The 72,089-nt window shown below is 34.9% G+C and overlaps 2 protein-coding genes across 5 annotated transcripts; both read right to left on the bottom strand.

Annotated features, from left to right (window-relative positions):
* Positions 1-24,746: 24,746 nt before the first annotated feature.
* On the bottom strand, positions 24,747-50,006 carry LOC108478646 (uncharacterized). 4 transcript variants are annotated; one of them, XR_008284324.1, is made up of 4 exons: positions 49,621-50,006; positions 49,392-49,520; positions 34,799-34,882; positions 33,748-34,036 (listed from the first exon to the last, which is right to left on the bottom strand). XR_008284324.1 is itself a non-coding variant. In XM_053029952.1 (3 exons), the coding sequence occupies exons 1-3, from the start codon at positions 49,761-49,763 to the stop codon at positions 24,919-24,921; spliced, it is 363 nt and encodes a 120-aa protein (XP_052885912.1). In that variant the 5' UTR covers positions 49,764-50,006; the 3' UTR covers positions 24,747-24,918. The 4 variants fall into 4 exon arrangements, 3 of the variants coding, with proteins under 3 accessions (XP_052885912.1, XP_052885911.1, XP_017636604.1); XM_053029952.1 differs by lacking the exons at positions 33,748-34,036; positions 34,799-34,882 and adding an exon at positions 24,747-25,009; XM_053029951.1 differs by lacking the exon at positions 34,799-34,882.
* Positions 50,007-51,394: 1,388 nt separating this feature from the next.
* On the bottom strand, positions 51,395-57,844 carry LOC108478086 (protein STRUBBELIG-RECEPTOR FAMILY 5-like). Its single transcript, XM_017780515.2, has 16 exons — positions 57,372-57,844; positions 56,804-56,936; positions 56,630-56,701; positions 56,448-56,513; positions 55,913-55,984; positions 55,760-55,831; positions 55,205-55,276; positions 55,049-55,114; positions 54,845-54,910; positions 54,429-54,760; positions 53,746-54,014; positions 53,369-53,640; positions 52,851-52,971; positions 52,356-52,492; positions 52,108-52,264; positions 51,395-51,787 (listed from the first exon to the last, which is right to left on the bottom strand). The coding sequence occupies exons 1-16, from the start codon at positions 57,454-57,456 to the stop codon at positions 51,659-51,661; spliced, it is 2,121 nt and encodes a 706-aa protein (XP_017636004.1). The 5' UTR covers positions 57,457-57,844; the 3' UTR covers positions 51,395-51,658.
* Positions 57,845-72,089: the final 14,245 nt, after the last annotated feature.

Genomic DNA, 72,089 nt, shown 5'->3' with positions numbered 1-72,089 from the left:
ATGAAAAGAATTATCCGATCCATGACCTTGAGCTGGCAGCAATTGTATTCGCGTTGAAAATTTGGCGCCATTATCTGTTTGGTGAGAAATGTCACGTTTATTCTGATCACAAAAGTTTGAAATATCTGATGACTCAGAAAGATTTGAATTTACGATAGAGAAAATGGCTAGAATTTCTAAAAGACTATAAGCTTGTTATCGATTATCATCTAAGAAAAGCAAATGTTGTTGTTGGTGCTTTGAGTCAGAAATCATTGTTTGCATTACGTGTTATGAATGCTCAGTTTTGTATGTCTGATGATGGTTTGATTTTAGCCGAATTGAAAGCAAGACCATTGTTTTTACAACAGATTATTGATGCTCAAAAGGTTGATAATAAGATAATAGCAAAATGAGCTCAGTGTGATTTCAATTCTAATTCTGAATTTCGAGTTGATAATGACGATTGTTTGAGATGCCGAGATCGGATTTGTGTTCCGAAAAATCTAGAGTTGATTCAAATGATTTTGAACGAAGCTCACAACAGTCATTTATTTGTACATCCGGACAGTTCAAAAATGTATAATGATTTGAAACAGCTTTATTGGTGGCATGGTATGAAACGAGATATTTCAGCCTTTGTTTTGAAATGTTTGATTTGTCAACAAGTTAAAGCTGAACATCAGGTTCCATTTGCATTACTTCAACCGATTATGATTCATGAGTGGAAATGGGACAGAATCACGATGGATTTTGTATCAAGTTTACCTTTGTCACCGAGTAAGAAAGATGTAATCTGGGTTGTTGTTGATAGGTTAAGTCGGCTCATTTCATTTCGGTTCCCACAGATTATTCACTTGATAAGCTTGCTGAGTTGTACATTTCCCAGGTCGTGAAATTGCACGGAGCACCTATGTCTATTGTTTCGGGTAGATATCTGAGGTCCACATCATGCTTTTGGAAGAAACTGCAAAATGCGTTAGGTACGAAACTACACTTTAGCACTGCTTTTCACCCACAGACGGACGGTCAATCCTAGCAGATTATTCAGATACTCGAGGATATGTTGAGATGTTGTATTCTTGAGTTTGAAGGTATGTGGGAATGATATTTTCCACTGAATGAATTTGCATATAATAATAACTTTCAATTGAGTATCAAAATGGCTCCTTACGAAGCTTTATACAGTCGGAAGTGTCGAACGCTATTGTACTGGACAGAGCTTAGTGAGAATAAGATTCACGGGGTTGATTTCGTTAGAGAAATAGAAGAAAAAGTGAAAGTAATACGTGATAGTTTGAAAGCAGTTACGGATCATCAGAAATCGTATGTAGATTTAAAAAGAAAAGATATTGAGTTTGAAATTGGTGATAAAGTGTTTCTGAAAGTATCTCTGTGGAAGAAAGTACTCCGATTCAGCAGAAAATGCAAATTGAGTCCGAGATTCATTGGGCCATAGGAAATTATTAAGCGAATTGGACCAGTAGCTTATCAGCTAGCATTGCCGTTTGAGTTAGAAAAGATACTTAATGTATTTCATGTATCGATGCTACAAAGAGACAAATAAGTTCCTTCGCATGTCATTTCCCTAACTGAGGTTGAAATTCATTCTGATATATCTTATGTTGAAGAACCGATATAGGTTTTAGCTAGTGAGATCAAAGAGTTGAGAAATAAGAAAATTGTATTAGTGAAAGTATTGTGGCATCAACACGGGGTTAAAGAAGCTACATGGGAACCTGAAGATGCTATGAGAAAACAATATCGAAACCTATTTACTGGTAAGATTTTCGAGGACGAAAATCCCTAAGGGAGGAGAGTTGTAACAGCCCGGTTTAGACCCTAGTCAGAACAGTGGTTTCGAGACCACAAATTTGAGGTTAAAAATATTTTAATATTATTTTTAGTGTTTATAATATGTGAATTGATATGTGTGAAAGTTTCGTGTGGAAATTTTATCGTTTGTTTGTTTGATTTGCAAAAAAGAACTAATCACGTAAAATACAAAAGTGACGTGCTATTAAAAGTGCCTATTTGATATGGGTTATTAAATATGAGGTCCTTATGTGGATATTTGACCATTGAAAGTGTGAGTGGACATTTATAGCCTTAATGTTAATGTTTTGATAATGTTTTCATTAAGGGCAAAATTGGTATTTAGTTAATAATTATTAATTAAAGTAAAAAAAAAGCATGAAATTAGGCCATTTTCATTCATCCTTGCCGAAAATCAAAGAAAAAGAAAAGAAAAAGAGATAGTTAGGGTTCGACTAGTTCAAGCATCAATTAAGGTATTAGTTTTGTTATGTTTTTTATAATTTCGACGTTTTTGTGATTGTTGCTTAGTGTTCTATGAAGCCCATGCCTAAATTTCTAATTTGGATGATGATTTTGAGTTATGCCATTATTGATTTTGTGAGTTTTATAATGTTAGTTGATGAAATATGGAAGCTTGATGATATTTATATGTTTTGCATTGGGATTTTTGATGAATTTGAGTAATTTGGGCTAAATTGTGAAAATGAGAAATTAGGGGACTAAAATGTGAATTAAATGAAATATATGGGCTTATATGAGCTAAGTGAATATTCGGCCTCTAATGTGTATAAAGAAATTATGTGTATTTCGTGATTTTATAAATTAGGGACTAAAGTGATAAAATGTGAAAATGTGAGAGCTAATTTGTAAAATGCCCTAAATATGTGTATATAGATTGAATTGAATGATTTTTTGAATAAAAGAGTTAATTTTGAATACATATAGCTCAAGAAAGGAGGAATTTAGGTTTAGATTGAGGGAAATCGAAGGTTATCGACTAAACGATCCGAATTGTCAATTCCGAGTACGAGGTAAGTTCATATGTGATAAATGATGTTACACTTATGTTTTAATGCTTTGATAATGCATATATTGTATATGTATTTGACTATGTTTGAAAACGATGATAAATCAACTATGTTCGGCACTAAATGTGCGATTCAAAATAGCTTCAACTATAAATAGCACTAAGTATGTTAATTGAAATAGCTTTGGCTATACGAGGCACTAAGTGTGCAATACCGTGATAGTTTCAGTTATATGGATGGCACTAAGTGTTCGAGATCGTTATAGCTTCGGCTAATCATTAATGCACTAAATGCGCAAGCTCTTAAAGTATGGAAAGACTTCCGAACGAATTAATGTATTCGAACAAGAGGTGAGAATGAAAATGAATAAATACGGGAAAGTTTAGGTATGTACGATACCTATGAGGTAGATGATACTATGTGTATGAAGCTTGATTTATTTGTATGAACATATCAATTGTGATGGAATAGAATTAATGGATGATTTGAGAACTACTAAGTGTTTATTAGTTGATGCTTTGTATTATATATACTATTGATTATATTTGGTATGAACTTACTAAGCTATGAAGCTTACTATGTGAAATGTTCTCTGTTTTACAGTGTTATAAAACTAGCTCGGATTCGGGGATCGTCAGCGACTCATTCACACTATCAGACATCTATTTTGGTACCATTTTGAGAGTTGTACATATGGTATATGGCATGTATAGGGTAGAGTTATTTTGATAGGTTTTGTGATATGAATATCAAGCCATGAGAATTGGCTTGTAAATATTGGTATGTATGGCCTTTTAAGTTGGCCTAAATGATGTGTTTGATAGGTAAGTTATTTGATGTATATAATGCTTATATGATGGTTTGAGTATGGAATGTTGAATTGGTAAGTTTTGTGGTATGAAGTATGTGATAAAATGATGAGTTTATATATTTGGAACTTATGTAAGTTGTGATGATTTTGGTACAATGGTTTGATACGTTTTAGTTGTGGAATTGAGTAATGAAATGGTTGACTATGAAATGGCATGAAAGGTGTGTGATTTGCTATGTTTTGGGCTGCCTATAAGTTTATGGAAATGATTACAAATTGGTTGTTATGAGTTCATGATTGTATGGTGGCAAATTTCGCTTTGCACATAGCCTATTTTTGTTCACACGGGCAAAGACACGGGCGTCTATCTCAGTTGTGTACAACACACAATTATGTTACACAGTCATGTGTCCCCTGGGGTACCCTACAATGTTAAGTTAGTATACCCTACAGTTTTGACACGGGCTAGACACACGGGCGTGTCTATCGGTCGTGTGTGACACACGGGCTAGCATATGGGCGTGTGGTCAGCCGTGCGATCCAAGTCAGTAACCTCCCTAATTTTCACACGGCCTAGCACACGAGTGTGTCTTGTGGCCATGTGGAAAACTTAGTATGTATGCCCTATTTTGCCACAGCATAGACACACGAGCGTGTGACCCTTATAACTTAGAAAAATGTTTAAGTTTTTCAAAAATTTGTATGTACTTAGTTTAGTCCTGACTCCTTTCTAAATTATGTTTAAAGTCTGAATGACCTAAGAAAGACTTTATGTTGATATTTGATTATGATATGATGAAGTATGACTTTTAGATTGTGAAATGTATTCGAAATGTTCCGATTGTTTGGCAATGCCTCTTAACCCTAGTCCGGCGATGGATACGGGTTAGGGATGTTACACTACTTGTCGGTACTTTTGGAGCTTTGTATATATGGTATATGGCATGTATAGGCTAGTGCCATTTTGATATGTTTTGAGTCTTGGTTATAGCCATGAGATTTGGCTTGTAAATGTTAGTGTGTATGACCATTAAGTTGGCTTGAATTATGTGCTTGTTAAGTGATATATGTGAATTATAAGATATCTTGTGTTTTGGTATGTTTGCCATAATTTTTGATATGGTTATATAGTTGTTCTTTTTGTTGGTTGTAAATTGGAGTATTAAGGTTTGAATGATGGTAATTTGTGATTTTCTTTTGAGATGATGAAATGGTATAATTTGAGGTATGAAATAGGTGATAAGTTGAAAGGTAAATGCATTTAGAAGTTATGCAAGTTTTTGATGATTTTGGCATATTGAAATGGTATGTTTTGGTTGTGGAACTGAGTAGTTGAAATGGTTTTGAATAGATGGCATGATATGTGTATGAATTGCCAGGTTTTTGGTTGCTTATATATGTGATGAAATGATACCATTTTGGTGGATTTGTGTGTAGGAGAAAAGGGTGGCAAATTGGTTTTTCAAATGACTTATTTTTGTCCACACAGGCAGAGACACGGGCGTGTGTCTGAACCGTGTGCGACACACTGTCATGTTAAATAGCTGTGTGTCCCTTAGGGCAGCCCTATGAATTAAGTCAGTATACCCTACAGGTTTGGCACGGCTTAGACACACGGGTCTGTCTACTAGCCGTGTGTATCACACGGGCTCACACTGTAACAACCCGATTTTGGGCCTAGTCGAAATGTGGTTTCAGAACCACTATTTTGAGGCTGGATAAATTATTTTCAATATTATTTTATGTGTTATAGCATGTTTATATAAGTGCATGAAAATTCTGGTGAATTAATTTTAGCGATTGTGAGCTTAATTACGAAAAAGGACTAAATCGTGTAAGGGGAAAAAGTTTTGTTTTGTTAGCCAAATGTGTTAAATAGCTAGAGAATCCTAATTGAGGGTCTTTAAAGTGCAAATAGACCCTTAAATATAGGTTGGTCGGCCATAGAGACAAAGATAAGACAATTTTCAAAGTTAGGTAGAATTGAGTGGCTTATTTGACTAAAAATAAAATAAAATAAAGAGGGAACGCTATCATCTTCTTCCCATTCTTTATCCACCAAAAATACCAGCAAAGAGGGGGTTTTTAAAGCTTTAAAATTTCATCTAGGTTATTGTAACACCCCTTACCCGTACCCAAGACTGGGACCAGGTGCGAGGCGTTACCAGATACATACTCGAACATTTTTAGAAAAAATATCGGTTAAAAATTACGTTCCAAAATAAAACCAATCAGACAACATCTTAGTGTCCCTATTATAGGCCTACGAGACCCAAAACATATATTGGGAATGGTTTAAGACTAAACAAAGAACCTAAGAAAATTTTAGGAAAATTTTCTAGGTTAAGCCTCACACGCCGAAGACAATGCACACTCCCGTGTGCTTTGGGACACGCCCGTGTCCCTAACCCGTCTAGAATTAATTGAATTTACTTTCTATTTCAAACCAATAGGGGTTTTCACAAGGCCAAGCACACGCCCGTGTCCTTCACACGGCCAAGACATGCCCGTGTGGTCGCCCATGTCCAAAAACCCGGACATTCTATTTATGACGTCAGTATGTATTTAGGGGCACAAGGCCAAGACACACGCTCGTGTGCTATGCCATGTCCTCTACACGATTGAGACACACGGTCGTGTCTCTTCCTGTGTTCTTACTACCATGCATTCTGACTAAAGAAATTTTAGGTACAGGGGACACACAGCCGTACCACACGACCATGGGGCTGACCGTGTGTCACACACGGCCTAGACACAAGCCCGTGTGTCTACACGTGTGGACCCTTTTTAGGTTATAATTTCAATCCAATGGTCACCCTCATCATTTCATCTCATATAAGAACCCCAATTGCATTTAACATGACCCAAATATACTCAATTATCCCTTTTTATAATAAGGATTTTCATCCCATTGAAACATGTTTAGGCTTGTCTCATTATTACAATTCATTGCCAATTATGGCCTAACAATTTCCAAATGTTTTGGCCACATTACGAATGCCTATATATGATATACCGCATTTAATCATCACAAGAACATTTCTAACATAAACAAGCATTGTTGGTAGGTCATAACCTACAACGAAATGAGCCATGTCTAATGGCCATATACCAAAAAGAATAAGTTTAACATTTAAGCCTTTACATTGGCCAACCAATGACATAAAACACCAAGTAACCACAAACCTATACATGCCATTGTAACAAAATAAAAGTATCTATATACCAAAATGGGACAAATAGATAGTCTTGACAATACTCCAACCGTTTTCAAATCTCTACAAGTCCTCGAGCTCTGTAAGACAGGGAAAAAAGAGGGGGTAAGCATTTACATGCTTAGTAAGCCCGAATAACTGGAAAGTAAACTTACCGATTAATTAGCAAACAACCATGTTAGACAACCAATCCAATAAATAAAGGATAGCCTCCTATTACATGCACTCAAAGATCAAGTTAGTCCCACAATAATTCATCATGTAATTTGTTTTAGATGAGCTCATCATCCAACATTTTCATTTCTATACCTCATGTTAATCCCGTTGAGTACCTCAGAAATCTCGATGGATTATCCATTTACCGTCAAGTCTAAGAGTGATCTTCTCAAGTACGCTCTCCCTCGAACCTCACATCTTATGGTGGGATTACCAATCTAGGTTAAATCCCTCGTAATATAAACTCATAGAATGTTGTCTAGATTACCAGTCCAAGCTAAATTCAGACCCTAATCAGATTACTCGTCTGGGCTAGATCCTTCCTATATTTGAGATCAACGGATTATCTGCCTAGGCTAAATCCTTTTCTGCAACACATGCAGGATCTCAAGTCACGTAAACCATGGTTTATCCATCGAATTTCCCTTTTTACTTCAACTAGGACATTTATCATATTGTTATTATTATTATTAACACATTTCATTGATTTTTATGCCATAATTATAAACAACTATCACACATTCATAAAAAATGCATTTAGGCATATTATAGGTTTACCTTAAGTTATTCGAACTTACCTGGTATTTGTGTCAGTTTTCACGTTTCAGTTATTCTGAAACCTTTCGTTTTCCTCGATCAACCTCTGAAATTTGTTCCTTGGGGTCTATAATAATAAAAATTAATTATCAATATCTCAAATTATTTCTTTCGAGCCTAAATCTCACCCCCGGACAAAATGACCGTTTTTCCCCTAACCTTTCACATTATTTACGATTTAATTCCTAAGCTCGTAAAATGATATACATGTAATTCCTTGGTTACCCAAGCCTAGCCGAATGCATTATAAACTTATACTAGCCCACATTTTCCTCTACTTCACATTTCTACCACATATTTTTTACATTTTGCAAAAAGGTCCTTTTGGGGGCTTTTCATGAAAATCACTTAGGAAAAAATGTTTAACACACATCTAACTTTCATATTCCCCCATAAAACATCAAATAACAAACATGTCACACATGGGTCACTTTGCATACATGAACCCTAGCTTAAAATATAGGTAGAAATGGAGAGAACATGCTACAAAGATCTCAAAAATACAAAGAACATTCAAAACGGGGCTAGGAGTTACTTACTATTGAGCTTGAAAATGTTGAAAACCCTAGCTATGGAGCGCTTGAGAATTTTGGTTGGTACGAGGGAGAAGATGGCTGATTTTTTCCTTCATTTTTCCCATTTTATTATTTTATTACCAAATGACCAAAATGCCCCTCCTTACTAAACTTCTAAACTTTTCCGTACATGCCTATTTTTGTCCAAAAACTTAGAAATTGGGAAAATTGCTCTTTAAGACCTTCTAATTAATAATCTAAATCAATTTCTTGCAAATTTCTTCTAGAATCCAAGTTTTGCAATTTATTCAATTTGGTCCTTATTTTCCAATTGGATGCCTTACTCATAGAATTTCTTCATGAAACTTTAACACATGCATATTTTCATATTCTAGGCCTCATAATAATCATAAAACAAATATTTCAACGTCGGATTTGTGGTCCCGGAACCACTATTCTGACTAGGCCCTATTTCGAGATGTTACATTTCTCCCCCTTAGGGACTTTCGTCTTCGAAAGTCTTAGTAGTAAACAGGTTCGGATATTGGCTTCTCATGGTTTCTTCTAGCTCCCATGTAGCCTCTTCCACACCATGTTGATGCCATAAAACTTTTACTAAAGCCACATCTTTATTTCTCAGTTGTTTAACCTCACGAGCCAAAATCTTGATCGGTTCTTCACCATAAGTCATGTCCGGTCTAATTTTAATCTCCATCGGTGAAATCACATGAGAGGGGTCTGATCGATATCGCCTTAACATAGATACATGGAACACATCGTGAATCTTTTCCAGTCCTGGTGGCAATGCCAAATGATAGGCTAATGGTCCAACTCTTTCTGTGATCTCGTATAGTCCGATAAATCACAGACTCAATTTGCCTTTTCGGCCAAATCTCAATACTTTTATCCATGGAAATACTTTCAAAAATACCCTATCTCTAACTTGAAATTCGATCTCCTTTCTTTTCAGATCGGCATATGACTTTTTCCTATCCGATGCCGCTTTTAGGCAGTCACGTATCTCTTTAACCTTTTCTTCAGTTTCCTTGATCAGATCAACTCCGTGAATCTGACTCTCCTTAGGTTATGTCCAATATAATGGAGTTCGGCACTTTCTGGCATACAAGGCCTCATAAGGCACCATCTTCAAACTAGTTTGAAAATTGTTGTTGTAGGCAAAATCTACCAATGGCAGGTATTTTTCCCTGCTGCCCTGAAATTCAAGGATGCAACATCGCAACATATCCTCAAGAATCTAAATCATCTGCTCAGACTGACCATCAGTCTGCGGGTGAAAAACTGTACTAAAGCTCAACCTAGTACCCAAGGCTTCTTATAGCCTCTTTCAGAACTCGAAGTGAATCTCGAGTCTCTGTCTGAAATAATCGATAGTGGTACCCTATGTAATCTCACAATCTCAGATATATACAAGTCGGCCAACATATCAAGTGCATAATCTGTCCTTACCGGGATAAAATGAGCCGACTTTGTCAACTTATCCACCACAACCCATATAGCATCTTTCTTTTTTAGGGTCAATGGTAATCCTGTCACAAAGTCCATAGTAATTCTGTCCCACTTCCATTTTAAGACCATCACAGGCTGTAACAAACCTGAAGGTACTTGATGTTCAGCTTTGACTTGCTAACATATCAAGCATTTCAATACAAATTTGAAGATGTCTCTTTTCATGTCGTTTCACCAGTACATTTTCTTTAAATCATTGTACATTTTGGTACTTCCGGGATGAATAGAAAAACGGCTATCATGTGCCTCTTGCAAAATTCTCTAAATAATTTCATCATTCCTCGGTACACAAACTTTGTCTCTGAACATCACACATCCATCAAAATCGATCTGAAAATCTGATTCGATGCCCGACTCACATTGAATTCTTTTAGCTTATAGGTCACTATCATTAGTCTGAGCATCATAAATTTCGAGAAGAAATGTTGGCCTAGCCTTTAGCTCTGCCAAGACTGATCCATCATCAAACAATGCCAATCGAGCGTTCATGGTCCTCAATGCAAGCAAAGATTTTCTGCTTAGCGTATCGCCGACCACATTGGCATTTCCTTGGTGGTAATCGATTACCAACTCGTAATCTTTAATTAATTCTAACCATCTCCGTTGTCTCAGATTCATTTCTTTTTGAGTCTTCAAATACTTCAAACTCTTGTGGTCTATGAATATACGACAAGTCTCACCATATAAATAATGCCCCCAAATTTTCAAGGCAAAAACAATGGTGGCAAGCTCTAAGTTGTGCGTTGGATAATTCTTCTCATGTGGCTTCAACTGCCGTGAAGTGTAATCTATCACTTTGCCATTTTGCATAAGCACACAATCCATTCCATTTAAGGACGCATCGCTGTAGACCACAAACTCTTTTCCCGACTCGGGTAATACTAGAACTGGAGCTTCAGTCAGCAATGTCTTCAACCTCTCGAAACTCTGCTGACACTTTTTTGACCATTCAAACTTAACGTCTTTCTGTAGCAACCTCGTCATTGGAGTTGTTATCATGAAGAATCTTTTCACAAATCTTCGGTAGTAACCAGCTAAGCCCAAAAAGCTTCTAACCTCAGTTACATTTTTAGGTGGTTTCCATTCAATGATAGCAGAGATCTTACTTGGATCAAATCGAATGCCATCACCCAAAACCATATGACAAAAAAACCCTACCTCTTGAAGCCAAAACTCACTCTTGCTAAACTTAGCATACAATTATTTTTCCCGTAAGGTCTACAACACAGTCTTCAGATGCTTCGCATGCTCTGTCTCGTCCTTGGAATAAATCAAAATGTCGTCAATGAACATAACTTACAAACTTGTCCAAGTATGGCCGAAATATCCTATTCAATAGGTCTATAAATATGGCTGGTGCATTCATCAACCCAAAGGGCATGACAAGAAATTCATAATGGCCATTCCTCTTTCTAAAAGTTGCCTTAGGCACGTCCGATTTCTTAACTTACAATTGATAATAGTCGGATCTCAGGTCTATCTTAAAGAATACAGTGGCTCCCCTCAACTGGTCAAACAAATCATCGATCCTTGGCAAAGGATACTTATTCTTGATAGTTACCTTGTTCAATTGCCGATAATCTATACATAGCCTCATTGACCCATCTTTCTTCTTTACAAATAGTACGAGAGCACCCCAAGGTGAAAAGCTCAACCTTTCAAAATCTTTATCCGTCAGTTCTTGCAACTGTACTTTTAACTCTTTCAGCTCTGTTGTGCCATCCTATACAGAGCAATAAAAATAGGAGCTATTTCTGGCACCAATTTAATACCAAACTCTGTCTCTCTATCGGGAGGTAATCTGGGTAATTCCTCTGGGAACACGTCTAGATATTCACATACTATTGGTAAGGACTCAATCTTCAACACCGTTTCTTTAGTGTTCAGTACAAAAGCAAGGTAGGCTTCGTACCATTTTCTCATATATCTTTGAGCCATCATTTATGTAATTACAACAGGCGGTGTACCCAATTCTCTTGAATCAACCCATAGAACCTCACCATCTAGGCACTTCAATTCAATTTACTTGGTACCACAGTTTACAATTACATCATGCAAGGTTAACCAATCCATGCTTTTGGTCAATATACTTGCATCGCTCTTCATTCGACACTTTCCAAAGTGGAATTTATTACATCTTTTACACTTCAGCTTTTGGTCATCTATACTCCTCACGCTAGTCACCATCAGGGAGGAAAACTTCTGGATACATCATTTGGAGCTTCTCGTTCTACCCGAATACCCTACCGATGAAGTGGAGTGTTCATGTGGGCTCCTTGATTTCTTAGTGGGAAATGTGAGTGTCTTACCACTGGACCTCTTGCTCAAAACTCGAGCTTCTCTCTTTGCTTGCTTCCTTTCATTATTGAGCTCCTCAGCCTTCTTGGCCTGATCAACTAATGCAGCAAACACTCAAATCTCAAGGATCCCAATTAATAGCTTGATTTCCTCATTCAGACCTTCCTCGAAGTGTTTACACATTTCTGACTCTGTTTGAACCCATTCAGTTTCATACTGACTTAGTCTTACGAATTCCCTTTCGTATTTCGATACAGTCTTATTTCCTTGTTTGAGTTCCAGGAACTCCTTTCGCTTCGAGTCTAAGAACCTTTGATTGATGTATTTATTCTAAAACTCCGTTTGAAAAAATTCCCAAGTGATGTTTTCCTTTGGCACCACTGAAGATACAGTCTTCCACCGGTGGTATGCAGTATCCTTTAGAAGAGATACAGCACACTTTAAACACTCCTCAAGCATACATAATAACTCGTCCAATACTTGTGTAGTGTTCTCGAGCCAGAACTTGGCTCGTTCAGCATCATCATTAATCTTAGCTCTAAATTCTTCAGCCCCATACTTCCTAAGCTTATCCATCAAGGCTTTACCAATTCTCACAAGTGCCATACCTCATGGCACTCCTCATCAGGTCAGTTAGGGGGCGGGCGAGGTTGTGGTATGTTGGGGTGATTTCTCAAATAATCCCTAAACCACTCATCCATCATGTCGAAGAAGGCAGCTCTGGCCTCTTCCCGGCCTTCAGACATAGGCCTTCTACTACTACTAGAAACAGCTCATTGTACGGAAGCTGGAGTATGGCTCTCAGCTCCCTCAGACTCATCTTGTGCTTGATTGGAAGACATTCACTATATTCAAAGACAATTAAACAGTTAGGAGATGTCACACTATCAACATTCGTATAATTGCATGTTTAGTTAAACTCGATACACCCTACTGTAGTCCCAGAACAGACTAAATCGTAGCTCTGATACCACTAAATGTAACACCCCTTACCCATACCTGATATCGGGACTAGGTACGAGGCGTTACCAAACACATACCCTGACATTTTCGAAAAGATATGGGTTAAAAAAATTTCGTTCCAAATTAAAACCAATCAGATAACATCTTAGTCTCCATATTATAGGCCTATGAAACCCAAAACGTACATTGAGAATGGTTCGAGACTAAACTGAAAACCTAAGAAAATTTTAGGAAAATTTTCTAGGTTAAGCCTCACACGCCCGTGTGGAGACAATGCACACGCCCGTGTGCTTTGGGACACGCTCGTGTCCCTAACCCGTGTGGAATTAATTGAATTTATTTCTATTTCAAACCTACAGGGGTTTTCACACAGCCAAGCACACGTCCATATCCTTGGTCTGTGTCTTTTACACTGCCTAAACACGCCTGTGTGGTCATTCGTGTCCAAAAACCTAGACATTATATTTATGATGTTAGCATGTATTTAGGGGCACACGGCCAAGACACACGCCCGTGTGCTAGCCCGTGCCCTCCACACAGTTGAGACACACGGATGTGTCTCTTCCCGTGTTCTTACTACCATCCATTCTGACTAAAGAAAGTTTAGGTGCTGGGGACACACAGTCATACCACACGCCCATGGGGCTGACCGTGTGTCACACACGGCTTAGACATAAGCCCGTGTGTCTACAAGTGTGGACCCTTTTTAGGCTATAATTTCAAGCCAATTGTCACCCTCATCATTTCATCTCATATAAGAACCCCAATTGCATTTAACATGACCCAAATATACTCAATTATCCCCTTTTATAATAAGGATTTCTGTCCCATTGAAACACATTTAGGCTTGGCTCATTATTACAATTCATTGCCAATTATGGCTTAACCATTTCTGAATGTTTTGGCCACATTACGAATGCCTATTTATGATATACCACATTTAATCATCACAAGAACATTTCTAACATAAACATGCATGGTTGGTAGGTCATAACCTACAACAAAATGAGCCATGTCTTATGGCCATATACCAAAAAGAATAAGTTTAACATTTAAGCCTTTACATTGGCCAACCAATGACATAAAACACCAAGTAACCACAAACCTATACATGCCATTGTAACAAAATAGAAGTATCTATATACCAAAATGGGACAAATAGATAGTCTTGACAATACTCCAACCATTTTCAAATCTCTACAAGTCCTCGAGCTCTGTAAGACAGGGAAAAGAGAGGGGTCAGCATTTACATGCTTAGTAAGCCCGAATAACTGGAAAGTAAACTTACCGATTAATTAGCATACAACCATGTTAGACAACTAATCCAATAAATAAAGGATAGCCTCCTATTACATGTACTCAAAGATCAAGTTAGTCCCACAATAATTCATCATGTAATTTGTTTTAGATGAGCTTATCATCCAACATTTTCATTTCTATACCTCATGTTAATCCCGTTGATTACCTCAGAAATCTCGATGGATTATCCATTTACCGTCAAGTCATAAGAGTGATCTTCTCAAGTACGCACTCCCGCGAACCCCACATCTTACGGTGGAGGCTAAACCCCCCGTAATATAAACCCATGGAGTGTTTTCGGGATTACCAGTCCAAGCTAAATCTCTTATAGTGACAAACACCCTTAATGAGCCCGGATCTGAATTACCAGTCCAAGCTAAATTCAGACCCTAATCAGATTACCCGTCCAAGCTATATCTTTAATGAACACATATTCTTCGGGAGGCTCGATCACTCAAGGAACACCTGTCCGGGCTAGATCCTTCCTATATTTGAGATCAAAAGATTACTCACCCGAGCTAAATCCTTTTCTGCAACACATGCAGGATCTCATGTCACGTAAACCATGGTTTATCCATCAAATTTCTCTTTTTACTTCAACTGGGAAATTTATCATCTTGTCATAATTATTAACACATTTCATGGATTTTTATGCCATCATTATATACAAGTATCACACATTCATAAAACATGCATTTAGGCATATTATGGGTTTACCATAAGTTATTCGAACTTACCTGGTATTTGTGTCGTTTTCGCATTTTGGTTATTCCAAAATCTTCCGTTTTCCTCGATCGACCTTTGGAATTTGTTCCTTGGGATCTATAACAATAAAAATGAATTATCAATATCTCATATTATTCTTTTCGAGCCTAAATTTTACCCCCAGACAAAATGATCGTTTTGCCCCTAACCTTTCACATTATTTACGATTTAATTCCAAAGCTCGTAAAATGATATACATGAAATTCCTTGGTTACCCAAGCCGAGCCGAATGCATTATAAACTTATACTAGCCCACATTTTCCTCTACTTCACATTTCTACCACATATTTTGTACCTTTTGCAAAAAGGTCCTTTTAGGGGCTTTTCATGAAAATCACTTAAGAAAAGATGTTTAACACACATCTAACTTTCATATTCCCCCATAAAATATCAAAGAACAAACATGTCACACATGGGTCACTTTGCATACATGAACCCTAGTAATATAGGTAGAAATGGAGAGAACATGTTACAAGGATTTCAAAAATACAAAGAACATTAAAAACGGGGCTAGGTGTCACTTACTATTGAGCTTGAAAATGTTGAAAACCCTAGCTATGGAGCACTTGAGAATTTAGGTGGTACGAGGGAGAAGATGGCTGATTTTTGCCATCATTTTTCCCTTTTTATTGATTTTATTACCGAAAGACCAAAATGCCTCTTCTTATTAAACTTCTAAAATTTTCCATGCATTGCTATTTTTGTCCAAAAACTTAGAAATTGGGAAAATTTCTCTTTAAGACCTTCTAATTAATAATCTAAAGCAATTTCATGTAAATTGCTTCTAGAATTAAAGTTTTGCAATTTATTCATTTTGGTCCTTATTTTCCAATTAGATGACTTACTCATAGAATTTCTTCATGAAACTTTAACACATGTATGTTTTCATACTCTAGGCCTCATGATAATCATAAAACAAATATTTAAACGTTAGATTTGTGGTCCCGAAACCACTGTTCTGACTAGGCCCTATTTTGGGATGTTATAGTTATCCTCTTGCAAGTAAGTAATTTTCATAGCCATTCTTGGTAATTTTTGTACTCTTGGGACCCTTGTAGCATAATCTAGCTAATGAGGGGACTACTTTGCAAAATGGTTGAAAGTCTAGGGTTTTTCCATGAGAGTATGCATGTTGTTTCCTGAATATTTATGGAAGAAAATGAATTTTGGTTGTTAAATAAACAACTTTTGTGAAGTGGTGTTCATGAAAAACACATAAAAAGGGCTATTTAGTAAAGTTGTAAAATAAGTTATAAATGTGTGAAATAATTGAAATTTTAAGTTGCTATAGTTATAAAAAGAATTCAACTAGGCTTGGTAAAGGAAGAAATTCGATAAAAATTAATTTACGAGCCTAAGGGCAAAATCATAATTTTTGTAAAGTCTAAGGGCAAAACTATCATTTTTCCAAATTGTGAATTATAAAATGTTTTAATTAATGTAATGATTAAATGAGTGAATTTCATCATGTTAGATCAAGAAAAATCGAGATTCGAGCTTAAATCGAGAAAGTACGTGGTTAAGAACAAAAAGAGAATGATTAGCCAAAATTGCACTCGAGGTAAGTTCGCATGATAATAATAGTGCAATGTTATGTTTGAATTATAATTCTTTACTATTATTGCATATATTGTATGATTTAATATATATATTTGAAAAGTTGATGAAATGGTGTATATGATGTGGAAATATGACATGGAAGAATATTACATGAAATGCAAGAAAATGTTGATCCATGACAAGTGATATATGCAATATGTGATATGTGTTATGTAAATTCTTAAAAGCTTATTTGCTATTTGAGTTATGCCTTATTATGCTATGAAAGGGCAATTGATACTATGGATAGTGAGATCGACACTTCGAGTAAGTTCGATAGAGATAGAGTATCAAAAAATCTCGTCTAAACCTTAGGAATAGTCTAGGGTACATGTGACATGTTACTAGGAATTAAGAAATCTGAACTTGTTGAGTTAGTCCAAGTTCGTGATATATATGAGGCATCTGAGCTCGTTGAATTGGTCCGAGTTCATAATGGATGCAATACATGTGATCGGGTTCTAGAAAATGGTGTTGTGTGTCCTGCCGGTGGCTAGGTAATCCTTGAGTTGGTCAGATACCTGACAACTTATGTGAGCAACTTGTGTAGCTACACATTGGCCGATAGCTTTTATGAGCAGACCTGTGAGTAGCTCCATTGTGAGCGTTACATGTTATGAGGTAGCTTTGGCTACGTATGTATATGTGGCACTTATGTGCAAGTTTTTCACATATCCAATAGTATTCTGAGGGTTCAACGGGTAATGCAATAGATGTGATGGAAGTCCCAAGGAGGGCATGTTAAAGAGGTATGGTTATATGATATATTACGATGAGTACAGGTATATACACCAAACTTATGGTTATTGAGACTTTGAAATGTAAGACATCGGTGAGTTAAGATGTATGAATTATGATTATAAATTTTGTTGCAATATCATGTTAACTTATATTGTGCATTTGAACATGGAATTCATGAAATGGTGAGTCCATGATTAGTCGAAAATGAACTTTTGATAGTTATCATTATATTGCACCAAAACAGTGTTGGATAGCAACAGTTGTATGACTTTGAAAATCCACCAAAAATTGTGGAAATTGAGTTAGAGGATTAATAAAACATGAAATTAAATCTTGATGAGTCTAGTTTCACATAGAAGAAACGGTGTAAGCAAAAGAGTTTCATATTATGAAATATTTAAATTATTGTGAGATAGAGCTAGAACGATTTCGAAATCCCCTTTTATGAATTGATAAAATCATTGAAAATTAAAAAAAAAAGTTATGAGTTATAATTTATATTATTAGAATTATATTTTCAATAGAAATACCAAGAAAAATCATCCGAGTCTCGTATTATGAGATAATTAATTTTTAGTGAAGAGGGGTCGGAACTGTCAGACAGCGAAAAAGGGATAACTTTAAGGAATAAACTATACTAATTGGATAAACCAAAAATTTTGAAATTTTATGGTAAGAATATATGTGAGTCTAGTTTTTGGGAAAATTAACGAAGCTTAATTTGGAGTTCCGTAACTCCAAATATAACTAATTTAGTGACTGTGACTCGAGAAAATAGCTTAACTTGAACATAGGTAAAAAGCCCAATGATGATAGTATTACTTTGAAAGCATGTTGCAAGAATTGGTGGAAGCATGTTGATAAGTTGCTTATTATTTTCATATGGACTTACTAAGCGTGAAGCTTACTCATTCCTTTCCATTTCTTTTAGTTTTGTCAGGTTAGCTCGGGGTTGGAGATCGTCAGAGGCAGCGTCACACTATCAAGTCACTACCATTGGGATAATGAAGCATATATTAGAAATTTCAACTAAGTGGCATGTATAGGGATCTAGTTTACTGACATGTATTATTATGCTTTGGCCGAATATATTGGCTTATATTGAGTTATATGTATATGGCCATGAGATGCGGCTCATATTGATTATGGCTTGTAAATCTAGCTATTCATGTCATGTCTAATGTTTATGATGTGATTATGTTTGTTTACCATGCATGGTTTGTAATATGACATGTGTGTTGGATGTATGCTCTATGACTAATTGAGGTGGTCATAGCCATATAGTAATTGCATGTTATAAAAACAACGTGATAATGGTTGGACATGAGTGCTTGATGGATAAGTTGGTAACCATAGTGTAATGGTAAAAGTGATCATCAAAATAACAGGTCTTATGAATGTGAATTAAGGAAGCTAGAGTTGGTATTGCATGAGTAGATGCATTACTTGTAAGAGGCCATGTTTATGTTATGAATATGTCTTAATAAAGAGTGTTTAATCACTAAAATGATGCCATGAATTGTGGTTTTAACCTCGCCGTGTAGTTTGATTTGCATGCTGACGTCATAAACAGAGAGTTACACGGCCTGAGGACACGGGTGTGTCAAAGGCACACGAGCGTGTCCCTATGTCCACACGGGCGTGTAACACTGTTTCATGGAAAGAAATTTTCTAGGTTTTCTCAAAACTTCCTAAGGTTCCTGGTTTAGTCCCTAACTACTTTCAATGCTTGTTTAGGGCTTCGGAGGCCTATGTATGGGACATTATGCATGTGTGTGAAAAGTTTTGAATTAAAAGAAATTTTGTAGCCCGATTTTTGCATGTTGTGAACGATTAAGTCTGGTAATGCCTCGTACCCTGTTCCAATGTCAAACATGGGTAAAGGGTGTTACACACACACGGGCATGTGACTGGCCGTTTGATACAAGTCAGTAACCTCCCTAGTTTTCCTACGGCCATGGTGCACTGGCGTGTCTTCGGTCGTGTGGTACAAGTCAGTATGTATGCCCTGTTTTCACATGGCCTATGACACAGGCGTGTTTGGCCTCCTATTCACACGAGTTTGTGACCCTTAAATGTTGGAAAATTTTCTAAGTTCCCCTAAGTTCGTAAATGTTATCGGTTTAGTCTTGAACCACTTCTAAACATGTTTTAAGGTCTCGTAGAGCCTTATAAGGGACATTGTGCATAACTTGTATGGATTTTTTATTATGAATGTATAAATGTATATGAATAAAGTGTATTATCCAGTAATGCCTCATAACCCTATCCTGGCGACGGATAAGGGTTAGGGTGTTACATGTATGGTTACTAGGTCTTGGAAATGGTAGACTTCATTTTCAAAATATTGATATTATATACAGTACCATTTTAGATTTAATTAATGGGGATGCGTTTACCTAGAAGCATGATGATATCAAGGATTTGTTTGGTGATGATCAACTGTAAAAAAATTCTTTTGATCCCACTAGTGAACCATGTATAAAGGGATGAAGTGATTTAGAGGGTGATAAAATGGGGGAATATATAGCTAGAAGTGGCTACAAGTGGGTTATTACAGAGGAATATTGTCACATCCCATATTATTATTATTATTATTAGTGAAAGTTTGAAAATAAGGAATGAAGTGGTCTAGTGGTTTAATACTCCTTAGCTATCTTAGTGGTCTAAGGTTTAGGTCCTATTGTTCACACCTTTTTAATTAATTTTTTTTTACAATTTTTCCCATGTGCTTAAGGAGTTTTCGTCCACGTTATAGTCACCATATTTAGAAGTATTCCTTTCTTCCATTAAGAGTCAAACTTACCTTAAGTAGAGGGAGCATGACCCCCTTTTCACACCATGTTTCCCTCCCTTGCCAAAACTTCTTACCCTTACCATTAGTAGAGGTTCACTAAACCTAGTCCATGTTGACCAAACTGTATTCTCATTCACCACCTCTCCTTGACGCCCTGTCCTCCCTCTTTCTCCAATTTCATTCTTTTTCCTCTTCTTTTCTCATCTATTTTCTCTCCATTTGCAAAAACCACCACCCTTTCTGTAACATACCGAATTAGGGGGTAGTCAGAACAGTGGTTTCGAAACCAAAAATTTGACACAGTAAAATTCATTTTATTTATATTTTTATGGTCTACAATTTCACATGATGATTTCGTAAAAATTCCGTTTGAAAATTTTGACATTTGGGAACTCAATTTGGTCAAAAAGACTAAATTGTAAAAAGTGCAAAACTTGAGTTCTAGAAGCTAGAGGTGTCTAATTGCTATGAAATTTTACCTTGGAAGTCCTTAAATGGTAATTAGATCATTGGTTAAATTGTTGGCCAAAATGGACATGAAATAGGTGAAATAGAATATTTTTAAGTTAGGGGCATTTTGGTCATTTAGTAATTAAAATGAATTAAAAACAAAATTAAAATCCAATTTTTGTCCATCCTCTACCCCATGGCTGAAACTTGCATGGAGAAGACATAGCTAGGGTTTTCCAAGCTTCTAAGCTCGATTGTAAGTCCGTTCTAGCCCCGTTTTTAATGATTTTTACATTTTTGAAATCCTCGTAACAAGATCTATATATTTCTACCATTTATTTGAGCTAAGGTTGATGTTTAAAAATTTACCCATGTATTTCATGCATGTATTTTGATGTCGAATGGTAGAAACTAAATGTCGGGTGTTAAATAAATGACTTTTGCTAAGTGATTTTCGATGAAAATGCTTACAAGGACATAACTATAAAAGTTATAAAATTTGTCGTAAAAGTGTGTTTTAGTGGAAATTGGGGACTGCTATAGTTATGAAAATGATTCGGTTAGGCTTAAAGTAAAAAGAAATTGAATGAAAATAATTTTACGAGCATTGGGGCAAAAGTATAAATATGTGATAGTTCAGGGGTCAAAATGAAAATTTGTAAAAGTATGATTTTTGGACCCATATAAATAATGTGACTAATTAGTAAGCTAAATGTGATATTATAGATCAAGGAAAATGAGATTTGGGCATAGATTGGGAATGAATGAAACTATGGAGTAAATCAGAATAAATAGCCATGCTCACATTCGAGTGAAGTTCGTATGTCAATAATAATGCAATGATATCATTGTTTATGCTTAAACTTAAATTGATGTGTTAACATTATGTGGTGAATATTTATATAGTTGATATGATGATTGTATTTTGCGACAAATGCCTAAATGTTATTATGAGCAATGCCATGTTTATTTCATGAATATGAGAATGGTGAATTTGTAAGCATGAATGATATCATGGTCGTTATCCACGGTGTTACAAGCAAGTACGATGGAGATGCTATGTGTAATGAGAAAAACCCCGTTTAAACCTTAGGAATAGTTTAGGATACAAGTGACATGTCACTAGGAATTAAGAAGTCCGAACTCGTTGAGTGGTCCGGGTTCGTGACATATATGACATCCGAGCTCGTTGAGCAGTCCGAGTTCGTGATATATATATATATAAGAAATCCAAACTTGTTGAGTGGTCCAATTTCGTGATATATGTGGCATCCGAGCTCGTTGAGAGGTCTGAGCTCATTATGGATGAGAGCATCCGAACTAATTGAGTGGTCCGAGTTCATGATGGATGCGATGCATGTGAATAAGTTTCGGGCAATGGTCTTGTGTGTCCTACCAGTGGCTAGGTAATCCTTAAGCAATCGGATACCTGTCAGCTTTTGTGAGTAGCTATGTAGTTACACCTTGACCGATAGCTTATATGAGCAAGTCCGTGAATAGCTCCTCCGTGAGCGTTACTGATATGATGTAGCTTCGGCTACAAATGTTTATGTGGCACTTATGTGCAAGTTTCTATGTATCCCATAGTATTCCGAGTGTTCAATGGGTATTATAATGAATGATGTGATGAAAATTTCAGGATAGGCATGGAAATGAAGGTAAAGTTATTTGATATGCTACGGATATGTACAGGTATGTACGCTAAACTCATGAGCAATGCCTTGATGAAGGATGACTTATGGTGAGAAAGTTTATGTATATGTATTTATATGAACATATGATGAGTGTGCAAAATGGCTTGAATGATGAATAATCTTTATGGCTATGTTATCATGTCTTTGTGTAATTGAACATGGAATCCATGGAATGGTAAGTTCATGATTAGTTGAAAATGAACTTATGATAGTTATCATCATATTGCACTAAAACAGTTTTGGACAGCAACAGTAGTCCGACTTTAAAAATCCACCAAAAGTTTTGAAAATTGAATTAGTAACTGATTGAGATATGAGATTAAATATTATTGAGTCTAGTTTCACATAGAGGAAACGGTGTATGCAAAAGAATTTTGTATTATGAGATATTTGAATTTTTGTGAGACAGAGTCAGAGTTATTTCGGGCTCCCCTATCTTAACTTTGGAAAATCACTAAAAATTGTACAATAATGATTATGAGTTATAATTTTTATGACTAAATTATAAATGAGTCTATTTTCAAAAGAAATATACAGGAACATGATATGAACCCCGTATTAATAGATAAATAAATTTTAGTGAGGAAAGATCAAAGCTGTCAAACAGCAGACAGGGATAACTTTAAAGAATAAACTGTACTTATTGGCTAACCAAAAATTCTAAAAATTTTATGGTAAGAATATATACGATTCTAGTTTCAGGGAAAATTAACGGATCTTAATTTGGAATTCTGTATCTCAAGATATTAATAATTTAGTGACTATGACTCGAGTAGACAGCTTGACTAGGATTTGAGCAAATAGTAGAATTGTGAGCAATTTCAATTGTGTTACCATGAGAACATGTTAATAAAATTGCTTATTATTTTCATATGGACTTGCTAGGCTATAAAGCTTACTCCCTCCTTTCCATTTCTTTAGTGTTGACAGGTTAGCTTGGGGTTTGAGATCATCGGAGCCAGCATCACACTATCAAGCTATCACTTTCGGGGAATTGGTGAATCTTAAACGTCTTCAAGTGAGTGGCATGTATAGAGACTTACTTATTTATATGTGTTCTTATGATTTGGCAAAGATGGTGGCTTATATTAGTACATTGTATATAGCCATGAGATGTGGCTTATGATGGTCATGGCTTGTAAGCCTATTTATCCAAGTTATGTATTGATGCCTTGTGATGTGGACATGTGATTATATTTTTTTTATATGAATGGTTAGTATACGGTATGTATGCTTGATGAATGTTTTATGACCAAATAAAGTGGTTATAATCAGAGAATAAAAGTGCGATATGGCAATAAGTCAATAATGCTTGAACATGAAATTGATGTGGAATGACTTAGGCAAGCATGTATAAGTATATAAGTGATGATCAAAATGACATGTTCAATTGATTATGAATTGGTCTGTTTAGACTTGGTATAAAATGATTAAGCAAAACACATGTATGATGACATATGAATAGTACAATTAAGCCTTAATGGAGGATGTTTAATCATTTACTTGATGCTACATTATATGTGTCTATAATGTATTTAAGTATCTGAGGTATTAATGGTAACAAAAAGGCTTGGAAAAGAGCCTAAGTACTAGACACACAGGCAGAGACACGGCCATGTGTCTCAACCATGTGGAGGACATGGCCTAGCACAGGGGCGTATGGCCTAGCCATGTGGTTCAATTTGTTTTGCTGACATCATAAACAGAGAGTTACATGATTTGAGGACACGGGTGTCTTGGAGACACACGGGCTTTTTGTAACACCCCCTTACCCGAGACTGTCGCTGGAGTCGAGCACGAGGTGTTAACAGACTTAATTTATCACTTAAACAATTTCAAACAATTTATTTTACCTTCCGTAATAAACTGTCCATCTGTGTCACAGTCGCTAAAAAATTCATATTTCAATTTACAAAACTTAAAATTCAAATCGATAAATTTTCCCTGAAAATAGACTCACATATATATTTACTAATTGTTTTCCAGAATTTTTGGTTGGGCCAATTAGTACAGTTTACTAGTTAAAGTTTCCCCTGTTTCAGTGTTTGACTGCTCTAACCTCTATTCACTACGAATCACTTTTCTCTCTATACAGAATTCAGATGACTATGACATTTGTTTCTCTTAAAAGTAGACTCAATATGGAATCTATACATATAAAGTATGACTCCTAATTATTTTTTTACAATTTTTAGTTAATTTCTAAAATCAGAACAGGGGATTCAGAAATTGCTCTAACCCTATTCCACCAAAACCCAAATATCTCATGAAATACAACTTATTTACCTATTTTGTTTCTTTCATATGAAAATAGACTTAATAAGATTCAACTTCATATTTTACTCACCATTCAATTATGTCTCTACTATTTTTAGTGATTCTTCAAACTCACATCTTTGCTGCTGTATGATACTGTTTTATAGCAAATTTCACCTTTTTATGAATTTTCATGGATTAGATAGCACATTAAGCATACATAACACCAAATATGATTCTTTTGATTAGTCATTCAAATGGCTAATCATTACCAAGCATTTCCTTACCACTCAATAGCCATATCATAAGATTATATACACAAAATAATTATAATGCTATACATGCCATACTCAAAATATACAAGCCACTATGCCAAAATGGTCCACGGATAGTGTGAGCGAGCCTTCGACCATTCCCGATTTCTGAACTAGCTCGTCAAAACTACAAAGAATGGAAAGGAGGGAGTAAGCATAAATTCTTAGTAAGTTCACATGCAAATAGCAAGTAACATAATCATGCAATCCAACATAAAACATCATTTGCATAAATATCACCAAGACATTCATGTTACACTTGCATTTACTATCTTACCACGATTTCATCATACCAAGTTCTCAACCCGAGGATTTAAACACATACCTGTCAAATTTTCTCATTCACCACACTTATCAACATGTCACCTTCGTTTTAGGTATTCTCCTCATTCACTTAAGATTCACCCATTGAACACATCATAATATAATTCGAATACACGAACTGCATGCACACAAGTGCCATACCCGCAGCTAGACAAATTCAATAGCCTGTGGAAATTATGTAGCCAAGATACCATGTAACCCGCCCATAAGAGAACTCGAACTCAACTCAACAAGCTCGGGCGTTCGCATCCATAAGTGAACTCGGACTCAACTCAACGAGTTCGGAACTCAAATATCCTAGTGACATGTCACTTGTATTCTAATCTATTCCCAAGGTTCAAACGGGATTTTCCTCGATCACACATCTTTGTTGTCTTCCACAGAATGTCAGAACCGATACTCGGTAGCATTTCATATTTATTAAGTAGCTCACATAATTTGCATATTACTCAATAAGAACCACAAAGCATAATATTTCATGATAATAATCATCGTATCATATAAATAACATTAAATTACTTAAAATGACAATTATGTTACCACATTTACACATGAACTTGCCTCGGTACAAAATGTTAGAAATCGAGCCTATTCCTCGTAAACTTTATTTTTCCCTCGATTACGACTCGAATCTCGTTTCTCTTGATCTAAAATACCAAATTAATTTATTCAATATACACATTCATCAAAATAGCCCCTAATACGAGCTTGGATAAAAATTCCCATTTTACCCCTAACTTTTCAATTATTTACAATTGAGTCCTTAAGTTTGTACAATGAGTTACATTCATTACCCATGACATCTAGGCATAGCCCAATTTCCTAGTGTCCATAACAGCCCATATTTCACACGAAAAATCAAATTTTTACCATCAATTTTACCCTTTTTTACAATTAAGTCCCTTTTTAGGTGTTTTCACATAAAACTACTAAGTAAAAATTGTTAAACACACATCAAACCATCATATTCCTTCATTATTCATCAAAATACAATTATGTCACACATGGGTAAATTTTCATACATGCATCCTAGCCCAAAATATTGCTAGAAAATGATAGAACATGCTTTCTAGATTTGAAAATCAAAAAGAGCATTAAAAACGGGCATGAAAATCACTTACAATCAAGGCTTAAAAATGTTGAAAACCCTAGCTATGGTGGCAAGAAAAATTCGACAGCCCTTATGGAGAAGATGAGTCCATTTTTGTGTTATTTTTTCCCTTTTTAATGACTATATTTACCAAATGACAAAAATGCCCTTAATGCCTTTCTTTGTAATTTTTCATGTACAAGCCCATTTTTGTCCAGGTTAAATTGCTATTTAAGACCTCCTAATTAGTATTGCAAAGAAATTTCATACTAAAAGCTTCTAGAATGCAACTTTTGGAACTTATTCAATTTAGTCCCTAATTTCAATTTAAGCATTTTATGCATAGAATTTCTTCACGAAATTTTCACACAATCATGCAATCATATCATAGACCTAAAAATAATTATAAAATAATTATTTCTATCTTAGATTTGTGGTCCTGAAACTACTATTCTGATTAGGCCCTAATTCGGGATATCACACGTGTCCCTGTGTCCACACGGGTGTGTGACCCTGTTTCATGAAAATTTTTCTAAGTTTTCCCAAAACTTTCCACGGTTCTTTGTTTTGTCCCAAACTGCATTTAATGCATGTTTAGAGCTTCGGTAGCTCGCATAAGGGACATTATGCATTTGATTGAATGTTTTTAATTTAAATGAAATTTTATGGCCCGATTTTACGAAATTGTGTACTTTTAAGTCCTATAGCGCGTCAAACCCTATCCCGACGTTGGATACGGGTAAGAGGTGTTACATTTAGTGGTATTAGAGATATGGTTTAGTCGATTCTCGGACTAACCTAGCATACATGAGAGCCTAGCTATACATGCCACCAATCTGTGATAGTGTGATGTCTCCCGATGCGAATGAGAACCATCTTGTTTAGACAGAGGTACTCTCCAAATGAGCTACACTGACTATGTTCAATGTGGTGCCGAGGTATTTGAGTAAATTACAGTTATGATGAGCCTAAACTCGAAAAAGTGTGAATAAAAGTTCATGATATGTATGTGATAACATGTGAGATGAAAATCCATATTGCGAAGAGTATCCATGTTTATTTGATGTTCATATGATGTTATATGCTTGACTTATTTGATTAAGTGAATATGATAAGTAGAAATTCATAAATGAATAGGTTGTGATAAGTTTATCTATGTTTAATTGATAGTTCTATGATGTATAGGACCGATTTGCTTGAGTAAATGCATGTATTTGGGTAACTCACAAAAAATCCAGTTGGAATGAATGTCCATGTATACTTTTCTGAATAATTATGATTGGCAAGCTCGTACAGCTTGAGTAAACATGTTAAATTGCTTGGATTGATTTATATGATTATAATGATATGTACATAAGGATATGCAAGATCAAAGTTTAGATGGTGATAATATGACTACAATGATGAAAGTTGCATTATATGTATATGTGTATGAGAGAAGAATTAGGGACCTTACGACCCCGGCCCTTACCAGAGTGGTGTTTTGTGAAGGACTTTATGAAATCTATGATGATTAAGTTCAAAAGTATGAGACTAAAGAGTTCAGCGGTAGAATGTTTATGGATATGATCAAAGATTGAGAATAAGTTAGCAAGTAAAGATAGAGATAGAAAGGTAGCAGATTGATCTAAAGATTATTTGATGTTCGCAATATCACAATTAGTGAAAAAGTTAATTCCAATGAATCAACTTATTCAGGCACGATGTGAGAGAATGTGTTAATCGAAATTTCTTCAAAACTGATCTTCTTTAGTGAAAAACATAATACGATATTTGTGTTGGCGGAAACAATTGAAGGAATAATATTTGAAATGTAAGATATCAAAATGTGACAGATTACAGCTGAGCAAATTACGACAGTCTCTTCTGGGGTAATCTATATGTTCATTTGTTCTCAGAAGTATTCGTGTGATTATCTATTTTAGGATAAACTTGTTATTGTATGGGAATGCTTTCTAATCATGGTGTTAGATAAAGGTATTATCAGTCTGACTGGTCTATGGTCTATATTCCTCTATTTCTCTCTGGTATTCTGTTACATTCCGTCTGTTGGGATTTTATGAGAAACTGCACATGATGCTATGATTTTATTTCTTCTAATTGATATTCTATTCGATATATATATGGGAAGGTACATTATTCTTTTAGCATTTAATTCCATGGGTTTGAATGATGTATTCTTTTGGACTTTTTTTTCTGAGAAATTATCGAGATCTTTCATATTTTCTTAAGAGTTCTGCTTTCGATCTATTGGTACGGTATCGTATATTGGATTTTTTTTTTTATCTTGGATTTCTTCATCTTGGATTTTTTTGTCTTGGATTTCTTTATTTTGGTCTTCTTGTCATCTTTATTACGAAAATTATTAATCATGACTCGTATCTAAAGTGTATACTTTAGCCTATGATGACTATGTCAATTATGATTATGCCTCTGGGTTGATAGTAGTAACATGATGATTCTAGTATTTGGATTTCTTTAAATTTTGTGTAAGGTTTTGACATCGACAAAAGCATAAGTGGCGAAACTGCAAGTTTCAATTTGTTTGGTGGATTTCTTCACCTGAGTAAGTTGATTAAATTTAATTCCCTTAATTGGGATATTCTTGTTATTTTGAGCTAAAGAAATGATAAAGGTCTTTGATAGGCATGATAAGTGAATCTTAAATGATTGCATGTTGAGCGGTTTTGTCGACTGGAAGAGAGGATTTCTGGAAATGTCATCTATTGATGATTAAGACCGACGTGGTTGTTCAATCGGTATTGGTTATTGTTTGAAAGATTAAATGAGATATTTATGTCTGGGAATAAAATTTCATGTCTTTACAGGTAAAATTCGGTTAGTCTGAATGAAAAGTGTACACAAATTAGAAGACCTTGATATGATTTAAAGCTACTTTGAATGATAAAATTTATCGCCTTGTGAAAGTTGCATGATCTATTACATGTTAGCAAGGTTTTGAATAGTCGAGGACATTGTTAACTGAAGTATTAGATTTGGTTTAGCCTGCATCGGGCAAGAAATTCTTGATTTTCAGTGATGTGTCATTAAGCGAAATATGATGTGTTTTAAGACTATAAGGTAATGAGATAGCTTAAAGTATCCAATGTTATAGAAAGATCTGAATCTGAGAGAGCATAGATGATTTGAACCATTGAAAGATAATGAGTTAGTTACTGTTTGATCTTTGAGAACAGCAAAAATACAGTTATTAGTATTGGGGTTGAAAATCCTCAATTTCCTTGAGAATGATGGTTATACGGTCGATCTTGTCTATTGATGGATCAGTCTTAGCTGAGTTTAAGACTGAAAACTAAAGTTTTATTTTAAGTCTGTGCAGCTAAGAAATGTTATGTGATTTGTTGTCATATGTTTAGCGAATTTGCAAATTGTTTCGGTATGTATTGAATTCTCGCTAATCAGATTACTGGAATTATGTATCTCTGAGATTGTCAAATTTCTTAAAATGCTAGTCTTTGTTAATCAGACTGAGATCCGGGATTTATATCGTGAATTATTGAGAAAACTAAATGAGGTTCTGAATTTTAATGAAGGCTAGAGGTTGAATTAGCAAATCGTTCGACTGTATGAAATTGTAGAGAGTATAAGGCCATGATAATTGGGCTAGCTATGCCATTTAAATCTGGAAGGATTCAAGTATGTTATGTATGTATGTGCTATGAAAGTATGGATCAGACCTTTGAGTACATGAATTCCCCAATAGAGATCAAGATTCAGTCGATGTGTCGTATAACGAAGAATTACTTATGACTTTAGTATTAGAAATTAAAGAGCTAAGTATTAAGCATATCCTGAGTAAAAGTTCTTTAGAAATGATTATAAAATAGCAGAGTTTATGTGAAAGCTGAACCACTCTTCTAGTAAGATTTGCAGGGATGAAAATCCCTAAAGGGGGAGAGTTATAACATCCCGAATTAAGGCCTAATCGGAATAGTGGTTTTGGGACCATAAATCTGACATAGTAAAATTTGTTTCTATTACATTTTTACGGTCTAAAATTTCACAGGATGATTTTGTGAAAATTTTGTTAAAAAATTTTGACGTTTGGGCACTCAATTTGGTCAAAAGGACTAAATTGTAAAAAGTGTAAAAATTGAATTCTAGAAGCTAGAGGTGTCTAATTGCTATGAAATTTTAAATTGGAAGTCCTTAAATGGTAATTAGACCACTGGTTAATTTTTGGACAAAAACGGATATGAAATAGGTGAAATAGAATATTTTTAAGTTAGGGGCATTTTGGTCATTTAGTAATTAAAATGAATTAAAAACAAAATCAAAAGCCAATTTTTGTTCATCTTCTACCCCATGGCCGAAACTTGCATGAAGAAGACATAGCTAGGGTTTTCCAAGCTTCCAAGCTCGATTGTAAATCTGTTCTAGCCCCGTTTTTAATGATTTTTACATTTTTAAAATCCTCGTAACAAGATCCATCTATTTCTACCATTTATTTGAGCTAGGGTTGATGTTTAAAAATTTACCCATGTATATCATGCATGTATTTTGATGTCTAATGGTAGAAACTGAATGTTGGGTGTTAAATAAACGACTTTTGCTAAGTGATTTTTGGTGAAAATGCTTAAAAAGGACTAAATCGTAAAAGTTATAAAATTTGCATAAAAGTGTGTTTTAGGGGAAATTGGGGACTTCTATAGTTATGAAAATGATTTGGCTAGGCTTAAAGTACAAATAAATTGAATTAAAATCATTTTATGAGCATTGGGGCAGAAGTGTAAATATGTAAAAGTTTAGGTGTCAAAATGAAAATTTGTAAAAGTATGATTTTTGGACCCATATGAATAATGTGACTAATTAGTAAGCAAAATGTGATATTATAGATCAAGGAAAATGAGATTCAGGCATATATTGGGAATGAATGAGATTATGGACTAAATCGGAACAAATAGCCGTGCTCGCATTCGAGGTAAGTTCGTATGTCAATAATAACGCAACGATATCATTGTTTATGCTTGAACTTAAATTGATGTGTTAACATTATGTTGTGAATATTTATATAGTTGATATGATAATTGTATTTTGTGACAATTGCCTAAATGTTATTATGAGCAATGCCATTTTTATTTCATGAATATGAGAATGGTGAATTTGTAAGCATGAATGATATTATGGTCATTAACTGTGACGTTATGAGCAAGTACGATGGAGATGCTATGTGCAATGAGAAAAACCCCATTTGAATCTTAGGAATAGTTTAGGATACAAGTGACATGTCACTAGGAATAAGAAGTCCGAACTCGTTGAGTGGTCCAGGTTCGTGACATATATGACATCCAGGCTCGTTGAGCGGTCTGAGTTCGTGATATATATATGAGAAATTCGAACTTGTTGAGTGGTCCAAGTTCGTGATATATGTGGCATCCGAGCTCGTTGAAGGGTCCGAGTTCATTATGGATGTAAGCATCTGAGCTCGTTGAGTGGTCCACGTTCATGATGGATGCAATACATGTGATTAAGTTTCGGAGAATGGTCTTGTGTGTCCTACCGGTGGCTAGGTAATCCTTGAGTGGTCGGATACCTGTCAGCTTTTTTGAGCAGCCCGTGTAGTTACACCTTGACCGATAGCTTATATTAGCAAGCCTGTGAATAGCTCTTCCGTATGCGTTACATGATATGAGGTAGCTCCGGCTACGAATGTTTACGTGGCACTTATGTGCAAGTTTCTGTGTATCCCATAGTATTCTGAGTGTTCAACGGGTATTATAATGAATGATGCGATGAAAATCCCAAGATGGGCATGGCAATGAAGTTAAATTTATTTGATATGCTATGGATATGTACAGGTATGTATGCTTAACTCATGAGCAATGCCTTGATGAAGAATGACTTATGGTGAGAAAGTTTATGTATATGTATTTATATGAACATATGATAAGTGTGCAAAATGGCTTGAATGATAAATAATATTTATGGCTATGTTATTATGTCTTTGTGTAATTGAGCATGGAATCAATGAAATGGTAAGTTCATGATTAGTTGAAAATGGACTTATGATAGTTATCATCATATTGCACTACAACAGTTTTGGACAGCAGCAGTAGTCTGACTTTGAAAATCCACCAAAAATTGTGGAAATTGAATTATAAACTGAATGAGAGATGAGATTGAAGATTATTGAGGCTAGTTTCACATAGAGGAAATGATGTATGCAAAAGAATTTTGTATTCTGAGATATTTGAATTTTTGTGAGACAAAGTCAGAGTGATTTCGGGCTCCCCTGTCTTAACTTTGGAAAATCACTAAAAATTTTAAAAAATTGATTATGGGTTAGAATTTATATGACTGAATTCTCAATGAGTCTACTTTCTAAATAAATAGACGAGAACATAATATGAACCCCGTGCTAAGAGATAAATAAATTTTAGTGAGGAAAGGTCGAAGTTGTCAAATAGCAGAAAAGGGATAACTTTAAAGAATAAATAGTACTTATTGGCTAGACCAAAAATTCTGATCATTTTATGTAAGAATATATATGAGTCTAGTTTCAGTGAAAATTAACAGATCTTAATTTGGAGTTCCGTAGCTCATGATATTAATAATTTAGTGACTATGACTCGAGTAGACAGCTTGACTAGAATTTGAGCAAATAGTGGAATTGTGTGCAATTTCAATTGTGTTACCATGAGAACATGTTGATAAAATTGCTTATTATTTTCATATGGACTTAATAAGCTATAAAGCTTACTCCCTCCTTGTAACACCCCGTACCCGAGTCCGTTACCGGAATCGAACACAAGGTGCACACAGACTTAACTTAATTATTTTCACAGTCTATTTAGAAATTTCCAGACAAGCTGGTTACTGCATCACTGTCGCCTTAAAAATCATATCTTGAGTTTCAAAGCTTGAAAATCAGTTTCGTAATTTTTCCTGAAACTATACTCATATGACCATCTACATATTTTTTTCTAGAATTTTTGGTTGGGCCAATTAGTACAGTTTATTAGTTAAAGTCTCCCCTGTTACAGGGATCGACTACACTGACCTTCGCGCATTACGACTTGGATATCTCCCTCCACAGGGCTTCAATACTGATGTCGTTTGTTTCTATAGAAACTAGACTCAAAGAGAAATCTATACATATATGGAATAAATCCTAATTATCTCTGGTTAATTTACAATGAATTTCCAAATTCAGAACAGGGATTCCAGAAACCGTTCTGGCCCTGTTCCACGAAAACCTAAATATCTCTTAACATATAACTCATATGACCGTTTCGTTTCTTCCATATGAAAGTAGATTCATTAAGGTTCATTTACATAATTTATTCACTATTTAATTCCATCCCTAATATTTTTAGTGATTTTTCACATCCACATCACTGCTGCTGTCAAGATCGCCTTTGAGGTAGACTTTACCTATTTCATAATTTCCATGATTCAATTAGCCCTTTTTGCATACATGGCACAAAGAATGATCATGATTAACCATTCCAATGGCTAATCGTTTCCAAACATTTCCATACCTCTTAATGAACAACATACAAAATGATTATGATAGCATGCCAAAGTTTATATAAGCCATTTTCGCATGGCTATCCAAATTTATACAAAATCAAAGGGGTCTATGACCAACAAACGAAAGAGTAGTCCTATACATGCCATTTCAAAGTTCAACCAAAATTTGTACCAAAAGGGGGCTTTGATAGTGTGGGAGACTTCGACTTCCAAAAATCCCGAGTCCGATAGCTGACGAGCCAAAATCTATAAAACAGAGAGCAAAGAAACGGAGTAAGCAATTTATGCTTAGTAAGTTTTGAGCAAGGATTCCAAGACAACAAAAGCATAGCATTCATATAGCTAAACGAATAATTTCATATGCACACATTCTCAATATCATACTTACTTCACATTACCAACCCTTATGTTCATACACAAAAGATCAACTTAGCCATAGGCCGGTAGCTCGTTTATCAACTGAGCGAATACTTATTTGTAATGGCTCAACTAATTCAAAGCACATACGAACATACCTCATTGCTGGAATTTTTGCAAGCGTATTAACTGAAATTTTTACAGCAAGATTGCTCTTTCCCGAATCACGTACCTTCGGATTTTATCCGGATATAGCGACTCGCTCAAAAGCCTTCGGGACATAGCCCGGTTATAATAGCTCGCACAAATGCCTTCGAGACTTAACCCGGATTTGGGAACTCGCACAAATGCCTTCGGATCTTAGTCCGGATTTAGTAACTCGCACAAATGCCTTCGGGAATTGACCCGGATTTAGTCACTTAGCACAAAAGCCTTCGGGACTTAGCCCGGATACCATTCGAATAACCAAGCACATATATCAACAAATCATAACACATTCTTATTACATTCTCATTACCAAAGCTCAAACACAAGACACTTATCATATTTACAATTTCGGCTCAATAGCCACACACAAAGAGCATGATTTCGATTTGCTTAAAACATGATCTAATCAAATCATAATTTAAGCTCTATTACTCAAGAACTTACCTCGGATGTTGTAGAACGATTTCGATGGCTATTCGACCACCTTTTCCTTCCCTTTATCGGATTTAGATCCCCTTTGCTCTTGAGCTTAATTAAATAAATAAATCGATTTAATCATTTGAGCATCGAAAAGAGGAACACAAGGCACTTAGCCCACACTTATACATTAGACATTAAAGTCACATACATGTGAAGTCATGCATCAAACTCAACACATTAGTTAGTACTCTCCTTAGCCGAATTTTCTAGGTCGAGATAAAGCCTTCAACATGCTTACTTATGGCCGAACAACACATCAACCTATGTACTCATTCATGTGGCCGATTATGCATGTTGATGTTGAGGCCAATTACATGTTTAATACCACACATGAACGGCATACATTTTACTAACTAATGCATTACATATTGTAGTTCAATACACATCTATCATTTACTTCATAACCGAAACATCATCATAAGCAAAAATATACCTTGAGATAGTATATATGTCATACCAATACATCATGTGCAAACATATATACATATAGGTGCAAGGGCCGAATCTCAAGTTGCTTATATCCAAATATAAACATATATCCAAAGCTCAAATCTTACCTACCATGCAATATGCATAAATCATACTTATGGATATACCATGGCCGAATACACCACAACACCATACCGTTTCAATTTTGGTCATGGTTAAACAAAGATCTTAATGTCTCACTAAAATGCTAAAAGAGAATCCAAGAGTCATCAACCCACCATCACATATATCATTAACAAGCTTCATATTTAGCATGCAATGGCATTAACACAAAATCCACCTTGGCCGAAACCATTCACATGACATAGCAAGGATTTGAACCATGGCTAATAAGAACATCAAGCTAGCAACTAAAAACATGCATGAATCTCATGGCACAACATCAAACATACCTTAATCTTGATACAAGTATAGCCAAAACTCTTCCTAATCCTCTTCCAAACCAAACATGAAGCAAAAACCCCTTCCTTCTTCCTTAGAATTTTCAGCTCAAAGAAATGAAAAAAAAGGATGAACAACAATTTTTTTTTCTCTCTTTTCTTCAACTCACGGCAATGGGGGTAACACACACATTCTTTCTTTTTTTTTCTTCCCTTTCATTATTCAATTCCCATGCTCATTATTTTATTTTTTTCTTACATACCCCATTGTCACAACATGTTTCATGACATGTTTTGCCCATAATCCCTTGTCATGGCCGGCCACTAGCTATTAGGGGGGGAAATTTGACATGCAAGTCCTCCCTTTTGATTACATGCATTATTAGGTCCTTATAGATTAGCCTATCACATTTCAAAAGTGTCACACAAGTCCTAATAACTGAATTCACATGCAATCGACTAAATCGAAGCTTGAAATTTTCACACATTCATAAATACATATTCTAGACAATAAATATTACGTTCAAACATTTCGGTGTCTCGGTTTAGAGGTCCCGAAACCACTTCCTGACTAGGGTCAATTTTGGGCTGTCACACTCCTTTCCATTTCTTTAGTGTTAACAGGTTAGCTCGGGGTTGGATATCGTCGGAGGCAGCATCACACTATCAAGCTATCACTTTCGGGGTATTGGTGAATTTAAACGTCTTCAAGTGAGTGACATGTATAGAGACTTAGTTATTGCTATGTGTTCTTATGATTTGGCCAAGATGTTGGCTTATATTAGTACATTATATAGCCATGAGATGTGGCTTATGATGGTCATGGCTTGTAAACCTATTTATCCAAGTTATGTATTGATGACTTCTGATGTGATCATTTGATTATATTTGTTTGATATGAATGGTTAGTATTACGGTATGTATGCTTGATGAATGTTTTATGACCAAACGAAGTGGTTATAATCAGAGAATAAAATTGTGATATGGCAATAATTCAATAATACTTGAACATGAAATTGGTGTGGACTCACTTAGGCAAGCATGGTATAAGTGTATAAGTGATGATCAAAATGAAATGTTCAATTGATTATGAATTGGTGTGTTTAGACTTGGTATAGAATGAGTAAGCAAAACACATGTAAGATGACATATGAATAGTACAATTGAGTATTAATGGAGGATGTTTAATCATTTACTTGATGCTACATTATATGTGTCTATAATGTATTTAAGTATGTGAGGTATTAACGATAACAAAAAGGCTTGGAAAATAGCCTAAGTGCTAGCCACACAGGCAGAGACACGGCCATGTGTCTCAACCGTGTGGAGGAAACAGCCTAGCACAAGGGCGTGTGGCCTGGCCGTGTGGTTCAATTTGTTTTGCTAACATCATAAACAGAGAGTTACACGGCCTGAGGACACGGGCGTGTTAGAGACACACGGGCGTGTCTCTGTGTCCATACGGGCGTGTGACCCTGTTTCATGAAAATTTTCCTAATTTTTCCCAAAATTTTCCAAGGTTCTCGGTTTAGTCCCAAACAGCCTTTAATGCATGTTTAGAGCCTCGGTAGCTCGCGTAAGGGACATTATGCATGTGATTGAACGTTTTTAATTTAAATGAAATTTTATGACCCGATTTTATGAAATTCTATACTTTTAAGTCTGGTAATGCCTTAAACCCTGTCCCGGCGTCGGATACGGGTAAGGGGTGTTACACATTCTCTTTTAACTTTTTCTCCTTTCCTCCACCATGATCGAACCCTTCACCACCGTTCACCATGCCTCGTGTGCACCGCACCTCCTCCCCTAATCTTTTTCTCCTCCTATCCCCACTGTGATCACCACCGCGGGTCTTTTTTCTCCTCCATTTCTCCCTTCCCTTTTTATTTTTTTCTCCAACCTTGTTGCACCTAAACTCTTATAGTTCCTTTTCTTCAACCATCGTCGAACCACTGCTCCCTCGTCACCAGACCGCTACCGTCGCCACCGCCGCTGGTGGTTGAATTTCTTCCATTTTCTTCCTTTTCTATTTTGTTGTTCCATATATTAATTAAACTTATACTCACTTTGCTCTAATGATTCTTTTAGATCGCTCAACTCGCTGATCTTGTTTCTTTTCTGATTCATCGTCCATCTTGATTTAATCAAGTCTGTAAGTGTAGGTTATATTGATCATAGACTCGTCGTCTTAGTGATTTCATCTTTTGGCCGAATAGTATAGTGGCCATAGGGATAATTATTTATTATTATTTATTTTTGTTGTAATATTGTTCCTTACAATATTTGAAGGAGCAAATGATAATCATAGGGGATATCCCTAATTTTGCATTGGACATCATCTTTTCGAGAGTCCAAAACCGTGGGGTAAGTGTCAGTGAGGTTATTAGTAACCGATCTATTAGTGATAAATTATTGTCAAATGGATCCTAATTGATAAGCATTATTCATGTGTTAGATACATCTTTTGAGTTAGATCAAAGCGAAATCGATACTAAAGATTGTGGCTTTTAGGATCTTCGATGAAAGGTGTGGGATCGATTCTACTTATTGTGTGTTATATAATTATTTTTTGTTATATTAATAACTTAAACATGATTAATTATGAGTACACTAAGTATTCAGAGAGGAGTTGAAAGATTCATTACAAAGGACCCAAGTATCTATCCAAAATACATTTTGTAAAATGCCTGAGATATGTGATAGGATGTGATTATTGTTATAAATAATGATGTAAGTGTAGATTTCGTTCTCATGACATGTGTTGCATGGCTTATGATATATTTGGTGATTCAAGTATGATATATATATGAGTATGTGAATATTGAGACTTATGATCTAATGTGCCAAACATGATTAAACATGTTAAAGTGATGATTAGTGAAATGTGATTATGTGAGCATGTCCACATGCCTCAGTGTTAAAAGTGACTCACATGTGTTTAAAAGTGAAATTGCCTTGTCACATACATGGGGTGGGATTTTGTGAAAGGTGGAAGTAAGTGGCAATATATCTACATATCAGTGGTGGCTTGTCCATAAAGTGTTATAAGTGGCAGTATATCTGCATACCAGTGGTGGCTTGTCCACAAAGCGTTATCAGAGGCAGTTTATCTGCAAATCAGTGGTAGCTTGTGCACAAATAATGATTCAGATGGACAAGTTCTAAGGAACTCGATAGTGGTGTGTATCAGAGATGGGTAGGAAATTTTATAAAATGTGCATCGTTTTAAAATATGCATCGATATGTCCATGCATAAATATCAGTGTTATAATTTATAAATATTTTGATGCTTGATATGTTGTGATTGATATATTTTGGTATGTATGTGAATATACTTGTTGATGCGATCATAGTTCGAGAAATCACTACCGAATCCATTGAGCTGCCACGAGGACCTATAACTCGATCACGAGCTAAGAAATTTCAAGAAGCTTTAGCAAGCTATGTGGATCGAGGTTGGGGAGAGCAAGAAGCCGAATCCAATAGCCATGTATGGAACAGCTCAATTGGCATCACTTGCAATTTATTGCAAGTTGAACTTGAATTTAATAAACTCATCTAATTTTAATAAATGGGTTGTTGGACTTTATTCAACTCATCTTAGTTTATTTTAGTTTAATTAATAGAGTTTTTGTTGAACTTCATTTAATAAGTGTTGCTCATAATTAATCTAGTTACTAGGATTATTTATGGATGCATGGTTTAAGTTTAATTAATTATGCTTCTATTAATTTAACTAGTTAATGGAATAATTGTTGCATAGGTTTTAGCCATTTATCTAATTAAGTGTTTAATGAGTGCATGTTCAATAAGTTTTTAAATGTGTTTAATAAGTTCAATTTAATGTGTTTAAATGCAGGTAACTCTTCAGCTCATAACCGTTACAATTCAAGGCTGTTACACATTAATAAAGTGGCTTTTGAAGTCATTTTCAGTTACAAACAAGGAGGCTGCTACAAATGAGGTTTTATACATCATTTAAGGAGCTTTAAGGAGCATTATATCATCCTTTTATTTCAGCAGCAACCTCTTCATCTACCAGCCATTTTTGCTACTTCAAAAATTAACTCAAAGCACTCAAAATGCCTTTAAGGAGCTGGTGTCTATTCGGCTATCCGAGGGACAATTCAAAAGTCATCTTTCAAGCATTTACGGTCATTCATTCAACTGAATTGAAGAGAATTCAAGAATAGAGTTACTTGATTCAAGAATGTCAAAAGACTTAAACTTTATTTCAATCTTTAATTAGCACATTAATATGAATTCTTGTGACTATTCATCTAGCATATTCTAGCACTATAAATAGTAGAAATAAGTCTTTGTAAAAGGACCTTTGATGAATTTGATGATATCTTTGTAAAAGGACCTTTGATGAATTTGATGATATCTTCTTACTTTGTGAGTGTTCAACTCCCATTGTTCTCCAAAGACTGAGTTGGCTTATCAAGCAACCCTTGTGGCGTTAATTCCGTTTTTTTTTTAGAACTTATCACTTGTATCCAGGTGTGGCGGTCACCATACCGAGGTTCCTATCTTTGTAGATAGCGGGTTGAGGTTTACTATTAAACGATCCTTACCATTTTTCCATCACCTTTTCAGCCTAATTGTTTTCTAAGTTTCGGATTAGCACAAATCTATTGTGTTGGTTCATTCTTAAGCTTTAGCCTACCACCTATCATTGTTTCCCTAACCTTTTGAAACCTTTTCTTTTAGCTTATTCTTCAACCATTTGTAAGCCTATTTTTACAAACTCTTCATCTTACCCAATTTAAACGATCGGGGAACAATACGACTCGTGACATCTATATTCGAGTTCGTATCATTTGGTATCAGAGCTAGTTAAATTGAGGTGAGAATCATCATTTTCGATATTCTTGAGATTGTATTTTAGAAAAAAATTTCAAAAAAAAATCGAAAAAAAAAAGAGAAGTATACATTCCTAAAAGTGCAAAAGTTGAAATAAACATTTTCTTAAAAAAAAAAAAGTAAGCAAGAAGTGAAAAGTTATGTTTCAAAAGTACTTTCTGCCCAACAAATTCATTATTTCTTTCTAAAACCAAACCACCACACTGTCACCCTTTTTTTTCTTTTTGTTTCTAGCCTACTCTTTGAGCTAACATCATTACCTACCCATAATCGAACATTATTTTTGCAAACCGACTCACAAACGGGAGTTGATTCATCTAAGTAGCCCATCGAGAACTTTGAAAGGCGAACTTAAGCGGAAAAAGGCTAGAGCGTGGTGAGATTATCCGAGAGAACAAAAGCCAAAATTGTGAGAATTTTTCTTTGTGAGAGAAGTGTGAGGTTTGTTATGTGATAAAAAAAATTCCATGTCTAGAAGTCCCGAAAGAAATTAAATGGCCGGAGAAGGATTACGACCCGTTTGCAATGTTGTGGGTGGAGGGGTTCTTGATTTGACACTACAAGCACTGATGCGAGAGATGGAGCGGTTATTCAATCGTAAACTCGAACCAATCGAAGATCGATTATTTTGAGTTGAGACACGTGAACAACGCGAGGCAACTCTGGAAGGTGCAAGATGAGGGCGTAATGAAGAGAGTGAGCAAGAAAGTGATAATTCATCTGTTCGAAGTGTACGACAATATGGTTGCCAATGACATCAAGGTCCTAAAGATCGTGACCATCCAGATGACAATCTTAAAAATATCAAGATGAAAATTCCACCATTCCAAGGTAAGAATTGATGTGATCCGGCCCGGGTGGTTGAGTCGAATTCACTTAGTTGCCCGATCATAGTCGAGAGAGTCATTTGTGCCTCGAATTTTAGTAATAGAAATAAAAGAATAGAATAGGATAAGCAGAAGGTTTCGAAGAAGGGTAAGTTTAATAATAGGTTCGACTATGGGTAGCAAAGATGGATGAAGGATAGAAGGCTCAGTTTGGTTAACAAGAAAGAAATTTGAAATGGAAATGGAAAACGAACTCAACGTCAGGAATGATTCAACACTAAAAAGTGTCACCCCGATTCCTATATGGTTAAGGTGAAAAATATGGATAGATGGATAGGTGAATGCCACACCAAAGCTGGTGAAAAGTTCAAACAAGATCGGTAGACGCCACTAGCACAAACTAGATAAGTCTTCGAAACTTGTACGAGATATGAGAGGAAGCAACCTCACAAGAACAATGTTCATTAACAAATTTGGCAAATAGTCCTTTTATAATGAAATGAGCAAACTATTTATAAGCTATCTTGTAGTAACCGCATGGACAAACTAGCTAGCTTAAAAACTAAGCAAATTCGGTCATGAACTAGCTAGAATGTTCTAGAATGAAAACATTAATTAACTAGTCTTGATTCGGCTGATGGGGATGTGTTTGGACAGCTTCATGCATGAGCTTTAATCACTTGATGAATGTACATCTTTGGTAGCTCAACGGGTTGTCTAGGTTCAGCCAAGGTGTGCATGAAACTTCCAAAAGGTGTCTCTTGGCCGAATAGGTGCTTAGGAAACTCCAAGGGTCCTCCCATATGCATCGGCTGTACATGGAACTTGGAAGGAGGCTTGAACCTAGCCGTACATGCACTTGCATTAAATGTCCCTCATACATGCATGTGTGCCGTCCATGGGAGATGCATCTCTCAATATTCATTAACCCTCCATGTACATGAATGTATGGCTTCCAAACATTGAACCGATCCATGCATGTATCTTCCTATTCAATGTACTTTCCCGTTTATGCACCTTGTCATGAATGAATCTTCCACATTCGGCTAACCTACATAAACAATTAATATAATTAAATAAAATATAACTATTCATATAATTATAATTTAAATTAATAACTAAACAACTTAATAACACTAACTAAATTCAAACATAATAATTATAAGTCAACTATCAAATTAAATTCGGCTAGCTCAAAATAGTCAAAACACTTAGTGAGCTAAGTTGAGCTAGGGGTTTAGGCATGAGCTGTAGCAAACTTAATTAAAAACTAAATTAAAACTTAGTTTATTGGAATGAAGTAAGAATGAGCTGAAACAAGCTAAATTCAAACTCAAACGAGCTGAATTGAGCTCAAGTGAGCTAATGGGAGCTAAATGGCGCATGGGGAGCTGGAGAGGAGCTGAGATCGGATTGCAAAAGGGTGCACGGAGTCTTCAAGGCATTGTCCTTAGCTCCTCCAACGTCATGAACCTTGTTGTCATCCCAAATGCACAACACCAATACGGATAAAGCATCTTGAATTTGCTTGGTTCGAGCTCGAGTCATGGGGCCTTTTGGAAGTTCGATTGATTCAAGATTTGCATTCGAGGATGCCCCGGGTGTGCTCACATCAAGAATGATCTTGAAGCTTATTTGGAATGGGAAAAGAAGATCGAGCTTGTTTTTTTACTCCCACAACTATTCAGAAAGTAAAAGGTAAAGCTTGCAGCTATAGAGTTTTCTGAATATGCAATTGTGTGGTGGGACCAACTTATAACAAGTAAAAGGAGAAATGGTGAAAGACCTATTTCTACTTGGGCTAAAATAAAATCAGTCGTGCGAAAAAAATTCATCCATTCGTACTACCATCGAGATCTATATCAACGACTCCAAAACCTTACTCAAGGTTATAGAAGCGTTGAAGATTATTATAAAGAAATGGAGATAGGGATGATCCGAGCCGATATCGAGGAGGATCGAGAAGTGACCATGGCGAGGTTCCTTGCGGGATTACATCGCCGACATAGTTGAATTACAACACTATGTTGAAGTGATGGACATGGTCCATATGGCGATTAAAGTTGAGAAACAACTCAAACGAAAAGAAGTTAGTCGAATCTATGCCCATCTTTCTAATAAATGGAGCCAATGAGTGAACAAACCCCCTATTCAAAGAAAGAGCCGGTTGTAGCAACTAAATCCAATCAGCCCATCAGTGAGTCGAGTCGAAACAAAAATGAGCAAGTGCTAAATCGCATGAGAGACATTAAATGTTTCAAGTGTCAAGGTCGAGGGCACATAGCAAGCCAATGTCCAAATCGACATATCATGGTGGTAAGGGCCGATGGTGAAATTGAGTCCGAGGAGGAGGATGAAAATAAGTCCGAAATACCATCCGATGATGAAAAAGATGAAGTAGAACTACCAGTTGAAGGAGAAATCATTGTGGTGAAGCGAAGCCTTAGCGTTCAAAGTGTTGAATCCGATCAACAAAGAGAGAACATTTTTCACACCTAATGCCACGTTCATGGCAAGGTATGTAGTTTAATTATTAACGATGGAAGCTGTACTAATGTAACTAGCAACATGATGGTGGAAAAGCTCGGTTTGGCCACAACCAAACATCAAACTCCATACAAGTTGCAATGGTTAAATGATGGAGGAGAGCTTAAAGTCACAAAGCAAGCTGTGGTAGCATTTTCCATCGGGAAGTATCAAGATGAAGTGGTGTGTGATGTAGTTCCCATGCATGCGGGACATCTACTTTTGAGGCGTCCATGGCAGTTTGATAAGTGTGTGATTCATGATGGTTACACAAATCGGTACACATTCAAGCATCAAGGAAAAAATGTTACTTTAGCCCCGTTGACCCCAAAACAAGTGTATCAAGATCAATTGAAGTTGAAAGAAAAAGTACAAGAAAAAAAAAGTGAAAAAGAAAAAGATAAAAAATTAAAAAAAAAAGAAAGGAAAAAGTGAGAGAGTTGAGGTAAAAATACAAGAGAAAGAAGAGAGTCAAAAAGAAAATGAGAGTGGAAAAATGAGCGTATTTGGGAGGGAAAAAGAAATTCGAAAGTCCCTATTGATACGCCAGCCCGTGTTTGTACTTATGTACAAGGAGTATTTATTCGATACTAACGAACATGATAACTCTTTATCTTTTTCTGTCGTTTCTTTGTTACAGGAATTTGAAGATATTTTCCCGGAAGAAGTTCCTAGTGGACTGCCTCCAATTTGAGGTATTGAACATCAAATTGATTTCATTCCCGGAGCTACAATTCCAAATTGACCATCTTACCAAAGTAACCCCGAAGAAACTAAAGAGCTACAACGACAAGTTGCTGATTTAATGGATCATGGAGGATGTGCATAGATTGTCGAGCTATCAACAAAATTACCGTCAAATACCATCATCCAATCCCTAGACTTGATGATATGTTAGACGAACTTAGTGGAGCAAAATTATTTTCTAAGATCGATTTGAAAAGTGGCTATCATCAGATTCGTATGAGGGAGGGGGATGAGTGGAAGACCGCGTTTAAAACCAAATACGATTTGTATGAGGGGCTAGTGATGCTATTCGGCCTTACTAATGCTCTGAGTACTTTCATGAGGTTGATAAACCACGTTTTGAGGTCTTTCATTGGTCATTTTTGCGTAGTTTATTTTGACGATATTTATATTTATAGTAAATCTTTATATGATCATATTGAACATCTACGATCTGTTTTGGAAGTTTTAAGAAAAGAAGTGTTATATGCAAACCTAAAGAAATGTAACTTTTGTACTAACAAAGTTGTTTTTCTAGGTTTTGTTGTAAGTGAAGTGGTCTTGAAGTGGATGAAGAGAAGATCAAGGTAATACGAGATTGGCCACTTCCAACCAATATCAGCCAAGTTCGAAGCTCTCATGGCCTTGCAAGTTTCTATAGGAGATTTGTGCCAAACTTTAGCACACTTGCTGCCCCATTGACTGGTATTATCAAAAAGAATACACCTTTTCTTTGGTCTGATGAACAAGAATCTTCTGTTGTTAAAATCAAAGAGTGTTTAACTAACGCTCCGCTTTTATGTTTGCCGGATTTTAACAAAATTTTCGAGATATGATACGTTTAGAATAGGTATAGGTGCAGTTTTAACGCAAGATGGGTGATCGGTGGCTTATTTCAGCGAGAAACTGAACGGAGCTACGCTCAACTATCCTATCTATGACAAGGAAATATACGTGTTGATACGTGCATTAGAAACATTGCAGCATTATCTTTGGCCTAAAGAATTTGTTATACATATAGATCATGAGGTTTTGAAGCATTTAAGAGGACAAACCAAGTTAAACAAACGACATGCAAAATGGGTTAAATTCTTAGAATCCTTCCCATATGTCATCAAATACAAACAAGGTAAGGAAAATATCATTGCGGATGCTCTTTCTTGAAGGTATGCTCTTTTAAATTGTTTAGATGTTAAATTACTTGGGTTTGTTTATTTAAAAGAATTATATGCTGACGATTCTGATTTTGGAGAGATTTACAAGTTGTGTGTGCAAGGTGCGTACAATATCGGCAAGATAGATTCTTATTTTGAGAAAATAAATTGTGCATACCCCAAGGATCGATAAGAAATGTGTTGGTTCATGAAGCACATAGTGGAGGTTTAATGGGACATTTCGGTATAACTAAAACTTTTTACATTCTTCAAGAACATTTTTATTAGCCGAAAATGAAACAAGATATGGCTAAAGTATGTAGTTGTATTGCTTGCAAGAAGGCAAAACCAAGAATTCAGCTGCATGGGTTTTATAAACCATTACCAATTCCGGAAGAACCATGGATGGACATTTCGATGGATTTTGTTTTAGGCCTTCCTAGAACAAAGAATGGAAAAGATTTTATTTTCGTTGTAGTTGATAAATTCTCTAAAATGACACATTTTGTTGCATGTAACAAAACTGACGATGCTCTCAATGTTGCTAATTTGTTTTTTAGGGAGATCGTGCGTTTACATGGAGTTTTGAGGACAATCGTTTCGAATCGAGACACTAAGTTTTTAAGTCATTTTTGGAGGACCTTATAGGGAAAACTTGGAACTAAGTTGCTGTTTTCAACAACTAGTCATCCACAAACCGACAGCCAAATGGAGGTTGTTAATCGAGTTTTATCAACACCACTTCAAGCAATTATACGAAAGAATTTGAAGACTTAGGAAGAATGTCTACCCCATATTGAATTTGCATACAATCGATCGGTACATTTGCATACTAAGTATTCGCCATTTGAGGTAATGTATGGATTTAATTCCTTAACTCCATTGGATTTGTTATCATTACCTTGTGATAAGTTGGTGCATTTAGATGGAAAGAAAAAGGCAGATTTTGTTAAACAATTGCATTAGCGAGTTAGAGATAATATCGAGCGAAGAACAGAGCAATATGCTCGTCAATTTAACAAAGGTCGTAAACGAGTGATATTTGAACCTGGTGATTGGGTTTGGATTCACATGTGTAAAGAGAGATTTCTCGTTCAATGACGATCCAAGCTTTCGCTACGCGGAGATGGACCTTTTCAAGTCTTAGAAAGAATTAATGACAACGCATACAAATTGGATCTACCTGGTGAGTATGGGGTTAGTGTGACTTTTAATGTTGCTGATTTATCCCTTTTCGATGTAGATGACGATTTGGGTACAAATCGCCTTGAAGAGGGGGAATGATGTGATCATAGCTCAAGAAATCACTACTGAATCCATTGAGCTGCCACGAGGACCTATAACTCGATCACGAGCTAAAAAATTTCAAAAAACGTTAGCAAGCTATGTGGATCGAGGTTGGGGAGAGCAAGAAGCCGAATCCAATAGCCATGCATGGAACAACTCAATTGGCGTCACTTGCAATTTATTGCAAGTTGAACTTGAATTTTAATAAACTCATCTAATTTTAATAAATGAGTTGCTGGACTTTATTCAACTCATCTTAGTTTATTTTAGTTTAATTAATAGAGTTTTTGTTGAACTTCATTTAATAAATGTTGCTCATAATTAATCTAGTTACTAGGATTATTTATGGATGCATGGTTTAAGTTTAATTAATTATGCTTCTATTAATTTAACTAGTTACTAGAATAATTGTTGCATAGGTTTTAGCCATTTATCTAAGCTAAGTGTTTAATAAGTGCATGTTCAATAAGTGTTTAAATGTGTTTAATAAGTTCAATTTAATGTGTTTAAATGCAGGTAACTTATCAGCTCATAACCGTTACAATTCAAGGTACACATTCATTAAAGTGGCTTTTCAAGTCATTTTCGGTTACAAACAAGGAGGCTGTTACAAATGAGGTTTTATACATCATTTAAGGACCTTTAAGCAACATTATATCATCCTTTTATTTTAGCAGCAACCTCTTCATCTACCAGCCGCTTTTGCTACTTCAAAAATTAACTCAAAGCATTCAAAATGCCTTTAAGGAGCTAGTGTCTATTCGGCTAGCCAAGGGACAATTCAAGAGTCACTTTTCAAGCATTTATGGTCATTCATTCAGCTAAATTGCAGAGAATTCAAGAGTGGAGTTACTTGATTCAAGAATGTCAAAAGACTTGAACTTTATTTCAGTCTTTAATTAGCAATTAATATGAATTCTTGTGACTATTCATCTAGCATATTCTAGCACTATAAATAGGAGAAATCAGTCTTTGTAAAAGGACCTTTGATGAATTTGATGATATCTTCTTACTTTGTAAGTGTTCAACTCCCATTGTTCTCCAAAGACTGAGTTTGCTTACCAAGCAACCCTTGTGGCGCCAATTCTATTTTTTTTTAGAAGTTATCACTTGTATCCAAGTGTGGCGTTCACCATACCGAGGTTCCTATCTTTGTAGATAACGGGTTGAGGTTTACTATTAAACGATCCTTACCATTTTTCCATCACCCTTTCAGCCTAATTGCTTTCTAAGTTTCGGGTCAGCACGAATCTATTGTGTTGGTTCACTTTTAAGCTTTAACCTACCACCTATCATTGTTTCCCTAACCTTTTGAAACCTTTTCTTTTAGCTTATTCTTCGACCATTTGTAAGACTATTTTTACAAACTGTTCATCTTACCCAATTTAAACAATCGGGCAACAATACGACTCATGACATCTATATCCGAGTTCGTTTCACTTGTGTTGATCTCACACTAGGCCTTTCAAAGCTCACCCATATTACTTATGTGTTTTCATATAATCCTCATGTTTATGACTCAGATTCGGTCGTCAGTGATGCTCTTGGAAATGTTTCTTTTATGATTATGGATTTTTCTTATGTTTTGGACTTTTATGGACTTTATGACCTCTTTTTTGGATTTTATTTTATGATAGACTATTGAACTGTGACATGGGATTTTTAAACTATGGACATTGGACAAATTGCATGAGTTTTTATTATTTTGTATTTTCCTAATAATATATTTTTCTGCAAAGTCAATTTATCGAATTTGAATTTGAAGTAACTAATGTTTTTGTGCCAACGTTAAGGGTGCTGAAGTCACGTAAGCTTGTTGTGAATTCTCTTTGTCTAGTTTGTAAAGTGGAGGAGGAGTCGGTGTGCCTTTTTTTTTTCGTGATTGTGTTTTCTCAAAGCACGTCCTGGAGAGGTTGGTATGGCTCTCTCGACAATTAACATGCAACATAGTTGGAAACAGTGGTTAGCAGAGGATTTTATGAAAAGCAGTTTAATGGTATGTAGAAAATTAGTCATCTCTTATTGGGCTCTATGGTATAACCGTAACAAAGTTTATCATGAGGGGATTAGAGATCAGATTCAAGATGTAATGGGTTTCATAAATGCGTACGTGTTAGAAATAGAGCAGTTGAGTGAGTTATCAAAATCACTAGATTTACCTAAGCAATATGTTTGGGAACCATCGGAGGGTGACACTATTAAGCTTAACTTTGACGTTTCATTTAATCAACAATTACAGATCTCATACTTGGGTATAGTAGCATGAAATAAGGAAGGACTGGTCATGGCATTGTGCACTTACCTATGGGAGAACATTCTAGATCCGACCATGGCTGAGGTGCGAGCATGTTTGAATATGGTCTCTTTTGTAGAAGAGCTAGGTTTTCGAGATGTGTGTGTTGAGGGGGATGCTTTAATAGTCATCCGGTAACTGAAATATGCAAAAGAGGACAAATTTAGGATCAGTAATCTCATAAAAGATATTAAGGGAAGAGGGGCCAAGTTTAGGAGCCTCCAGTTTAGTTTCGTACCTCGGGAGGCTAATGCGACGACACATAGGTTGGTGATGGAAGGCAGAAAGTACGATTACCCCATGTATTGGGTAGAGAAAGTCCCGAGGGAGGTAGAAAGGCTTGTTGACAATGATAGGAGAGGGGTTAGGGTAAGCGACCATTTGTAAAGGCTGAGTCCCGATTCGAAGATAGTGGGTTGTCCAATGAACTCGAAGGCCTGATGAGAGGTTTTCTAGTTTTGTTGCAATCAAAATATGACGAGTTTTTCTGGTTACCTCGACGATTCACTCGTGCTAAGAAAAGCTTGAAAGTTCTCTGGAGAGGAAAGTTTTAGATCTGGGGGCTTTCATTTCTTTTTCTGGTTTTTGTTTTGTTACCTTTATTTTGTTTAGCTATTTTGGTTTTGTTACTTTTGTTTACTGTTGGTGCTTTTAATGCAGTTAAGCTGTTTCGAGGTCTCCTAGGCGCCATTTAGTTACCCAATGGTTTGGCTACACCTATGGTCAGATTGCAACTGATTTTAAGGGTGAGTAAAATTCGATTTAATTTGAAAAAATTAAAAAAAAATTAAATTTTGAGTTAATTAAATTAAGTTATTCGAGTTATTCGAATTATTCAAGTCAACTCGAATAAGAAATTTCGGATTTCAAGTTGAGTTGAGTTGAATTTTTACAATTCAAATAACTCAAATAATTTGAATAACAGATTAGTAAAAATATCGTTTTGGCTCCTCAATTTTGAGAATGAGCAAATTAATCTCTTAACAAAAATTAAAAAAATAAAAATAAATTTCAAATTTTGAAAATAATTTTAAAATTCATAATATTTATAAAAATTTTAAAATTTTATTTTTAAAAAAAGTATAAATTTAAAAAATCTAAAAATATATCAAAAATTAATAAAATAATAATTATGGAATCTAAATAAGTGATTAATGATTCAAGTTTATTATACTAAAATTTTTTATTTTTATTTTTGCTTTAAAAAGTTTTCAAATATATATTGTTTCAAATTTATGTATTTTAACATAGAAATAGTTATATTGTACAAGATTTTAATTTAACATTATTAATTTTTCTAATTTAACTCGAACGGTTTCACTCGACTTGATCGAACGCTCACCCCTAATTCGAATTATCCGAAAATCCAAATAAAAAAAGACAAAACTGCATTATGTTGATAAATGTTTACCTTTTCTAATGTTAAAAGTCAAAAATATCAAGCTGCAAAACTAGATTATTTTGATAAATGTTTACCCATTAGTCTTACTTTCCTTCTCGAATTGCTCCACTTTACTTGTTTTCCTTTATTCAAAATTAATATAAAAGCTTGTATTTTGTCTACTAGTAAAATAATCAATCCATGTAAATGAAACAATGAGTATAAATAATAAGATTCGTTAATTCGACTCAACTTGACTTGAAATTTTAACTCGATTCGAAAAAAATTTAAATCGAGCTTAATTGCAAAAATAGGATTCGTCAACTCAACTAATTCGAAATTTTTTTATTCGATTTGACTCAACTTGATCGAATACTCACCCTTAACTAATTTCTTCTCGAAGTTTAAATGGCATCAATTGATATTTGTTTAAAAAAAAAAAAAACCCTAGATAATGTAACAACTAACTCGGAGAAAATATTAAATAATAATATGTATTGACATATTTCATTTCTATTTTCTCTTTTTAATCCTTTTCTAGCTTTACTTAATAATTTAGAGAAATGATTAGATTCATATTAAGAATTTTATTAGAAAATTTACACTATTTTAAAATTCAAATCCATTCAACTTTCAAAATATTCAACCCTAATTTATTTCCAAAAACTTTATCTCTGATAATGGAAGAAATTATTATCAAAGAAAATAGAAATCCTAAAGATTCTATGTTATTTTACAAGCAGGTACATCATGGAAACATTTAAATTAAAAAAAAAAAAAAAAAGGCTCTTCTCAACTTAAATGTGCTAGAAATTTATACAGTAGAATGACAATAATCTATGGAACCAAAAACAAAAAGAATAATAAAAAATAATAATGGCAAGAGTCAAACATATTAATATTCAGAGTCGTTTGTCCGGCAAGAAGCTGAAAGATCTTCTCTCATGTTTATGGTTGATTGTTGAACTAATCGTACCAATGCCTGTACCACCTCAGCTATTGAAGATCTAAGATTAGGATCCAACTGAACAAAGAAAGCAGAAAGGAAAAAAAACAAAAGATTGTTAGAACTTGTCTAGGAAGATGATAAATTGAAAGGACAAAGCAGCATTTTTTGTCCCTAATCTTGACATTTTTTCTCAACTTAATCCCTAGACTTTTTTTTGGTCCACATTATTTATGAAACTTGCAATTTTTCCCTATTTTGGACTATATGATAACATGGCACTTTGATATTGTGCCACGGAATAAAATGAAGCATACCATGCTAAACATTTACCCATATCAGATGCCCCAGTCCGAATATATTAGAGATATTTTGATGATTGAAATGTTGTTGCTCACCTGTATACAGAGGGCAACAATATCAGCAAATGGAGGGAGTGATTTGGGAGGATAGAGGCCCCTCAAGGCAGGATCAACCATTCCTGCCAGTGCATCATTGTCATGAAGCTGAGGTCTGGCCCATTTCACTAAGCACTGTTCTGATCTTGGTCTTTGACTGATATAAAGAAGCAGCAATTCAACTATTAACTCAAGACACTATAATTCATTTGGCTAAATGATAGGAGGACTGAGTGATTTAGGCTTACTCATCCAAAGGCATCCGACCAGTCAATAGTTCTAACATTACCACCCCGAAACTGTAAACATCACTCTTTAGTGTATATGCTGATGGTTGTGCACATTCTGGAGCATTGTATCCCATCCCGAGGTTCTGGCTTGTACGCTGAAATGAATTGTTTCGAAAAACTTTACACTTCTTGCATAGAAAATATGAAGGCAAGAGGATGCAACTTTATTTTTCTAAGGTAATCTTCACGGTTGAAATACTAATGCAGAATGGCTTCCATACATTCCTTATATAAGAGATGATAAGCTTCTTTTATTAACAATACCTTCATAATAGATTTGCATGCAGGACTAACAAAACACTTTTAAACTTACTTAGAAAAGTTAAACCGGTTTTCAGGGTATATTTGAATTGATCAGAAATTCGCGCAACTCTGTCAAAATTTTGAGTGAAGGACATATTTATTCTCTAACCAAATAAAAAAGGAATCTATTAGATTTCAAGATATGCTAACCAGATGAAAGCTTGCCATGCCGTAGTCAGATAGATGAGGATTGAGTTCAAGATCAAGCAAAATATTGGATGACTTGATGTTCTTATGAACCATAGATGGAGAACAAACGTCATGGAGATACCTGAACAAAGCAATTTCCACCACATGGTTAAATTTTTAAGCAAAAGAACAGCAACATTTCTAAGATACTGTATCATCACTCAGTAGGAGGTGAAAGGTTTTGGCAAGACAATGCAATATCATGATGAGTTAAGAAAATGGTGTTATCTGAGCAAACTCATGATCCAATTTAAACTCAAAAGTGGTGAGCGTAGCATATATGGATTAAGTATTTGAGTTAAAGTCTGAAACTGCTAGTTGAAGTACACACCAACACTATGTGCTAAATTTTGTAAACATTGTAGATTTTAAAATCTCGGAGTGATGCTATTGTTGTTTGATCTAACCAATACTGAAAAAGAGGGAACAGAAGAAGATGCTGAATTATTGAAAACAAAAAAGAATGTATGGTGACTTACTCAATAGCCCTGGCTACACCTAAAGCTATTCTAACTCTGGTATTCCAAGTTAGGGGTTTGCTGAAGTCATCTGATAAATGTAGGAACTCATGAAGTGAGCCATTCCTGAAATAGTCATGTATTAGCATGTTATGCCCTTGTTCTGAACAATAGCCAACAAGTTCAGCAATGTTAGGATGGTGAAGCTTAGAGATGTTTGTAACAAGTTTTGAGAATTCCTCAGGCTTCTGGCCTTGAAAATGTGAGGAATCTATCTTTTTCACTGCTAAAACCTGAGACCAAGATATATACATACAGGAGCAAATGAGATGGCATCTTAGACATATATTTAAAAAGAAATGAAGAGAAGGGGAGAACAGAAAAAAAAAAATGCTAACCTTTCCATCTGGATATTTTGCCCTATAAACGCGACCAATGGTGCCCTCACCCAGAAGTCGACCTGGTGCAAAATTATCAGTACTTTTCTGCAAATCTGCCAAAGAATAAGGTATAGCTTGAACAGAAGTGCTTCTTCTTCCTTTCAGACGGTTTGCAAACTCATTTTCACTGAAGGACACACGACCTGAAACCGAACGTCTAAGGCCCATTGATGGAGATTTTAGCAAAGACTTAATATCTCCATTACCTGGATCCATTGACTTAAAATCTGTAACAGATAACTAATCAGTTAAATTGATCAATGGAAAACAATTATTAGTTAGTTAGCAAGCAATCAGAAGATGCCCAAAAGGCAAAAAAAAATAGGAAGTTACCGATCAAGATATATATAAAACATGCCCCTATTCTCTGCAAAACTCTTAAGAGTGAGAGTAACAAATATCTGCTTGAAAAGTTTGTCCAGCCTTTTTTGCAAATCCCAAAAATATGTGTATATGTATAAATGTATATATTCACATAAAAGTATATTTTGATTGGCACCATGCATTGTAGGGAAAGAAGCATATACTGCACTTGAAACATGGATACTTTCATGCTTATGCTAAATGAGCACAATTCAAACAGTTAGGGAGGCAACTCTACATGTGATTGCTACATGCAGAAACCACAAACAAATGTATACCTTTGGGTTCTTTCAAAATGCCAACATATGATTCAGCGCCTAACTCTTGTGAATGAAGGGGAGTAAAACCTTTACGCCCACTCATCTTATCATCATCGAGGAAAAGCGAGGATGGGGGAGGTGACCTTCTTCTCCTTGTAAATGCAAACATAAGGAGAAGGAGAAGGAGAAGAGCAAGTCCACCTAAAGATGAAAAAGCTATAATTAATCCATTCTGAAGAGATTTCTTTGGACCTTCACTTTTCTTCTCTTCTGTAGCGGGACGGCGACGGTGTTGTACACCAGGGGGTGGAGGAGGAGCTGGCCCAGTTGACCAAGAATTTCCTCCGGTTCTTCCAAAGTGATGATTACAAGTCAGGAAACAACTTTCAGGGAACTAAAAGAATTATAAGAGTGAAATATTGTACGATACCCACTTTAGATTGTCAATCCCCTTCAACTCATTAGGAATCCATCCAGTAAATTCGTTATTCTCAACATTCCTGCAAGAAACGAAAGTGACAGAGAGGTGTAAGGTCTCCCTAATTTTTCATCAGCATTAATGTCGGAAGAAAAAGGAAAAAAAAAAAAAAGAACAGAAGACTATCATTTTCAACAAGTTTTATCCGCTAATCACGTACAGATCATTGAGGGGAAGGTCAGTAAGGACATTTATTGATCCAGTGAATTGGTTGTTCTGTAGATGCCTGTATAAGTGAAAACAGAGTCAACAGTAAAGCACTTGGAAGAGTAAAGAGAAAAAATAAAATACGGAATGAGAAAATTTTGCCACTTACAAAGTGTTTAAATTTGTAAGATTTGCAAATGAATTTGGAAGCTTGTCAGACAGTTGATTGTTGGATACATCACTGTAAGTCAGTTCATAAGTTAGTGAAACTAAGCACTAACGTTTGCAACTTTTCACCAATAATTTGGATAAATCTCAAAAATATAGTTAAATTTTGTTTCAATATTCAATCTCATACATAAACTTTTAATTTTGGGCAACCATACATGTGGAACTTTGATTTTAGTTGAATTGTAAGCATAAACTTCAATCTTGATTCAATTGTAAAAATTTATATAATAATAATAATAATAATAATAATAATAATAATAAATAAATTTAAAATGATGCCACCTTACTGTCAGTAATAATGTTAATGGTTGCGAAAATTAAAATTAAAATTAAAATTAAAATCAAAATCAAAATCAAAATCAAAATCAAAATCAAAATCAAAATTAAAGTTTCAAATATACAATTATCCAAAATCAAAGTTAATATATTAAAATCGACATTAAATTTAAGTATTCAAGTTCACATACAATTTTAAGATTTATGCTGTACTTACAATGATTTAAGTTTTTGGACTTTGCCAAACATATCGCTCAACTGACCCTTGAGTTGATTGTGGCTAAGATTTCTGCAGCAACCAACCAAATATTTAGACATGGTAACAACTGATGAAATTGTAATGAAAATAGAAAGAAACTACTTCACTTACATGTCTTCAAGGTTGGTCATCTGAGATATCGAGTAAGGCACGTTACCATTAAAATTGTTTTCAGAAAGGTCTCTGCAAATTGAGCTCATAAGATATATGAGATACTATAGAGAAAGAAATAAATGCAACTTGGATATGCTGTGAAGATCAAAGTGATCAAAAAGAAACTTTCCCATCATTCGGAAGATATATCTCTAGCAGATGGTGTTTGCCTTAAAACAAATTAACCTTACTTAGATCATTTGATTAAGTAAAGCTAGAAAGACAAAGTGTTAGTCTTGACCTTTACATATTACCGACAATGAAGAAGAGGAATATTTTAACTAATCAAGTTTAAGAAATAAAACTAAATAATAATTTACACCATTTTTAAAAGCTGCAAGCAACATGACTTTAAAACAGGAAAACCAATGGCCACAAAATTAAGATCAGACTGGGGAACTCCATTAGTTATATTCCGAATATGACTTGCAAAGAAAAGAAGAAAAAAAAAAATAAAGCTTTCATGCTGATTAACTTAGATCAGCTGACTTACATGCGTTGAGCATTGGGAGGTAGTTGATATGGAATATCACCATTGAGATTGTTTTTGCTCAAATCACTGTATCAGGACCAAAAAATGCATAGCCTTCATATTATGTTTTCCAATAGGTAATTTCTTTTAAAGAAAGAAAATATAACATTAAAGATTGCTTATTTCTGGAGGCAAGTTCTCACAAGATCTTTACTGAAGACAAGCTCGATAACTGGTACCCCAATTGTCCACTGAGTTTTTGGTCGCTTAAATTTCTGCAAGATTTTAATCCAATTATGTCCTGTTGAATATAGAAAATGCAAGACTGGTTCCCCGGACAGATAGGGAAGAGTAACAGAAGTATGGGAATAACCTACATTTCAGTTACAGATGAGCCTGAACATTTGATCCCTTTCCAGCCATCACCACATGGATCACCACCACTATCCTTCCAACCACTCAATTGGGCTGGACTATTTAGACTTTTAAACATCACATTAAGGGCAGAAACTATAAGAATACAATTACCGAGCGTCAAAATTGCCATGCAGAAGGAATTATGTTTATGTTAGTGCACTAGACATCCGAGTTCTTAAGCCAAAAAGGATAATGCTTGTGTCACGGTGCTAGATAATGTAAACAATGATCAAACATATGATAATATAAGAAGAAATTAGTGTATTTGCCTTTTATTTTTATTTTTTTCTCACGAAGCAAAGGGATCTATTTCGAATTTCAAGAATTTACATACATGTATAATTAGCATTTACATTAGCATCTAATATCCCCATAACATAGGCAAATGACTGTTGCCAAATATAATATGTTTGTTGAATTCTCTAGACTCTAAATAAGAGTAAAAAAGGGAGCAACAAACATGGATTGAATTCTTAAATAACATGCATATCAAGAATTGCAGTTTAATAGGGCATATTATATGCATACCATCTGGGGAATCTGTCTTGGAATGGACAAAAGAAACAAGGGTACCAAGAAAAAACAGGAAACTTCTTTCAACAAAATGATGCATGTTCCAATGCCAGAAAAACCCAACGAAAAGGCAGAGTGGGAATGTGGGGTTCAATTCCTTTCATGCGTAAACCCAAGCAGGAGGAAAAGGAAACAACAAACATCAATGACAACAATCTCCTAAAAACGGAGAAACTTTTTAGGTTTCCCTTGGTGTTTTTTTTCTTTCTTTCTTTCCCTTTCCTTTTCTTTATGTTTCGTAGATTGTTCTTCTTTTTTTTTCTCTTTCGAATAAGCTAAATTTGGTTAAGAGGAGGATACCTCTAACAACGGTGAGAGGAGATGTAAAGTGGCGAAGCTGAGGAGAAATAAAATAAGAGCCTTCCAATGGTTCCGGATCTTTCTAACACTTCCTTCCGGCCACCTTTCATAGTATAACAAATATTTCTATTTCTTAATATAAGGTACGGTAGAGTACTCTTTTTATTTCTCTTTTTCACTTATTTTTAGCTTTCCAAATCAAGATCATATTCAAAGTTTTAAAGATTAAATGGTTGCAAAAATAAGATTGTGTGCATAGCCAAATTATTAATAATATAGTACCTAGCGATATCATAACCCAAATTTGCTAGTTGAAGAAATTAATTTGTGGTTTGGTTAAAGTGCCTTTCCAATATTTGCTCTGCTTTTGTAAAATTATAACACCCCTTACTCGAGACCGTCACCGGAGTCGAGCACGAGGCGTTACCTGACTTAACTTACTAATTTGGGGCATAAAATTTATTTTTAAAATTAATTTATTTACATTCATTCAGTATGTCCCTAAAAAGGGCCCTCGAGACCCTAAAACATGCAATTGAAACGGTTCGGGACCAAACTGGGAATATTAAAAATTTTTCGAATACTTACACAAATCAAAACAATTTATTTCATTATTCCTTATAAAACTGTCCACCTGCATCATAGTCACTAAATAAATCATAACTCGAGTCACAAAACTCAAAATTTAAATTCGTGAATTTTCCCTGAAACTAGACTCATATATCTTCTTATTACTTTTTTTTTTCCAGAATTTTTGGTCTAGCTAATTAGTACAGTTTATTAGTTAAAGTTTCCCCTGTTGCACTGTTTGACTACTCTGACCTCTCCTCACTACAAATCAATTTTCTCCCTGTATAGAACTCAAATAACCATGTCGTTTGTTTCTCTTGAAATTAGATTCACTAAGGAATCTAGAAATATAAACTATAACTCCTAATTATTTTTGTATAATTTTTAGTGAATTTATAAAGTCAGAACAAGGGATCTAGAAATCGCTCTGATCTTGTCTCATTAAAATTCAAATATCTCTTAATATACACTTCTTTTGCTTACTCTGTTTCTTTCATATGAAAATAGACTTAATAAGCTTTAATTCTATAACTCATTCATCACCTAATTCCATTTCTACTGTTCTTGGTGATTTTTCAAGATCACGTCAGTTCTGCTGTTCAATATTGTTTTAATGCTAATTTCACTTTTTCATGATTTCTTTGTATTAACTACCATTTAGGCATACATAACACCGAAACATGTTCTTCATTAGCCATTTCAATAGCTAATCATTATCAAATATTTACATACTATTCTTTAGCCATATCATAAGGATATACACACAAAATGGCTAAGTCCCTATACATGCCATAAACTAGAATGTTTTTTAAACGAAGATACCCATTTGGTAACTTGATAGTCGATAGTGTGAAGTGATCTCCGACGACCTCCAACCCGAGCTTGCTTTTAAGTACTCTGAAACATGGGAAAGTGAAAGAAGTAAGCTTATAAAGCTTAGTAAGTTCACATGTAAGATAATAAGCATTAGCAATCAATTTAGCTTACTACTATGCTGTCATAATTTGCTTAAATAATGTTTAGTTCTTACTTTCCCATCTTACTCATCGGTAACCTTACCAAGGCTCAGAATACAAAAGACACCTTACTTAATAGCTTGCTTACATACCTGCAACATCTCACTTAACACATGAGTACTCTTTCATAATATAGGCATATTGCCAATCATGTCATAAAGTGTCACAAGCATAATTGAAAACTCATCACTTACTTAATACTTGATAATCTCAATTACTTACAATCTCAATATTAAATAAGCCTTAAATGCATACCTGTACTCTTTCTTCATGTTCTCACCTTGTCATTTCTTTTAACTTACTCTTTGGATTACTCGGGAACCTTTTCCTTTTTGAACTTACCATTGTCATGTCTTGACATGGTCTTACGTGGTATCCTTGCCTTATAAACACACCAATGCCATACCTTGGCATCGTCTTACATGGGACCTTTGCCTTATAGTAACTCATCAATACCATGTATTGACATGGTCTTACATGATTTCCTTGCCTTATAGAACTTATCAATGCCATGCCTTGGCATGGTCTTACATGATATCCTTATCTTACCAAATACCATGTTCCAAACATGGTCTTACATGGTATCCTTGTCTTAGTGCCAATGCCACATCTTGATGTGGTCTTACATGGAGTCCTTAATCAATGCCGATGCCATGTCTTGACATGGTCTTACACAGGATCCTTGCCTTACCAATGCCATGTCTTGACATGGTCTTACATGGTATCCTTAATCGTCAATTCCTCCTTAAATGTCATGATATGAACATGGACTTTTCCATCAATTCTTCCTTAATTGCCATGGTACAACCATGGACTTTGAGATATCAATGCCTTGTCAAGTCATAGCTGAAACATACTTGCTCAAATTCTCAAGGTTAGTCGCATAACTCAATAATAACAATACCAATAACAATAATTGCATAATAATAAAATGCTACTCAACTTACATACTTACATTCTCAATCTCATCATATCATCAACTTAATTTATTCTCATCAAACTATGCTCTTTCTTGTCATCATACAAAGCCATAATACAAAATATGGTCTTACATATAAATTATACAAGTTCTCTTTCTAATATCGAATTATTATCGAACATTAATCATTATATCTGAAACTCAATATTAAAGTATTTATGGCCAAAATATTAATTTATCATTCAAATATGCATAATTAAATGCTTATTAAACATATGAACTTACCTCGATACCAAAACGATCATTTTACCAACTTTCCTAATTTTCGATTTTTCTCCCGTTCTAGGTCCAAATCTCACTTTCTGGGATCTAAAACATCATATTTCACTTATTTAATTAATGTACTATTCAAAACATTCCCTAACTCAAACTTTGGCAAAATTATAATTTTTCCCTTAAACCTTTGCAGAATTATGATTTTGCCCCTAGGCTCGGAAATTAAAATTTATCCATTTTTCTTATGTTTTATGACACGCTGAACATTTTTCCCTTCTATGGCAACATCAAATTCCCACTCTATCATGTACTTATGAACATTAAATATTTTTACCGATTATGTCGTTTTACTCGTTTTCACTTAAAATCGCTTAGCAAAAGTTGTTTAACATAATTTCAATCTTCATATTCTACCATAAAACATCAAAATAAACACAATAAACCTATGGGTATTTTTCCAAATATGAACCCTAGCATGAATTATTGCTAGAATAAGCTAAATGAAGTTACCGGGACTCTAAAAACGTAAAGAACATTAAAAACGAGGCTAGAACGGACTTACTATTGAGCTTGGAAAGCTTGGAAACTCTAACCATGGTTTCGCCCATGCTATATTCGGCCTCCATGAAGAAAATGGACCAATTTTGGCTTTATTTTTCCTTTTTAATTCTTTTAATTACTAAATGACCAAAATGCTCTTAAAGGCTTTTCTTTCAAATTTGCCCTATTCTTGCCCATTTTTGTCCAAACTTAAATATAATGGTCTAATTACTAAATAAGGACCTCCACTTTAAGAACCCATTTCAATTAAATCCCCTTTATTATCTAGAACACACATTTTGCTAATTTTACAATTTTGTCCTAATTATCAAATTAGGCACTTATACATAAAATTTCTTCACGAAATTTTCACACAATTATTCAATCAATGAATAAACCTTAAAACTTAATTGGAATAAATTTTTTTGACCTCAGATTCGTGGTTTCATAACCACTATTCCGTTTAGGCCCTATATCAGGATGTTACAAAAATGATCGTATCTAGGGCTAGAAAATGATTTTTGGCATTTCAAAGTGTCTTGCAAAGATAATTCAAAATTCTACATGTCATTAGTTAAACACATTTTTTTTATTGATTCAAAAAACCTATAGTTTTAGTTTCTCGCTCTAATTTTTTATTTAAATCTTTCTATCTTCTCCACTATTTTTGAAGTCATAGATAGTACAATGTGTTGAAATTGTACCAAATACCAATACAAACATTATTCAAAAAACTATTAAGAAAACAATTCTTAACAAAAACAAAAAAACAAAAAACTCTCCCTACTAAATTGAATGTGTATTGACAATTAGGATTTTTTAATTTCATCAATATGTTATGTTCAACCAGTAATACATATTTATAGAGAGCTTATTAAGTTTTTAAATCTATTTGGAATAATAAAATAAAGAGTTCATTACTGAACAATTAGAAGTGAGATACCCTAGTTCCATAGGGACTTTTAAACCACCTCCTATGAAGATCTAAATGTTATATGCCCTTGCCTTAAGCAAAAAGACACATTCTATAAACACCCTAAGCCGATCTAGAATAAGACCGAATATAGATGATGGAAGCAACGGCCAAGGGTCTTTAACACTCAAGTTGTGTGATGGGGAAGATTGAAATTCGAAAGAAAAGTCATTTCTTGACGGCAAATTTAAATTTGGAAACAAACAATCAAGGAAAAATTAACAATTGGTCCAAACAATTAAATCAACAAAGAAAGAGTTTCAAAATAACAAGAAAAAATAGTCCAAGCTTGTTTAGCTATGGAAAAATGGATCTTGAAGAAGATAACAAGCTCATAATCCCATTCTTGATGAAAACCGATATGAAAATTTTAAATTTAACATTAGGCAATGAACAGAAGGAAAAACAAAAAAAAAAATTGAATAAAAGACTTGGTAAACAAGCAAAGACGACTTGGCTAGACAAAAATTCTTTAGATCTAGTCGTTAGGGACTTCTTAAGGCCAAAGGAATGCTTCTTGAAGGTATCAATGCTACTTGATCAGATCTAGAATACAAACCACAAAACAAATTAAAAATTAAGAAAAAATAAAAAGGAAATCAAAGTAACTAAAGGAAGAACGGTTCGGTTGTTGAAAAGAACTCAAGATTTGAAGTAGGGACGCTTTATTGATGGAAAAGAAACTAATATTGAGGAGTTTTAATGTTGAAAAAAATATCTAAAATAAAATAATTAAACAAATTAGAAAATGACTCAAACAAAGAAAAACAAAGAGATCTTATGAAAATGAGTAATTCGACTAAAGGATTGTTAAAATCTCATTTAAAGAAGTCGATTTGGAACCCAAGAAGCAAGAACCAAATTTGGAAATTAATTTCTTGATTTGAAAAGAACATGAACAACTTAGAACTAGAATAAAGCAAGTTGAAGGAAAAAGAAAAGAAAAGAAAAAATAGATTGGTTTGATTTGGTTTGGTTTGGAGTTTGAGTGTTTATTGAATTTCAAGACTGAATTTTCACCAAGAAGATCTAGGATCTTGAAATTTAAAATTTTAGTGACCAAACAAACTAAAAAAAGCTTTCAATTTGCACTTGAAGAAATAATTTATTTCTATCTTCCGTTAGAATAAAAGTGAATAGAAAGTTTAAATGGAAAGTAATAAAGGAGAAAATTAAGGAGAGAATTAACACACAATATTTGTTAATGTAGTTCAGGCACAAGGGTCTTACATCTGAGGAGCCTCACCCAATGAATAATTTTATTCAACAATCATGCGGATCACCTATTAGCTTAAGCTCAATCTACCCTTAAATAAAGAAGTAATTGTAACCCTAATACTAATCCCAATTGTTACAAATCAATCACCAAAATAAGTTACAATACAATCAATAAAACTTTCAAAAGAATAACTAAAAGAGTGTCATAAAATAACCACAAGAAAACACAATCAAGCTATCAAAAAAGACACTCGCAAACTATTCTATAAGTGACACCACAAGCAGCTTATTTATAGGCTGATACAAGAGATCATCCAATATAGCTTTTATAAGCTTTAAACTCATATTTAAAAGCTGAAATCATCTCATTAATTATATTCAGTATTTATCTTACAATAGCCTTCCTGAAAAAGTTCCCCAACAACTTGAAATATTCTCTCAAGGGATAAAGATAAGGAAAAACATTTTTTGTCACTTTAAATTTATTAATATGACCAATTAAAAAGCTAACTAGTCCTAGCTAAAAACCAACTATTGTTTTTTAAAACATGCCACTCCTTAATAGGTTAAAAAAAAGTTAAACACCCATGGGGCCGAATCAGCCCACGACTTAAGTAGAAATTTCATTCTCGTTCTAATAGAACATGGAACGAGCAAGTAAAAAACCTTAACACAAACATTAGAAAAAGATTCATAAAAATTAAATCAAGATTGAAAAAAATTTAGAAGATAAGAAAAATATTGAAATGAATGTGTTGAAAGGCGATGTCTTATGGAGTCCTTTGAAGAAAAGTCTTCAAAAAACATCACAAATAGCTCTAATCAATCCCTAGGCTGGTCACTTAGTAAATTGAAGGTTGAAGAACGATCATCATGATTGTAACACCCCTTACCTATGTCTGACACCAGGATAGGATACAAGGTATTACCAGACTTTAACATAAGCACTCAGCCAAAACCGGGCCATAAAGAAAATTTCGTTCTATTTAAAACTTTTTGTTCTCAAGTATAACATCCCTTAAATGGGCTTATAAGGCCCAAATCATATGTTGAGGTGGTTCGGGACTAAACCGAAGACTTTGGAAACATTTAAGGACTTAGAAAATTTTCATCGTGAAACAGGTCCACATGCTCGTGCTGAAGGGCAACACGCCTGTATAGCCATTTTGACATGGCCGTGCTAAAATCTCGTGTGATTCACATAGTCTAAGCACAAGAGAACACGCCCGTGCCCTAAACCCGTGTGAATTTAATTCCAAATTCAAATCGATAGGGGTTTTCACACGACCGAGCACACGCCCGTGTCTACAGCCCATGTCCCTCACACGGCCATGACACGCCCGTGTCATAGTCCGTGTGTAAAAACCTTGACATTCTGTTTCTGACGTCATCAACTCTTAAGGGTCACACGGCAAAGGCACACACTCATGTGCTAGGTCGTTCCCTTCACATGGCTGAGACACACGGCCGTGTCTCTATCCATGTGTTTACTACCATGCATATTGACTTGTAAAATTGAAGTGCAGGTCCGGACTCCACGCCCATGGGGCAGACTATGTGTCACACATGGTCTAGACACACGCCCGTGTGTCTGCCCGTGTGGACAAAAATAAGGCTATTTACCAAGCCTCATTGCCACCCTTACTTGCACTAACTTACACAAGATCAACCAAACCAATACAAGCATAACATATATAACCAAATCAGCCACAATCATTGGAAATTTGCATCAAATGCATCTAATAATAATTAATATTAGCCAACATTAATTGCCTATACAAAATGTTATCAGATCCATCATAATAGCCAACACTTGTGGCTAATCGAACAAGACACTAAACCAAAGATTCGAGTCCCTCTACATGCCAAAACTACAACATTTAAATTAACTATACCAAAAGCTTCAAGTGATTGTGTGATCAATGCCTCCGACGTCCCTTGATCCTCGATACGAGCTTGACAACACTATAAGAAAATGAAAAGGAATGGAGTAAGCATAAAGCTTAGTAAGTACATATATGAAAATAATGTATAAGTAGGAACTCATTCATCAGATGATAATTTATTAAACTTGACTGATGTATATCATTTAGACCTCTCCATCTTACTTTTCACTTCATTTACGCATACTTGCTACATCTCGTCACATAATAAGGCCTTATTCATAAGTTTAGTACACATACTTGTAATCACCCGTAAAATTACTCAAGTTCATTCTCTCTAATGACATACCTCATTGGAATTATCACCAAATCACTTTTTGAGTTACCCGTTGAACACATAGAATACTAATGGATACACGGGAAGTTCGCACCTAAAGTGCTATATAAGTAGCCAGAGCTACATCATGCTATGTAACGCTCGCATTTTGAGCTACTCACAGGCCTTTCTGCCAAGTCAGTGCCCAGACCCCATAGCACTATCATGCAACGGCTACTCATTAAGCTACTCACAGGTCCGGGTCTGTACACAAAGTCAGCACCTGGACCCATATAGCGTTAACATGAAATGCTCGCTCAACGAGTTACTCACGGGTTTAGTCACGAAGCCATTACCCGGGCCCACATTACATATAACGTTCATCTCATAAACTTAGACATAACTCATGAGTTCAGACCACCTAGTTTCTCATAACCTATTTTGTGTATCCTATACTATTCCTGAGGTTCAACGGGATTTCAAATCTAACCCGTTGTCATCGCACTTGCTCATAATGTAGGTTACTCTTATTTCACATTATTTATACTGTCATGGCAATAAATAAGATTATGATACATGACAACGATAAAACATTCAAATATATATATATATTATCAACACATTTAAAAGTAAGCTACAATGACGCATTATTTACATATATACTTACCTCGGTACAAAATGATGAGAACGAGCTTAATCCTCGTAAACTTTGTTCTTTCCCCGATCAAAACCCAAATCACGTTTCTCTTAATCTAAAATGTTGAAATTTAGCTTATTTAATACTAAATCATTCAATTCAACTCAAGACTCATACTTTGGTAAAATAACTGTTTTGCCCTTAAACTTCGCAAAAATTATGATTTTACCCTTAGGCTCGTAAATTGATTTTTATCAGATTTCTTTAAGTATTAAGCCTAAGAAAATTATTTTATACTAGAATCAGCCCATAATTCTCATTAATTCACACATTCACCACATAATTTATAACTTATGCAAAATGGTCCTTAGCTAGGGTTTCCATGAAAACCTCTTCACAAAAGTTGTTTGTTTAACAACCAATATTCATTTTCTTCCTTAAAATTTCAGCTAACAACATACATGCTTTCATGGAAAAACCCTAGACCCTCATCCATTTTACAAAATAGTCCCCTTTTTAGAAAGCTCATGTTACAAGGGGTACAAAAATACAAAAATCATTAAGAAAAACCTTCAAAATGACTTACTTGTAAGAGATACAAATGGCTGATATTTTGAGCTCTCTAAACCCCCTTTTTGATGTTGAAAAATCGATAAAGAATAAGATTATGATAAAGTGATATCACTCTTTCTTTATTTTATTTCTATTTTATCAATTAAGCCACCAAAACCCACCTAACATTTGACCATTTGAATTTTCCTTATCTCTTGGCCGGTCATCACTTATCTATTGGCCTAATTTCACTTTAAATACCCCCAATATAGGTTCTCTAGCAGTTTGACACCTTTGGCTAGTAAACAGGACTTTTGCACTTTATGCGATTTAGTCCTTTTTACACAATTAAGCTCACAAACGCTAAAATTACTTCACCAAAATTTTCATACACTCAAATAATCATGCTATGACACCAAAATAATAATAAAAATAATTTCTCAACCTCAGATTTATGGTCCCGAAACCACTGTTCCAACTAAGCCCAAAATTGGACTGTTACGATGATTCTTGAAGAAAACTGAGTTGAAAGCTCCTTCTAAAATTTATAAGAAAGAGATCTTGCAAAGAAAATACTCTAAGAGTCTTTAATTGATGAATGAATGAATCAAGTGAATACATAAGGGGAAACAAAGAGAAATAATACGCTAAAATTAAGTTTTCCTGAATGAACTAAGATTTTTAAAAGCCTACGGGTGGTAAAAAATAATATATTTTGTAACATCCCACCCAACGTAGTCTTAGTGTTTGAATATTTTTCATCGAAGTATGGTGTTTAGAGCAAGTTCTGAGTGGGTAAGGTATTAGTTGTGACTAAGTATGCCAATCTATAAGTGCACCTTTGAGGCGAAGTATGTGTTGGGTGAGCTTGGTGGTTTGGCGGACTCCCCTGTAGAGTATACACCGCCCAACTATTAGATGAATATGTTAAGTCCTTAGTTTGATAAAACCATTTATTATTTATTATGTTGTTATCCTAGTTGAACAATTTAGTTATACAAATGAGAATTAGTTAGAGTATAACTAAGTTATCGCAGCCGATAAGACTCGCATTTATGATAAGAGAGAAAATTCTTAGTCATAGGAATCGAGAAGATTAGTCGGATAATCAGGTTTATCCACTAAACCTAGCTTTCATGTCTATCTGTATAAAGTTGGTATTAGCTTCTTGAGCAAGCTTTTATGTCTTCTCTTGTATTCATATTTTTTTCTCAAATCTCTTGTATTCATATTTTTTCTCAAACTTTCTTTGCACTTGTCTCTCGGTAAACCTTAAAATAGAAGCCTTCTATATTTAGCCAACTCCTTCGTTGTTTTAGCAGCTAGTAAATACAGATGAACCCTAGGTTATTTCATGGTTATTTACGTGATCTTTGAACTACACACTTTAGCATCAGTTTTAAGACTAAGGAAGGAAACTTCCTCGATTTGGGTTTGTGATGATGTTACTTGCAAGTTTGTTTAGTTTTCTGGCATATAGTCTAATAAGTTTAACTATTTATATTATAGCTCAAAACACTCCTGAAGGTTCTCATGATAAGGGAAAGAGTCTTGCTGTTTGAACTTGCTACATTTTATGGTGAGTTTCTTCTTACTCTATGTGTGTATAATACCTTTGTTTATATTTGGTTTAAGATAAGTATACACTGTAACACCCCGTACCCGAGTCCGTTACCGGAGTCGAACACGAGGTGCACACAGACTTAACTTAATTATTTTCACAGTCCATTTAAAAATTTCCAGATGAGCTGGTTACTGCGTCACTGTCGCCTTAAAAATCATATCTTGAGTTTCAAAACTAAAAAATCAGTTTCGTAATTTTTCCCTGAAACTAGACTCATATGTCCATCTACAGATAGTTTTCTAGAATTTTTGGTCGAGCCAATTAGTACAGTTTATTAGTTAAAGTCTCCCCTGTTCCAGGGTTTGACTACACTGACCTTCATGCATTACGACTTGGATATCTCCCTGTACAGGGATTCAATACTGATGCCTTTTATTTCTTTAGAAACTAGACTCAAAGAGGAATCTATACATATATGGCATGACTCCTAATTATCTCCGGTTAATTTATAATGAATTTACAAAGTCGGAACAGGGAATCCAGAAATCGTCCTGGCCCTGTTTCACAAAAACCTAAATATCTCTTAACATACAACTCATATGACCGTTTCGTTTCTTCCATATGAAAGTAGATTCATCAAGGTTCATTTAGATAATTTATTCACAATTTAATTACATTCCTGCTATTTTTAGTGATTTTTCACATCCACATCACTGCTGCTGTCAGCATCTGCTTTTGAGGTAGACTTTACCTATTTCATTATTTCCATGATTCAATTAGCCCTTTTTGCATACATAGCACAAAGTATGATCATGATTAACCATTCCAATTGCTAATCGTTTCCAAACATTTCCATACCTCTTAATGATCAACATACAAAACGATTATAGTACTATGCTAAAACGTATATAAGCCATTTTCGCATGGCTATCCAAATTTACACAAAATCCATGGGTACATGACCAACAACAAAAGGGTAGTCCTATACATGCCATTTCAAAGTTCAACCAAAATTGTACCAAAAGGGGCTTTGATAGTGTGGGAGACTTCGACTTCCAAAATCCCGAGTCCGATGGTGACGAACCAAAATCTATAAAACAGAGAAACAAAGAAACGGAGTAAGCAATTTATGCTTAGTAAGTTTTGAGCAAGGGATTCCAAGACAACAAAAGCATAGCATTCATATAGCTAAACGGATAATTTCATATGCACAAATTCTCAATATCATACTTACTTCACATTACCAACCCTTATGTTCATACACAAAAGACCAACTTAGCCGAAGGCCGGTAGCTCGTTTATCAACTGAGCGAATACTTATTTGTAAGGGCTCAACTAATTCAAAGCACATACGAAACATACCTCATTGTTGGGATTTCACAGGCGTATTAACTGAAATTTTTACAGCAAGTTCATTCATTCCCGAATCACGTACCTTCGGAGTTTAACCAGATATAGCTACTCGTTCAAATACCTTCGAGACATAGCCCGGTTATAGTAGCTCGCAAAAATGCCTTCGGGGCTTATCCTGGATTTAGTAACTCGCACAAATGCCTTCGGATCTTAGTCCGGATTTAGTAACTATCACAAATGCCTTCGGATCTTAGTCCGGATTTAGTAACTTAGCACAAAGCCTTCGGGACTTAGCCCGGACATCATTCGAAGAACCATGCACACATATATCAATAAATCATGACACATCCATATTTCATTTTCATTACCAAAGCTCAACACAAGACACTTATCATATTTACAATTTCGGCTCAATAGCCACATACAAAGAGCATGATTTTGATTTACTTAAGACATAATTCAATCGAATCATAATTTAAGTTCCATTACTCGAAAACTTACCTCGGATGTTGTTGAACGATTTCGATGGCTATTCGACCACTCTTTCCTTCCCTTTATCGGATTTAGTTCCCCTTTGCTCTTGAGCTTAAATTGACAATTAAATTGATTTAATCATTTGAGTATTAAAAAGAGGAACTCAAGGTACTTAGCCCATATATATTCATTAGACATTAAAGTCACATATGTACAAAATCATGAATCTAACTCAACACAATAGTCCACACTCTCTTTTAGCCGATTATCTAAGCCAAGAATAGGCATCAATATGCTTGCCTCTAACCGAATGCATGCACACCAATCCACCTCATGTGGCCGAATATGCATGTCCATGTTGAGGCCAATTATACACTTAATACCACACATAAATGGCATACATTTTACTAACTAACGCATTCCATATTGTAACTCAATACGCATCAATCATTTACTTCATAACCAAACATCATTATATGTAAATATATACCTTGAGATAGTATATATGTCATACCAATACATCATGTGCAAACATATATATATATATATATATATATATATATATGCAAGAGCCGAATCACAAGTTGATTATAACCAAATATAAACATATATCCAAAACACAAATCTTACCTATCATGCAATAAGCATAAATCATGCTTATGGATATACCATGGCGAATACATCACAACACCATACCATTTCAATTTTGGTCATGGTTAAACAAAGAACTTAATGTCTCACTCAAAAATGCTAAAAAGAAAATCCAAGAGTCATCAATCCACCATCACATGTATCATTAACAAGCTTCATATTTAGCATGCAATGGCATTAACACAAAATCCACCTTGGCGAATATCATCCCCATGACATAGCAAAGTTTTGAACCATGGGCTAATTAGAACTCAAGCTAGCAACTAAAAACATGTATGAATCTCATGGCACAACCTCAAACATACCTTAATCTAGATACAAGTATGGCCAAACCTCCTCCTAATCCTCTTCCAAACCAAACATGAAGCAAGAACTCCTTCCTTCTTCCTTAGAATTTTCGCCCAAAGAAATGAAAAAGGATGAACAATTTTTTTTCTTTTCTTCAACTCACGGCAATGGGGGTAACACTCACACATTCTTTCTTTTTTTCTTTTCCATTTCTTTATTACCCATACTCATTAATTTATTTTTTCCTCCCATGATGCACCAACATAACATGTCTATGACATGTTTTGCCCATAATCCTTTGTCATAGCCGCCACTAGCAATTAAAAGGGAAATTGACATGCAAGTCCTCCTTTTGATTACATGCACTATTAGATCCTTATAGATTAGCCTATCACATTTCAAAAGTGTCACACAAGTCCTATTGACTAAATTCACATGAAATTTACTAAATCGAAACTTAAAACTTTCACACATTCATAATCACATATTTTAGACAATAAATATTGTATTCAAATAATTCGGTGACTCGGTTTAGCGGTCCCGAAACCGCTTTCCGACTAGGGTCACTTTAGGGCTGTCACATACACATTCTATGAAGATGAAATGTTTGTTCAAGAATGATGAATACTTGTTGTTACCAGTCTAGTTTGGTCTATCTGTGTTAAGATGCAATAACCTTCTTTCGTGTTTAAGCTACTACCCATTGCTTCTGAAAGGAATAACATGATCTGATACATGAAAATTAATTCATGGTGTTGCCTTCAATGAAATGAGCATTGTAATGGTAGATCACGATACATGAAAATGGTCGTCTAGCCTTTGGTAGGGCAAGTGTTATTACAAACTAGATTGGCAAATCATGACAAAGGAAAATGAATGAAAGATTGATATGACTCTGTATATGGACAAGGATTTATGGCTAACATGAAGAAAGTAGTTTGTATGGTTACATGAGCATAGTGTACGCACCAAAGGAATAGTTTCCGGTGTATAGCTTATCTGTGTTTGGTATTTGCCAATTGGTGAACTATGTACTTTGTTGAGTTGGAAAGGCTTACTTGAATTATATGTAACTATTGCAATGTTTTCTTTTGTAACTCACTAAGTTCTTTGAACTTACTTAGTTACCTTTCTTTCTCAGGC

The sequence above is a fragment of the Gossypium arboreum genome, chromosome 6, assembly GCF_025698485.1.
Source record: "Gossypium arboreum isolate Shixiya-1 chromosome 6, ASM2569848v2, whole genome shotgun sequence".
NCBI lineage: Eukaryota > Viridiplantae > Streptophyta > Magnoliopsida > Malvales > Malvaceae > Gossypium > Gossypium arboreum.
The sequence above is the reverse complement of the archived record's forward strand: the minus strand, read 5'-3'. Positions and strand labels throughout refer to the sequence as shown.

Bases quoted from the DNA above. Each gene is read 5' to 3' on its own strand.
- LOC108478086 (XM_017780515.2), bottom strand. From the start codon at position 57,456: ATGCATCATTTTGTTGAAAGAAGTTTCCTGTTTTTTCTTGGTACCCTT. The intron at 55,985-56,447 runs GTAAGTCAGCTG...CTCAATTTGCAG, and splicing joins CCTCCCAATGCTCAACGCAT to AGACCTTTCTGAAAACAATT. The intron at 54,015-54,428 runs GTATACATTTGT...TATCTGTTACAG, and splicing joins CATTTTGAAAGAACCCAAAG to ATTTTAAGTCAATGGATCCA.
- LOC108478646 (XM_017781115.2), bottom strand. From the start codon at position 49,763: ATGGTCGCTTACCCTAACCCCTCTCCTATCATTGTCAACAAGCCTTTC. The intron at 49,521-49,620 runs GTACGAAACTAA...TGCATATTTCAG, and splicing joins CGTCGCATTAGCCTCCCGAG to TTACCGGATGACTATTAAAG. The intron at 42,448-49,391 runs GTAAGTGCACAA...TTGTTTATGTAG, and splicing joins TCTAGAATGTTCTCCCATAG to GTTAGCCGAATGTGGAAGAT.